At 34.1% G+C, this 60948-nt stretch overlaps 1 protein-coding gene and 1 long non-coding RNA gene across 4 annotated transcripts; one reads left to right on the forward strand and one right to left on the reverse strand.

Annotated features, from left to right (window-relative positions):
- The first annotated feature begins 3358 nt into the window (after positions 1 to 3358).
- Positions 3359 to 50912, forward strand: LOC149782552 (uncharacterized). Of its 3 annotated transcripts, none has more exons than XM_089933991.1 (26): positions 3360 to 3419; positions 7996 to 8092; positions 9839 to 9952; positions 11326 to 11367; positions 12413 to 12527; positions 12886 to 13024; positions 13619 to 13685; positions 16499 to 16604; positions 17458 to 17549; positions 24328 to 24463; positions 24637 to 24768; positions 26836 to 27141; positions 29154 to 29372; positions 30098 to 30253; positions 30966 to 31072; positions 32199 to 32320; positions 32966 to 33087; positions 33728 to 33860; positions 37105 to 37223; positions 38156 to 38287; positions 39363 to 39542; positions 39805 to 39945; positions 41842 to 41862; positions 44636 to 44815; positions 47160 to 47358; positions 49363 to 50912. In XM_089933991.1, the coding sequence occupies exons 2-26, from the start codon at positions 8006 to 8008 to the stop codon at positions 49685 to 49687; spliced, it is 3492 nt and encodes a 1163-aa protein (XP_089790117.1). In that variant the 5' UTR covers positions 3360 to 3419; positions 7996 to 8005; the 3' UTR covers positions 49688 to 50912. The 3 variants fall into 3 exon arrangements, with proteins under 3 accessions (XP_089790119.1, XP_089790117.1, XP_089790118.1); XM_089933992.1 differs by having other exon boundaries at positions 3372 to 3403; XM_089933993.1 differs by lacking the exon at positions 41842 to 41862 and having other exon boundaries at positions 3359 to 3419.
- On the reverse strand, positions 44726 to 54242 carry LOC149782553 (uncharacterized). Its single transcript, XR_016414383.1, has 3 exons — positions 52171 to 54242; positions 48091 to 48157; positions 44726 to 44850 (listed from the first exon to the last, which is right to left on the reverse strand). It is a non-coding gene; the product is annotated as an uncharacterized LOC149782553 (long non-coding RNA).
- Positions 54243 to 60948: the final 6706 nt, after the last annotated feature.

Consider the following 60948-nt stretch of genomic DNA (forward strand, 5'->3'; position numbering starts at 1 on the left):
GGAATTTGATACTTTCCCTCTTAACATACGTACACCTCAATTCTACATATTATCCAAAACTCATAAAAATCCTGACCATAATTTACCTTTACATTATCCAGAACGACGAATTATATCAGGTTATAATTCATATACTGAAAACCTATCCAAATTTATTGAAAGTGTTTTACAACCTTTAATGAAATACTTCCTTCATACATTAAAGATGCCACTGATTTCATTAAAAAGTTGAAGTCTATTCCACAGCTATCTGATAACTCAATCCTTGTATCATTAGATGTAACATCACTATATATCAACATTCTGCATGCAGATGCTATTGAAGCATGTAAATATTTTATTGATAACAATCTTAATAATAGCACACTATCTAGTGAAGATATATGTAAAATAATAAAACTTATCTTGGAAAACAATTATTTTCAATTCAATAATATGAATTACATACAAATAATGGGTACAGCAATGGGTAGTCCCATGGCTCCTTCATACGCTTCCCTTTTCATGGGTAAATTAGTAAAAGATTTTCTTCAAACGAAAAGTTTAATCCATCTGTTTGGTTCAGATTTTTAGATGACAGATTTATGATCTGGAACCATTCAAATGAAGAACTGAAAAAAATTATTGATCGCCTAAATCATTTTCATCCGACAATTAAATTTACTTATACTGCATCAAGTACGCTTGTTTCATTTTTAGATGTAAATGTAATAAAAAATATTGATAACACTATCTCTACAAATATTCATATCAAGGAAACTAATATCCACCAATATGTAGAATATTCTTCATGTCATCCCATGTCATGTAAAAACGGTATACCATATAGCCAGGCCAAAAGATACCGACGCATTATTTCAGATGATTGTCAATTACAAAATTCTTTGAATAAAATACGAACTTATTTCCAAAATAGAAATTATCCTACATACATAATTGATTCTGCACTGAACAAAGCCCGTAATCTTACTCAACATGAGGCTTTAAACACAGCAGAATGTAAAATAGAGAGAGATGTTATTCCTTTCACAATACAATATAATCCTTCATTACCTAATATAGGTCGTATAATTAATAAATATTATAGTCTCCTAAATTTATCCAATAAAACTAGCGTCAAATCACTTTTCAAAATTAAACCAATTCTCGCTTATAGAAGACCCAAGAATTTACAAGATTTTTTAATCAGAACTGAACAGACAGAAAATAAAAAAAATACACTTTTCGTCATCTAAATGTAACAGACACCGGTGCTCTCAATGTGCAAACATAAGAGAAAGTACTTCTTTCAGTAGTGCTAATACAAAAGAGGTATTTTCTCTACGCGATAACACTAACTGCATATCAATTGATGTGATTTATTTAATAACCTGTAAAAAATGTAGCATGCAATATGTTGGACAAACACTACAACAAGTTTCTAAGAGAATGAATAATCATCGCTTTCATATAAAAAATTATAGAGATCCTCAGTTTTCCTCTAATGTTTCAACACACTTTAACACCAATAATCACTCTCTACTTGATTTTTCTTTCATGCCAATAAATATTGTGCATGGTGACATGAATAGACTCATAAAAGAAACTTATTGGATTCATAAGTTAGATGCTCTGTATCCTAATGTACTTAATGCTAATGCACTATATAAAATTGTATAATTTAAATTGATATATTGTATATCCTTTATAACAATATAATTATATGTATGACTGTTTGTCTCTAGTTTATTTTATTATTTTACTAATTCAAGTTTCATTAGAGACTCGTGTATCTTTTAGATCCTGTCATATATAATTGTTATGATGATGCATATCATTTATGACGTTACGTAATGACGTAATTGTTGTTTTAAAATAAAACACGTCATCCGTTACTTTCAAAACATTTCATGCCTGAAGAAGCATACATTAAATGCGAAACTAGCTGCACAGAATTTTCGGAGTTTGTGTTGTTTTTTATCACAATTATATATATATATATATATATATATATATATATATATATATATATATATAAAGAGAGAGAGAGAGAGAGAGAGAGAGAGAGAGAGAGAGAGAGAGAGAGAGTAGATAGATAGAGAGCCGTTATATACATTTTGTGAAATAATTGTATTTATTTTGATTTGGTTTGACATTCTGAATCATAAATACCTTTTTATTCGGTATATTTTTCAGGAAAAAACTCAGACCTATATTTTTAAGATATTTTGCCATCTCGTGACTAAGGCGTGATCGGTTTAGTGTAAACGTTAGGTTGTTAAATTTAAATATCAATAACGTGTAGTTTCGGGTCATTCATGTCGCAGACTTTCATTGCAAAGAGTAACTTGTCACTTCTACAAACAGGCAAATAGTAAGGAATAAAGAGAAGAAAATCCTGGCTAACATACTAAAAGAACCAGAATGACTTCGAAAAATACAGAACTATACACTATATATATATATATATATATATATATATATATATATATATATATATATATATATATATATATATATATATATATATATAAACGAACTGTAATGCTTCATTGCTTTGGATTGATTATATATAAATTTCTTTTGACTGCGTATCCATGCATATATTGAATAAAATAAAACTTCTTTAATTATGTTGGTGTGATCGTTTATTAAAATGTTGATTTAATCATGTATCCAGTCAGTTAGCGTGGGATGCAAGTATACGCCCTTTTTTCTCTGTTTGGTATATGTGTCAATTATAACTATAATTTCACATATTTACATCGCAATCTGCGTCGAAATCCATTGTGTGTTGTTATGTGTGTGTGTGTGTGTGTGTGTGTGTGTGTGTGTGTGTGCCCTAGAGATCGCAAGTATACAAAAACTATGTTTTATTAGCAATAATTTCCTGTCTATATTATTCTTGTTTTCTCATCTTTCACCTCGTACACATGAACCAACACCCACAGTACAACAACTGATATTTTCATTTTTTTCCCCAAAAACTTTTCAATATCGTGCAACTCTAAAAACTTAACACTGAATGTCATCTGATCTATGCACCGCGTGTAATAACATATCTTGACAGTTGGGATAGGTTAGGAGAACAACTATCTTGACATACGTAATGGAGTGGCTTGGAATACAAGAAGGCGTGCCTATTTTATTGTACAAAGGACCGATGCACGTGGAGGTATTTCACATTACATTTACGGACATAGAAGACTTTATTTTCTGAAGTGTCAGAATTTTTCAATAATGATTTTCTTCTTAAATAATGATTTTCTTCAAGAAATCATTGGTGGGTGAGAGCTGAATAATTATATACTTTTTATTGTTTAATGATCACGTACAGACATATAAAAGGCGTACTAAAGTAGGTTGCCAACAATCATAGCTGATTCATCTTTAACGAAGAATAAGTCTCAAATGTTCGACTAAGGTAACATTACTCTAAGGTATATTAACTTTGTTTGATATCTATACTACTACTACCACTACCACCGCTACTACTACTACAATTTCTACTACTACTACTATTACTAAAACTGCTATAAATGATGATGATAATGAAGGCGACGATTGGAATAATAATAATAATAATAATAATAATAATTGCAACAAAAAAAAAAACATCAAAAAATATGGAAGCTATGTAAGACGAATTTCATGTAAAAATGAAAAAATGACGTTCAGGTAAATATTTGACGCGCACTGCTGACGTGCATGTTTAAACATGTATAATTCACATCAAGTAACTTTTATTTACCACCTATTGCAGAGGTTGGCAACCTATTTTACATAGCGTGTCACTTTTTCCGGATTATATACAAAATGAACGAGCGCGCGCCACCAGTAAGACAGTAACACTGTTAAAATCGAAATTTTGGGCTGCCCTTTGCGTGCCATACAAAATCTCTTGACGTGCAACCGTATGGTACGCGTGCAAACGTGTGGCACGCGTGCCGCAGGTTGCCAACTCCTGACCTATTGTACATACAGGTAGATGTTTAATAGTCATTCAGTTTCATGGCACTTTTCTAATACACACAATAATATTATTTCAAGTAAGCAAAACTTTATTTGCGCTTCTAACATATTTACAGAGATTTTGTTTGAAATGCAGAAAGCAGTAGGCGATATAAACCTCCATATTCGAAAGTATTTTTGAGTTAGATATAGGCATTATAAAGATATCAAACCTTGTGTCATAGTCAAACGTCAGATCGTTAGCCACACTTGCGTTCCTGAAGAAGAAAGAAAAATGTTCTTCAACAGCAAATAATAATTCTTTAAAATTCATTGTTGTGTGGCCTAAAGTGACATTGAACTGTGTTTCTCTTCTTCAATAATGTGTAATGAAGTGAAGTTATTGAAACAAAGTATGATTTTGTTATATTAAAGAACTTTATTATGGAAGCATTGCAACACGTATTGACAGATAAAGCATAAAAAGTGAAACGTAATCTTGCAGTGAAAAGGATATTGTAGCTGCGAGTAATTACTGAAGCATGAATTTGTTTAAAAAGATTAGAAAAATTTAACAAAGCAAATAGAATTAAACACATGTTTAAAAGATTTATTTTTGTTTTGCAAACATATTATAACTTTGAATCAAATAGTACCCCGTCGACTGGAAGTAGCGGATCCTTATTATTTGATATGTTCCCAATTATTTATTTTAAATATGCATTTCCAAATGTTATACAACCATATACCTTTGGTGAAGCGAATTGCAAGTTTTAGGAATCAGTAGATCTCATATTGATCAACGCCAAACATGGGTGATTTCATGGTTCAACAAACATGATATTCACCGCTTCAAAGTTCTTTACCTGTTTTATTAAAATCAATGTCTCAGTATTGTAAAGTGCCATTTCAACTGCGTAGTGCTTAACCGGTTAAAAATACAAACAATCAAAAAAAAAAGAAGAAAAAAGTTAGTTACAGCAGTAATTTAATCAATTAAAACAACAGAAGCAAAACTTTAAAATAAATGTCAATTAGTGATTGGTAAGGCTGACTGAGAGAATTCTTTTTTTTTATTAAATGGTTGATAAATTCATTGAAAGATTATTACGCATACTCCAATTATGCGCTATAAAATTTAAAACAACTACAAAGTTCAATTTGCTTAAATTTCGCATAAATTGTATGTTTAGTATTTTGAAGGCTGACGAAAACATTTGACCGGATAGCTCTATTAATATGTAGGTACGTCTTTATACCATCAAAAACTAACACTATATAACAATTTCTTTCTCTATCAGCTTACAAAAGCATGTCATATTTATATATAATATTTTTGTGGCTTAGCCCAGCTACATATTTCAACTTGATGATGTTTGCAATCTAGTTAATGATATTCTAAAATTCTTATAATAATAATAATAATAATAATAATAATAGTAAGATATTCTTTAAAAGCTTCTTCGGTGATCATCTAGAACCTTCATCTATCTCGAAGTTTTAAGATTGGAACTCCAATTTTTAACCAAAAAAAATGTATGCGTTGCTTTGATACCTGTATAAACATATCAACAGTATTTATCCCTTGTTGCCACCATACCTGTCCGAAATCATGTGTTTCTAAATCTTTAATTCCAACAACCCATAAAATGCTGTTTGGTTTCACTGTAAATTCTGCAAATACACAAATTCTGTCATACACAATTTTAAAGAGTCTTGATATTCTAAATTAAACTCGTCCCAGTTCAATATACTGTCATTCTGTGTTCGCTGTTTAACACCTGACTTACTTTTGAAAAAAAGCAAATGAACTTTTACATTAGCATTGCTTTGTATAAATTTACACGCATGTACCAGAGGCGGTACGAGGGAGAGATAGATTGGACAATTACTAGGCTAAGGGGGAGCAGTCGGGTTAGGGAGATTTAGAACTGACATGTTCTTTGTAGAAAATACAGGGGTGTTTTTACTCAACATTGCTCCTGGCACCGCGAATTCCCGCGCCGCATTGAATTTTACACCTTAGAATATAAATGGAGCAATAAGAATATCAACTAAATTGCATACGTATTTGGCAATATCATAAACATTATACAAATACCTTTGTTAAGATTTGTCTGCCTGCCGAAATTTTCTTCAGCTTCAGAAAATAATCCACTCGTCGTCAAAACATCCTAAATACAATGAAAAATTTCAATTTCAACTCCATCATTATTAAAATGTTTTCATTATTTCCGATTCTACTATCTTTCCGAAAAGTCCGTATTTTTAAATGTATTTGTTGTTAATATCTATTTAATTTAATATTTTTTCGGTGCATTTATCCTTTTGTAAACCCTTACCATATGTTGAAAACATTATACCATCTTCATTATCAAAATTTAGGAACATTTTTATAATACCAGTAAAAATATCATCAATATTAATTTTTTCTTCATCATTAATACACATTGGAAACGTAAACAGTCATAAACATTCCACTTGTCGCTCTTGGGGAGTGGGTGGGAGTAAGCTATAAATGAGATCAAGAATCGCAAAACTGTCCATTCAGCTATACAAGTAGAAGCCCTAGGCTCTGTTCTTAGAAAGCAAATGTATTTGCCATCGTAAAAACATATTTACATGTTCTAACATGAAGATGAACGTAGAGGAATTAGAGATAAAAGTGTGGGTGGGTTGTAGTTGATAGAGGAGGGACGGATGAGATAAAAAGTGTGGGTGGGTTGTAGTTGATAGAGGAGGGACGGTTGAGAGAAAAAGTAGTATAACACTTCTGTAATTTGGAAAATTGGAATTATTTTAAAACCCAGGCTTCTGTTAAGGAAATATTATGCTATTTAATGGTAATCAGGAAATATTAAATAAAAATAAGTGTTACTTGAACAATACTTACGAATTTAGAGGAGTAAAAGAGTTTAAATGATCTTAATTTGAATTTCCTAAACTTAGTTTAAACGAAGAACGTGCAATTAAAGAATCAGTTATACATGCATAATTACTGTATAGTAAAACAAACTAAAATAAATATAAACGCCAGGCTCAGATGTATTTACCGTAGTGGAATAGCAAGAACTTTGTTCCTCCTACGCGAAACTTAAATCTGGGGCACTCTTCCAATGCAAAAATTGTATGATTGGAAATGTGGGAACCCACTGGACACCTCACTTGCATGGGGTTGTGTGGGCGGTTGTTACCAGACTGGTAAGCTGATTTATTGTAGACACAAAATCCTTGACTGATAGGAGTTTATTTCTTCTTAGATACATACATTATTGTTTTGAGACGGATGAGAGGTCAACTCCTCAAAACGAAAGAATTATTTTATAACTTCTTTTTATAGACCAATTATTACTTTAATCATGGAGACTTTTATTTTGACTAAATACTACTAATAAACATTCCTCATGGGTTGAAAATTATTTTAAAAATAAACTATATGATTGCATCAAAATAAACTTGGATAAGTACACATTATTTTGAATGCATCTTCGGGAAGACGTTTTTTTATTCAAACACGTAAAATTATTGGTATTTTTTTATGAATTAAAGAAATTTATAGACGTTTGTAGAACAATTTGCGGAAGGATGTTTGATTTGACTGGTTTAAACGATACTACCAGAATTGTAATACTGCCGTTGATATTATAATATACTACCAGCATTCTAATAATGATGTAGGTATTAGAATATACTACCAGTAATGTAATACTGCCGTTGGTATTCGAATATACTACCAGTAATGTAATACAGCCGTTGGTATTCGAATATACTACCAGTAATGTAATACAGCCGTTGATATTCGAATATACTACCAGTAATGTAATACAGCCGTTGGTATTAGAATATACTGCCAGCATTTTAATACTAACGTTTTACCTTTCCATCTGTCATATATTGCTAGCATTCTTTTGTATTTCAGTAATTCCCTAGCTAAATATATCTCAATGAAATAAATGTTCGTTCTTCCTCAACTGACCCAATAAAAAACAATAATCATGCATGTAATCTAAATGAAATGTTATTTAAAGGAATGTTCGCATCTATATATTTATTTTCTTAACACAGGACAGTAAATATGATTCCTGCACAGAACTTGGTCTTCATTCTCCTTCTGTCAACGTTAATGCTTTCTTTGTACGAAGCAAACCCTCGGACGAGTCAGGTACGTGTTGTCATCCTGTACATAAACATATCTTTATCTTTATATTTATATTAATAATTATTTGTTATCATTAACTATTTTTTAGAGGAAAATAAACTTCTCTTATTAGTTAAATTGTTTTCTAAGATTCTCATTAACCAGTATTCCAAATAAATACGAATAAATAACATTATCATGCAGGTTAGAGAATTTTTAATTCGTACTATGCGGAGATTCCAACCCTGGTATGCAGGTAATAAGCACATGTCGCCTTGCCTGTACGCAACAAATTCTATATATATCCAGATTGACTATGTACATAGACGAAAATAAATTAGTAGGTCGGCATGCGAATGTGTCTATTACGCATCAATGACTATACCACTGGCTTTTTGCATGACTTTTGCGTAGTGAGAATGTAGAACGAATGGTTACTTGCCTGAAATGGAACGTAGTTTTGTATCTATGCCAAAATGCTTACCAATTTCGGAATTATAGCTATGATTACCTCTTAGTTTCTTATAAAGAGTCGAAGTTATTCGACTAGCATTGGAATGAAACGGGCATTATGTGATTGATGAAAATAGTGGCGACCATTTCAACAGAGCAAGTACTTCAAACAAGCACATGCGAATTGTTTTTCTGTTAAAATGATACTGAAGTCTGGAATTATGCATTTGTAAAAATTAATAGGATATACTAACATAAACAACGGTGAAAATGTTATCCAAAATCTGTGAAGGAAATTTAAATCATTTACATCATTGTCTTTTAAATCCTTTATGACATCATCAGAATTATGACAATTAATAAGACTGACCGAAATGATTCTCCCTAAATAGTTTTAAATATAGATGTTTGACGGAATATTCACTATCAGGTCAATACAATCTCTATTTTTATTGCTTTTAGTTTGTAAACAGTTTCACTTTAAGATGTAAGTCTGATATGAACTGAATGAATTTACATCTTCGTCATCTAAGAACTTTCGCTGTACATGATACCGCAGATAGCTATATATCTTAATTTTTGGGGGAAAAGTAAATAAATGTCATATTTTACCCATCTTGCACCAGCCAATGTGAAGCTTCAAACAGTCACTACAGTTGAAGGTTGGACTGGAGTGGGGAGTGTGAGTGGAGATGGAGGTTACAAACTAGCCATTATGGGAATGGTATCATGGTTCTGCGAAAGTCATCACTAACTAACCAATCTGTATCAGTGATTATACTAGTTACTAGCTTGCAATAATGACTTACGAGTTTAGGTCTTTAGCAGTCAAACCCCTCGTTAGTACCTAAGATATTGTCTGGACAATAAGTAAACTAAACCCGTCAATCGAGGCGTACCTGAAGCTCGAATTACAGTATCTTATAAGAAACGCGATAGCTTTCGCTTAGAAAACTGGTTCTTAACCCATTGGTCGCGAGCCAAAACTGAGTCGCCATGCTGATATGAGTCGGTCGATGAAATCAATTTTAATTATTTGAAATTTCCTACAAAGGGGTGTTTTAGCATTCGATGGATCGCGAGGCTAACACCATAGACTTAATGTATGGGTCACCGTCCAGAAACACTAAATTTTTTTGTTATACGGATTACAATATATTAAATTTAGGGCATGTGGTAAGGTTGGGTAGTTTGTTTCATGCAACATTAACCAACAGCATGTTCATGACAGACACAAAATTAAGTTATTTATGTGTAGAATCATAGAGCTGCAACGCAATTCATACATACTGATGAGACTGGTATATATTTTTTCAGTCTGAAGCAGAACCTATCCCGTTGGTTGACAACAACGCATCTCCAAATCCAGAGCTAGTGATGGAAAATGGAAGGCCTCGTTTTCAGTCACTTGAAACACTTAAGGAGATCATGGTATAAACAAGTTTGCTATCGTTGAAATTGTATAATGGTTTTCACGATTATTTTCTGCAAATATTTTTGTTATTTCTCGTTGTGGATACTTTCTAATATATGTTATAAAGTCACTCGCTATAATAATGACTGCCCATTTGTATATAATGTTCATTGAAATAACAAATGCAGTGACAAATCACCTTAGAAACCGGTATACCTTCCAATGGACAAGACAATATCATCACATACACTTTTATTGTACGGCTTCAGTTTCTAGAATAAGCCTGAACCAGTTCCTCAACTGTTGAAAGTTAATCATGTTTGTCGCGGTCAGGTTTCCTTTAAGGTGATGATATTTTCAGCTGAATTTTTAATTTTTTACGCATTAATACCTTGACAATTGCGTTTAAAGGATATTAGGCAGTCTCTATTCCGGTTTCCTCGAAAGACTTAAGCAAAGTGGCAGTTTTTGGCCTAATTTTGTTCCCTGTCAGTTTTAAAGAATACGATTTTTTTAATTAAAAAAACAGCACAAAATGCAAACAAATAAAACAAAAACAATATAAAATAAACAACGAAAACGCAACAACCAAAACTTGTCAATATATCGTAATGCGTAGTATATACACTGAAAAGAAACACCGTGATATATACAAAATATTCCTCAGATTTTAAATGCTGCTTTGATAAGGATACCACACTGTCCAAAGTCTATTCGCTTCAAGAAGTATCTGTACTCTGAAACCGCTCCGGTGGCCTAGTGGTTTGAGCGTCCGCCTCGGATGCGGGAGGTCGTGGGTTCGATCCTTGGCCGAGTCATACCAAAGACTTACAAAAATGGTCCTAACAGCTGCCTCGCTTGGCGCTCAGCATTACGATGTTAGTGTTAGGTCTGGTTGGCCTGGTGTCATGATAGTGTGACTGGGTGGAACGTTATGCTAATTAATGGATTTTCTGTTAAAGAAATTGAAAAACGGTTTTCAAATAGGAAAAGGATTGGGTATAATGACTAGGCTGGTCCTCCAAATTGGATGCGTTCAAAATCCTGTATAAGCAATTGGTTTGACACTTTCTACAGGCTATCCAAGTGTTTCTATCATCTTACTTTATAAAATGGAACCGGCTCATTGTGTATAAACCGGCTTCTTGTAGGACGTGTCACCGTGCTACTCACATAAAAATTAATCATGGCAAATACACCAATATCAAGCTTTCAAAATTTAGGGTCACAAGGGTCGCGACATTGTTGTTGTTTGCTTTCTTGAGGGGTGGGGCAGGTACTTTACTCCAAGTTTTAAAACCAAAATTAAGTCTTATCGTTCGTTATTCCTGTCGATTATTTAAGATATTGCACTGTGCAGATAACTTATTTGCAGTTTGTTTTATTTCAGAAAAAGATCAACCAGGACCAGGATGATGAAGGACTTTTAAAGGTAACCTGAACGAGTGTAACATCTGTCATACAATAACGTTTTGTTAATGGGAAAAGTGTAGGTCCCCTTTAAAATGTTTCAATATGCGAGCATGCAGAACATCGAGAATCTAGAGAACAATTTAGCTGTTCAACTGAAACTCATATCTGAAAACTCGATTTGCAGCATTTGATTAAAATGCTATTAGTAACAACTTAGATATCTGAAAAGAGAAGTCGTGTATTCAAATTCATGCGCGGTAAATATATATTATAGTATGTATTATGCTTTTTAAAACTAATTATTGTACACACTATTCCTGAAATTTGTCCGTAAGTCAATCAAACTAGCCGTACGTACTACACTTAGGATGTGTAATATATTTGCTCCTGTGGTGTACCATCTATGCAGCGTAAAGATCAGATCATTTCATATTTTTGACAAATTCCAGAATGAAAACTCATGGGAACATCATAGATGAAAAGATACGTTTTGCAAAAGGTTGATCATACCTGGAAATGGTTCAATCCAATACGAATCTCCCAACGTTTTTATTACCTTTGGGACGAAAAATATATTTTTCAACGGTTTGAATCATAATTTAAAACATTTATAAGTCACGTAACAATATTTATTTGCTATCCGTTTCATGAATACTTCATCTGTCAAACATATGTCATCTTGCATCTGTTAAAATCTGTCATATTGCATCTGTCAGACCGCAAATCTAATGAATACAAAATTTCTGTTTCTAAAATATTGTTTGACACGAAATCTACTCACGTATGGCGAAGTCACTTCCATTATTCTTCCAAAATATTTGCTAACCCATGGAGTTCTCAATATGACTACTTTCCCATAACGACTCTGTTCATCACATTTCAATGATGTATTTTGCTTGCGAAGACAGGGAGAGGATGGGTATTTGCCTAGAGAAAAAGTATCATCAACTCTCTCTCTCTCTCTCTCTCTCTCTCTCTCTGAAAAGCGAACTTTTCTCAGAAATGCAATTACATGGTAATTTAAAAGATTTCGATTTTTCTCAAATAGCGATTGATGTTTTCAGAATCATGGTTCAAGTGACAACTTAGGCCACGAACGCTACAAACGGACAGTACTCAACATCACTTCTCAACAATGGACGAAAGGAATAGTTCCGTACAAGTTTCATCCAGCTTTATGTAAGAAAAGAGAATTTTAAAAAAAATATTTTCTGGTGATTTGTATTTTGATTAATTCTTATGTTCCAAGACAATGCAGTTTCACATATTTACTAGATCCTTTTCGTAACAGGATATACAATTTCATCTCTAAATGATCAACCCCATATCGGTTCGTGGACTTAGAATCTGCCCGATGCATCATGGGATATCAATATCTGTTCATCACGTCTCACGCCCAACCCCACCCACCCCCGTCCGATATCTTATTTATCTGACATAAACTAAATAATAGATTTGTCGCAAACGTAAAATCTGAAATATTTGTGAACCAAATTGCATATTTAATGTCTTAAATAAGAATTTCTCTTTTTTTCAGCGACAAGTCTTCGCGATGCAGCAGTGTGGACAATGAAGCTATGGTCATATTGGACAAACTACAGATTTTATCCTTGGAATTCCACAATACATTCTAACTTCGGCCTTGGACATAATACTACATTATATTTTGTTTCTGGGTAGGTGACTAGGAAATAAGACTAGACATTTGTCATATCAATCTTTTAGTATTCATTTTCAAACCACGTATGTTTTTATTCACTGATAAAGACGCGTTTCCATCTAGAAATTGGAACGGAAAAATTTGAAAGCTTGTATGGCACATGAGTCTGCTTTATTACTATCTCTAGGTTATTATTGATTGATTTATTAATTAATTTATTTTCTTGAATAAATAATGTGTATGCATTATAACACAGAGAGATGTAAACTGTAATAAGGCTCAAATTAGACTGAGTTCTTATCATCATCATCATCATCATCATCATCATCATCAAAACCAAGAACTTATTCGTGACAAATATATATTCTGGTAGATGCCCTTGTTTCAAATTCAGGTAATATCAAACCACATAAATGTTATCTCGTCCCTTCATTTGAAAAATACCAATCAGTTTTATTTATTTATTTATTTATTTATTTATTTATTTATATATTTATTTATTTATTTATTGTTTTTGGTACATGCCTTTTTTTTTTAGTTTTCATATGGTCATATGTAACTTGACTGTATGCTGCAATAAATGATCTTATATGTTACATATCATATTCAGGACGGGATGTAGCTCTTACGTAGGAAGAGTAATATCCGGAGATCAAACAATCTACTGCTGCGGATTGGTAAATAATCTCTCTCTCTCTCTCTCTCTCTCTCTCTCTCTCTCTCTCTCTCTCTCACACACACACACACACACACACACGTATAAACACACGTCCTTATCGACATAAACACATATTCAGACAAGCTCTTTTTCTTTTTTCAGAACGATGTAATTGCATGCACTCTATCTTTCTGTCTTGATATGCGAAGGTAGGTGGCTTTTCAAAACCTGACAAGCTCCCTATCTTGTATGTGTATACTAATGAATGCTAAATTTGGAATTGTGTCATTTACAAAATGGTTATTCTGAAGTATTCTCTCTCTCTCTCTCAAAACTTAAAACAACCTGTCATGATTATATTGTACTCAAAGTTTTTGGATAAAATACGTATTGAGCAAGATGCTTGGTGCACGTTTCTCCACGTTGATCCTTTTTCCCCTAAATAAATAAAACAAACTACTATGAATATTAAAAGACTCCCAGGAAACAACGTGTTGGACTAGCTATACACCATACACAACATCATAGTTTCAGCACCACACATACCCACCCTCGTCTCCCCCAGCAGCTTATACAGATTTTAACAGCAAAAAGCACCAAGGATATAAAAGCGCACAAGACTTACCTATTTCATTCATGGAATTATACCTTTTAACAGGATTATTACCAATCGACCCTTAACATTGTGATCCTTTTCGCGTTTTAAACCTAACCGAAGTTTTCACTGTAAAGTATCACGGTACCAATTGTTTTTCAATAGACCTTAATGCTGATGTTTTATGATATATATTCTATCCTACTTTAGCGTGAATGCCACACACTTTTCTTGACAGCAGTGTTAGATTGTCAATTTAACGATAACAACAGGTACTCCTTTGCAGTTAAGAGAGATAACTCTGCTGGAACTAGAGAGGGTTAAGAGTTATCTAGCCACCACAGACACTTTCATTCATTTAAAAAAAAATCATAAAAAAATTTAAAAAAACATGATCTAGAAATTAATTAACATAATCTCATATGTTGCCAAAAGGCTCAACATTTTTAAACCTAGCAGAAAGTACAACTCATACATAATGCACCAATTACAGCTGCGGGCCCAGTAGCCGAGTGGTCTAAAGCGCTCTCCGTTAAGGATCACTGCCACCTCACCTCTGTCTGCGTAGGTTCGAGTCTCCGATTCGGCCAATGTGGGTATGTGAGAAAGCTTGCCAGTAGCTTCTCCAGGGTCAGTGGTTCTTTCTGGGGATTTCCCGGGTTCTTCCTCCACCATTAATACTGGCCGCCATGTATAGCCTATCGTGTGCTGAAAAATGGCGTTAAACACTACAATAACAACAACCAATTACAGCTAGCTTTGTTTTTTATTTCTCAATACAATGTTCCAACACCGTAAGCTCCACCCACTTGGACTGTAAACGAGGAGCCTGCTCACTGTCACTTTCAAGTTGCTAGAATAGTCCGTTTTCAATGAAGGGGTATATGCAAGGTAATATAGAAGGTAACACTTTGTCACTTGCAATCAATTTATGCACAGTTAAATTCTGAGCATTAAAAAAAAACTGAAAAAGGGGATGCTGGGGTGTAGAGCATGCCCTTAAATTCCAACGTTACGGAAATTTACGGAATTATCCGGAGCTTACGGAACACTATGAACTACATTATTTATGTTTGCGAACAACTCATACTCGCCCACGCAAATATGAACACTGTATTAGTATTCAAGATACGGTAGGTCTGAAATGCAAAGAAGGTAACAATGTTAGCGACCCTTGGTGGCAGTCAAATTAGAAATTATAAATCAATGAGTGAAATGAGTAAGTAAGTGCAAATTTTGTTATCGTCGATGCTTTACGTTTTTAAATCTTTAAGCTGGTACAAGCTTCGGGGAAGGGGGTGGCAGGCTGAAACTATCGTGTTCACTCAGCCGTTAAAGCACCCTCAGCCGTTACTCTAACAGCGAAGATTGAAAAATTGTTACAGTTGCAGCCATTCGTGTGAGCAAACAAAACACACACCAACTCGGGCTATTCTAGCGTCCATTGTAACATTTATTGTGTGGAGCGGAACATGAAGTTATTTATGAGTTATATGTACCAATTTCCTATTATTTGTCTTTTAAAGCAATATTTATCAGACCTTAAGAAACTGGTTGTATGTAGTCTTCTGCCCTTAAGCTTTCTGCATAGGTGTGTTATCTGCCCTTAAGAAACTGAATACGTGTAGTTCTTTATCCTTAAGCAATTGAATATGCGTAGTCTTCCGCCCTTAAGCAACCGAATAGGGGTAGTCTTCTGTTCTTAAGAAACTGACTATGTGTAATCTTCGGCCCTCAGTCAACTGAATACGTGTAGTCTTCTGTCCTTAAGCTTTTTGCATATGTGTGGTTGTCTGCCCTTAAGAAATTGAATACGTGCAGTCCTTTGCCCTTAATCAATTGATTATGCGTAGTCTTCTGTCCTTAATCAATAGAATAGGTGTAGTCTTCTGTTTTTAAGAAACTGAATATGTGTAGTCTTATAATAATCCTATTAAGGATTGCGCGAATGAATGAGTAGCCAGATTGTTCAGTATCGGGGTTTAAACACGAAACTGCGACCAAGACTCAAACTCATGTTGAAAACTATATTCAGTAAGTTTGTTCCGAGAATAGAATAACAAAATGAAAGGGTGGGGGAACACATTTCTCTCTTATTTTATCTCTTTTGCATTTCTTCATACATGCAGAACTACAATGCGAATGTACCTTATATTCATGAATAGCATTCGCTCCGTCTATCTTCTTATCTATATGTTTGTCTGTATGCCTTTTCCAAATTTCTAATAACTTTTCAGGTTGCTTGTACCCACGAACTCGGCCATGTTTTGGGGCTACAGCATGAACAGAATCACTTTGAAAGGGACCGCGTGCTGCAAGTTAATTACAACGAAATACAACCTGGTATATATATATATATATATATATATATATATGGGGGTGTGGTTAGGGTGGGTGAGAAATTCAGTTCATTCGGCAGTCCATTAAATTTGTTTGCTCTTTATTAAAACTGTAATTGCATACATAAAGATCTACACATGTCTGTAGATATGTTTATGTATGTATGTATGTATGTATGTATGTATGTATGTATGTATGAATGTATGTATCGATTTCATGCAGATATATCTCGATGAAAGGTCGTTCAAGTTTGCTAGGCCGGCTAGAAAGCGGTTACTCTATACCGACACCATACGATGTCGGCGAATTCCAAATTTTCGATAGGGAATGGACTCTAACCCTACACTCCAAACATAAATGTCCAAATATCAAAAATAGGATGAAAATGGTCAGATGAAACTCGGACTATCGATCGTGGTGGAGAGAGAGAGAGAGAGAGAGAGAGAGAGAGAGAGAGAGAGAGAGAAATAGGCCTAAATAAATATATATGGGTCTCAGTAACAAATAGAGGTAAGTAAATATACTTCCTAAATGGAAAGAAAGTAGTTTCAAAAGTGATGTCACCCCCGTGGCGAACAAATTGGTATCGCCACTGTGGTGATGTAGTTTTTCTCCTACTGATATATTTTAATATCTTTTAACGAAATATAATATAATAAAAACTCCATGGTTACCGCGTACGACGCACACAACTGCGAACAACGTAGAACCATGTTTGCTTGACGCATCAGCAAATCTCTGTCTACGTTGTAATCGTTGGTTGCGCGATAAACCAGAAAATGTATTAAATGTCATAGCTTCGTCTATATCGGGATGGAAAACTAAAATTAAAATTATGTTACTTTTTGCATTTCAGCATATACAAATAATTTCGGCACTGTATCACCATCAAAGTACGCCAATTTTTGGTTCTATGATTTCACCTCCACGATGCATTATGGACTAACGGTAAGCTTGTTTGCAATTTATTTAAATGTACTTAATTCTACTGTACTGTACTTACATCTACTGTGCTGTAGTCTAATTCTTCTGACGCATAGTAGTGATGGCAAACCAGGATGACGGCTGGGCCATGTGAATTTGCATAGGTTAATGTACGCTATTTGTAATCTATACCTCAATTCAATATTTAATATAATTTATCCCTTAATATGCACGAATAATAGAACAAAACGACTTCTTTAAGCATGAACAGACTTAAAACGTGTCTTTCTATGATTTTTAAACGTTCTTGTCCGTTACTGACGGTGTTGCAAATAGTTGGAGTGATCAAGGGGCAATCTGTTATATTCTTTACGCCGTGGACACGGCCAAAACTGGGTTCCTGAATATTAAATGCTGGTTTGTTTTGGTTTAAGACCATTTTCAGCACATGATTGGCTATGCATAGCGTGTAATATTTTTTGTGGAGGAAGAATCCGGGAAGACTGGAAAGACCGACCGACTAAAGGGAAGTAACTGGCAAGCTATCTTGCACACCTATGTTTGCCGAGCTTAGGCTCAAACCCATGCTTATGGTGGTGAAATATAGTGATCTGTAAGGTCAAGAGCTTATGACCGATCGGCCACCAGGACCCCCAAATCGCGAAGTAAATTTCAGAAGATATAATGAAATGAATATAGACTATACATTCCTGAAATATTTTGCACGTTTACCTCATTTATGTCACAGAATGAATGACACGCATTAAGTATATAGGTGAATCAATACCAAGCAGACTATATGAGCAATCTCTATTTTCTGACATTTTTTCTCAGAGAAAACTGCAATACATAGCGGCGATGGCATCCTCCATAGACGGCTACAGCGTCAACTCAGTATTAAATTGTTTGTGAAAGCCAGTTTGTGCAAACATAAAACTCCGAAAATGGTGATATACCTCGTCCATTAAACCCATTAGACATTCTTCTGATTTTTGGATGGCATCAAACAAATTATACACAACACCATTTTACGGAAATATCCTATTGTACATTTTCAATGCAGTTGGGATGTGTTTTGAATTGCACTGATGCTTTAGAATTTGTATTCCATCGACTATGCGTTTTCGTGAAATACATTGCCCGCATTGTGAAAAAAGAAAGTAGTATAATACTGACAATACGATAGAATATGTATGTGTATCTTATTTATAAAATACCGCTCCGGTAGCCTAGTGGTTAGAGCGTCTGCCTCGGATGCAGGAGGTCGCGGGTTCCAACTCCGGTCAAGCTATATCAAAGACTTATAAAAATGGTACTAACAGCTGTCTCGTTAGATGCTCAACATTAAGAGTTAAAATCCAAATCACACACACACACACACACACACACACACACACACACACACACACTTCTTTCTTGTCTGAGTTGTAAAGATAAAATAATTTGCAGCTTTGTTATTTTTATTATTTTTTTTAGAACAAGCTCTAACATCTGATTTTAAGTACTCAAGATAACTAAGATGTTGTTTTGGCTTTTGGTAGTCTTTGATGTGGTAGAAATTTAAAATCGAACTCTTTACAACAGAAGTGCATAGCAAATTACATTATCACTATGAGATCCTGATCCCTGCTGTTGTTGTTGTTGTTGTTATTATTATTATTATTATTATTATTATTATTATTATTATTATTATTAATGTGAGATCAATTAATATTCATTGTATCCTGTCAAAATATTTCCATGCGACATGTGCCCAAACCCTCTCCTTTCAGTCGGCGTTGTTTCATCTTCATGGCCAAAAATATCAGCATCCCTCTCGACCTTATCAATGCGAGTAGTTACTTTCATTTCATCTGAATGAAAATCAAATCACAAACTTATTCCACTAAATCGGGTTTCAAATCTTTATCTTTTATTTAAAGCTAGCAAACATGTAACAGGAACATATTTTTTTTGGCCATCGATTCAATAAAATTGCCAGTCAATGTTTCATCATTTGCTCTCTTATATCTCTTACTGGAACATCGGATGAAAGAATCCGAAGCTGCTTTCCCACCTTATCATCTTCTTTTCTTTGGTTTGTACAAACTGGATTTGTTTAACGAACCGTTGAAGATCCGAATCTCTAAAAAGAGATATGCAAGAAAATATTATCCTGGGAAAACATGGCCCCACCCACCCTATCCATTTCAATCTGATAATATGATAGCAGTTATTTTCTCTGTGGTACCTCTAAGACTTCAAAAAGGTCGTTCTCTATCGAGATGAACTTCCACACCGTCTCGTCCTGTAATACTTTTACTGATTTTATATAATTGGCTAAAACAATTATTGTACCTAATGTTTTCGATAACACATAACAATTCTTACTGTTTTGCACTTCTTTATTTGAAAAATTATTTATTTATTATTTTAAAATATTTTGTGTCTGTATGATGTATTCTTGGCCAGAATTAGCTATAGTTTCACCCTCCGTTCTATAGAGTTCTTTACTTTTTAATTATTTTTTTTGTTGCCTTTCAGCCCTTTGTTGTTGTTGTTGTTGTTGTTGTAGGGTTTAACGCCATTTTTCAGCACACAATAGGCTATACATGGCGGCCAGTATTATTGGTGGAGGAAGAACCCGGGAAAACCGCGGAAAGAACCACCGACCCACGAGAAGCTACTGGCAAGCTTTCTCACATACCCACATTGGCCGAATCGGAGACTCGAACCCACGCAGACATAGGTGAGATGGCAGTGATCCGTAACGGAGAGCGCTTTAGACCACTCGGTCACTCGGGGCCCCTCCAGCCCTTTTCCATGTTATCAAAAACTTGTGATTAAAGGGAGTCATATCTCATTTTGATCGATTAAAGGACTGTCAGACTGTAGCTCCAGCTCAACGATTGGAATTTAACACCCAATGAAAATTGTCACATTTTACAATATAGTTCGTAAATGGAAATATTTCTATGACACTATGAAAATAATGATCGCAAGTCCTCGAATTTCCTTTAAATAGTTGTAACAGGTCAGTTTTGTTATACGCGAAGAAAGAAAAGTATTAAAGAACATGGTGAAATTCTTGCATACCCCAGAAACATCGTGTAGAAGTAATTATTAATCCATACTTATCACAATTAACTGACTTTTCGGAAACTATAATGAGGTGTAAATTTTAAGAAAAAACAGGCAGAACTTAATTTGACGGATATTGAACCGTGTGTTTCCGTGCGGAATTCAAGCATGGAGATCGCAATATTTACGTTGTCCACAGGTGGATATAAAACAAATCGCTTCTGGTTAAGAATTTCTCTATTCTCTGTGTTATTTATTTTGGTAATATTGCTTATATATTGTGAGGAATCATTCCGTATGTTCTTCTGTGTGTCTGCAGTCAGTGTATCTGGGCTTTGATTCTCCCAGTAGAACTCCATTTGCAGCCAGGCTCTGGCATTTGTTATGATGGTTTCCGAGGCTATGTAGATAACAACTAAACTTTCAGATTTTTTAATGCAGTCCCAGAAACGAGGTTTAGAAGATCCAAAGCCAAATGTTATGCGTCAAAGAGTGCAGATGTTTGCGATGATGCTTATTATTAGTTAATATTTACCAACAGATTTATTTAAAAGAGAAAGAAACAAAGATATGGGCCATTTCTACAGCTGCAATTCAGTAAAAACAAATTTTGTGTAAGATTATCATTGGTTAACTTCATTAACCGACTTGCTTTTTTAATGTCAAATTAATTATATTCTGCTGTAATATTACTTTAGTCAAGATGGTGGTTTTGCAATTCGAATCGAATTTTCATCTCCGTCAGAGATTTTGATGACCGAAAAAGTTAATACGCTAAGATGCGGCAACGCCAAAATGTTTCGATAGAGATTGCTCCATTGTTCGATAACTACCTAGCTTAACGATTTAATATGCAACACATTTGCAGGGCAAAATTTAGTATTTCACTGAAATGATAATAAGAGCCGAAGGTTCAAAATATGAAATACCTCAACTTTTCAGATCCCATGTACGAAGTTAAGGTGAGTTTTTGTGTTAGCACTGCGTCCTGGTCGGTGTTGCCCTTAGCTTGTACACAGATAAGAATATATATGTATGTACAGCATCCCTGTATCTGAATAATACTTTCTTCCTGTGCCCTATGTAACAGTTTCGAGAGGGTTTCATCCCACATGCATCCTGGGGGTGTGGAATAAGGGGAATAACTGTGTGTAATCGTGTATATTATGTGAACATATTTGTTTAATTTGTTAGCTCATTGTTTTTGCACACTATAAACGTTCTTATATCTGGAATTATTAATTGGTTGAGCAGGTACCACTTGACGAATACATCACATATAGGTCACTGTTACCTTTCACTGACTTCGGTTAATTGTTTTTTATATATACTGTTTTATAAGCTATGTTCATGCTAGGATGATCAAAATAGGCAATTGTATGCACGTCTATTAGTACGACACCATTATAATAAAAGAGGGTCATTATGATTTATATTTTACTGACTTTGGATAGGTTTTGTGTTTACTACATGACCGAAGGGATCACGTGTGTTAGGGGCTGATTAAGATAAATGCAATAAACTGACAACGACTAGTGCAAAACTATTCTAGGCGTTTTCGACTCTAAATGAGTCTTTTCAAAGACAAGTACAAAACAAAGACAGGACAAGTAAAAACACGAAAAGCTCTGAGGTTACAAAATGTTCCATACCTTTTTCTGCAGGAATACAATCTTGAAATTTGTTATGTTCCAACTAGTTGGCTTTCACTTGATACTGATGTTGAATACTAGTTTATATTGGCCTAGAAAAAAATTGATGAGCCATCTGCTTTTTAACGTAAATTTGCGTAACCATAAATTATGTTCCAGATATTTCATTGTTTCAGTAGTAATTATAGGTTAATGGGCGAATAATACGCAAACTGAAAGAATTGTTTAAAAGAAGATGTGCAAGCTGCAAAAAGATGACGATTTTATTTGTGCTTGCTTGCCTCTTCTATAGTCTTCCTTGTTTAAACCGCTTGGTTTCAATGTTCTATTGCTGCGTTTCCAGTAAGATTCCTATTTTTTCTTAGTTTAGGAACTCCAGTTGGGGCTGTGAGCTATTGCAATTAGTGTTACATCACTACAGGTGTAACCACGGAAAGAGAAGTGTTCTGCGACTGTACGTTTGTGCAGCTCCTTTATCAGCCAGTCAGATATGTGAAGATCGATTCTTTTGTGTAACTTTTCAGTTCTCACATACTGAAGTGTACAGATCTTACATATGACGAGATACATTACATTCTGTTTTGCACGTTCTATATTGGACTATGCAGCTCAAACTTACGCTCGTTCGAGTGCTATAGAATGTAATTGGTATCTATCATATGTTGACAGGTTTTGCACCTTTTATAGCCAAAGGGAAATGATTTGCTAGAGTTTTCTTGGTCTGTGATTGACGTTAGCTTCGCTTTGACTCAGATGGTTTTGAGATTTTTTGGTCTCCGGTAGGCTACTACTATTTTCTTCGGAAGGATTACTCTTTAGTGTGTCACACGATGCCAGTGTTTCCGGATGATTTTACCTAATTTGGGATTGTCAATAAGGTAGGTCAGGATAAATAAACCTTTTCCTTCTCTCTTTAGGTTAGTAGGTCATTGCGGTTTGTTTGTGTTCGATGATATATAAATGAAGTGGCAACATGGAAGAGAAAATCTTGATTTCATCTCAAAAGCAAACAACTTCCATCCTTCAATAAAAATCACGGCAGAATTTTCCATCTCAAACCACGTTTTCCAGGATACAATAACCAGACTAGTAGAAAATAAATAAAAGTGACCAACATTTCTTTCTCAATGTCAGTTTGTTCTGATTTTTCCCACCTGACTGTTAATGTGCATAACATTTGGCTTCTGTAGAATACTAACAGCTTTGTCAAAGTAAGGAAGGGAATGGCCAGTCACACCATGACTCCTGTTATAATGCTTTGAAAATGTTCTACTCATTTTGTTTACATTGTACCTGCAAAAAGTATAGGACACCTGGTAAATAAAGCTCAGATTAAAATAGCATGGTAAAAACTATAACAGCTAAATCCCGTAGTATTGGATCATCATCTGTTATAGTTTCAGTAACGTGTGAGAGACACTGCTCGGAAAAATATGAAGGAAATGCAAGTCTATATGGTAGGTAGTGAGTATTTTAGACTCATTTTCCTTTTAAAAAAGTCGGCAAATAATGGATCCTTACATATTTGGAATAGTTCTGATACCATGGATAAAGCACACTGCAAACACTTATAACGAAAATTGTTAAAGACAAGGGGCATCAAGATCAGGAAAGACGAAACAATCATCTTTTAGAGTTTGATTGGCTTTTCTATCAACGAATTTAAAGTAAATGGAAAGATATATAAATTAAGTATGCGATTAAATTCATATAGAACTCATTAAATTTGCCGATGACACTGGTACGTCACAAGTAATCCACATTTTTACCTCGGGTGTAAAATTTCTATTTCCGGTGCCTGAAATTTTAAGTTTACTCTGGATTTATCAACAGACGTTCTAAAATTATAAATCCAAAACTTGATCATTTATTGCATGTATGTTTCTGTAAATTATAGGAAATAAATGCTTTATACTTACTATGACACGACGCTGTTTCAAGATTATATTAGCTATTGACGAGCCATAAAGATTATACGTACTAAAAATCAATTCTGCAAACAGGATAATGCCTTTAAAGTGATTGATCCCATGAATGACGTACATAATCTGACTGGATTTATCTATAACCCTATTTTGGATTCTTTGCAGATATTTACCTTGACGGGACAGCACGTGATGTCGTTTCTTGATCCCGATTTGGAGTATCTCCTTAGCATAAGAACGGATGACGATACAGGGCTTTTCTATCCGGCGTTTGAAGTACAACGTGCGCTTAATTTGGAAGGTAATACCTTAAATACAAAATTAAAATAACATTTGCTTTAATGAAATAATATTCTATATACAGTGTATTCAATAATTAGCTATTGGAAGAGTGCATATTCCATTCCCATTCTATCAACTTAAACTCCTGTATGTAATCAACATAATCATTCAATCTATTTCCGTTACTTACAGGAACGATTTGTACAGGGTTCACCACAGTCTGCCGTAACGAAGGGTACTTAAGTGTAGTTGACGGCATGTGTACGTGCCGCTGTCCGTACGGACTGAACCCAACCGACGGATGTCAGAGCATCGCACGTACAGGTCTGTAGAAATATCTTGTTTAATGTAGCCATCCAAGCTAATCAGATGCATACATGTATATCTGATTATATGCCACGAAAAGTAGAGAATCTTACAATATTTGTTATAATAGGCGTTTAATTATAGTGTCTGCTAAAAGCCGCTTGTAGTGATTGGCATATCTGACTATAACTCGTGTTTGTAAGATGTTTGGGAGATGCTAGTCAGACATCCATATTATCATTTAACTCTAAAATCTTTGAATTTTTAAAAGAAATTTCAGATGAACTAACTATGTGTTAAGCCACGGTGTTGCATACTTTGCTTATTACATGACTTTCCATGTATGTAATAAATATGAGAATAATGTGTAGCATATAAGTAAGAGCTGAGTATTGTCATTGGGAGAAATGCAATATTGAAACATTGTTGGTAGAAAGTAGTAGTGGTTCTCATTCTCTCCCTCTCTCGTTTTGGTCATATTCAAAATTTACGGGATACTCTATCATCATAACAGGGTTTTAAAACAACAAGTTTCATGATTTCACATATTCATATATTAAACGCAAACAATTTGAGCATAATGTCACATTTGTTATATTAGCTTGCATTACATTCATAACTTCCACATAAGACATGCAGACAGACTTTTTTTTACGACAGTTTATGTTCAGTTCATTTTGGAGTGATTATAAAGCTTTTTCTTTTCTTTTTTTTTTTTTTTTTTTTTTTTGGGTTTTGAAAGCTCTGCCCTCTTTCATACGTTGTTTTGCTATACTTACCTTTTTCCTGGCCGCACTAGAAACTAACGATTCTGCGTCGTGTTTACTGGTTGAAAATATGCGATCCATTTTGTTTCCCCCAATCTTACAGAAGAAATAAGAGACGCTCTTTCCTATAATATATTATATTTATTCAGAGGGACAGAACTAACGATGCACGCAAATGGGATTTTTCAACTCGTCTGCCCCACAGTAACCGTTGTATTTTCTCATTGGCATAGAAATCGAAATATGGTGCAGAATCTGTGAAACATTTCGTACTTACCTGCAAAACATCTAGTAGTTGCTTTTCTCCCTCAGAAATGACAGTACACCAAGCAATTTGCCAAAGTGGTTATGTCTCAGTATGTATGAGTTGACTCTCTTGCACGACGCTCATCTGTTTTACACTTTTGCATACTACTCCTTAGCGCGTGCCGCCAATGACAGGGATTAAAAATGCCAACATACCGGTCTGGCACTTTCATTAGAGAACTCTTTAGACTGCGTCTGAATATGCTGAAGATTTTGATTGTTTGGTTGTTTGTTTCTTGTATGTAAGAATAAGGTTCGTAAATGTTTTTCTGGTATCAACGTTCGCCAACGTTCGGACTCTGGCTGGCTTCAACGACCCCTCTTGGGATTCTGCAAACGTTGATAACAGGAAAAAGAAATATCATATATGTTCTCTATATTGCGGTCAAAGGCAGTACAGCTGAGCGATGAAATAACAGTCTAATTGGACGTTGAGTAACATTCCGATATCCACTGATATTTTTAATACATTTTGCGGTGAATTTTTCTGACAAAACTGAAATTGATCTTCAGTATTAAACATGTAAATTATTTTTAAAAGCGTATTTAAAATGACAGCTGGATTGAATCCTTTCGCTATGTCTTTTACTGGGTTAGCTCCACTTCCTACAGCCTTTGCAATGATTATGAAAATTGTTAATGTTCCTAACTGTTTACCCCTTATAATATGTAGTAAGATGACAGTGAAAAATAATCCTACAGAAAGAAAGGAACAACAAACAGAACGCAGCATGACTATAATGCATTACGACAATGTGTATGTTACCCTTAGTAATAATATTTAAATAATATGCATCATGGAATATTAAAAAATATGTTGGGCCTTGAAAAAACTTGTATAATGTCATACAATCTACCGGTCCACGCTATGTCATTCGAGATCAATTGTACTTGCAACATTAAAATTAAAACATTAGTGACTCAAAATACATGTTTAGTGATTTCCTTTGTATTATTACTACTGGCGAAGGATAAATCGCGAATGTTATAAATTACTGTTTTCCGCTTTAAGACGCAGCTTTACAGAACATGAGCTGGCCAAATGGACCTTTCGCTCTCCTGAAGCCGTTAAGTGGATGTCCGTTGGGCTTCTATTCAGATGGTTCAGTAATAAGATACAAGGACTATGCCGGCTATGCGTTTCTTAATATCACCACCTCGCCTTTCCACGTGGCTGGAGAGTTCGTTACGGGGTATGTTCGAGAGGAATTCTGTGTTCGAGATACCTCTGTACCCGGAAATCCTACTAATCAGGCAGACTGGAACCAGGACTCGGTTTCATTTTGCATCCACAAAGCTGGAGGAGCATGTCCAACAGGTAAGTCTTTGTCAAATATGGACATAAATGGTCAAATCAGAGCAAAGAGGTGGACTATGGTTGCACTCTTCTAATTATATAACACAGAAATATTTGGATCACAATATTTGTTTTATGTTCATAGGATAAAAAAAACCCCATCAATTTTGTTCATTAATTCCTAATATCAAACGTTTTTATTACGGTTTTGTGAATTTATTGAGATTTTAAAAGTTAAAGTAGTTGAAAGTACTGTACAAGTGTATAATTCATATACGTGTGTTTTTATTGTTAAAATAAATTAGCATTGATACACGTATATCTTATTTAATTGACAATTCAGCGTAACAATCCTTGTCTCTGGAATTAATGTTGAAAGATGGTACGAATAAAATTAGATATAAATGGTGTGAAGACCTCAGAAACACGAAGAGAAAAAGAAAAAGAGCATACCGTGTACTGCTGTATGTACTGGCTTATAAGCTAGGTCTAGCTGCAAAACATAAACCCTGATATGCCATTGCATAATGCGCCAATATATCAAGGTTTGCGTTGTTTTTTCTGCTGATTACTCCTCGCAAACTGCATAGTCCATATCTGCTGGCCAATTATGCAATGACAGATCTGGGTCTGTGCAGTTTGTATCTGGACTCGAATTTTAAGTGGGTATTTATTACAGTAATATTTTGCGTATTAGGAAACTTACATCTTCTATTTTTGTGAAATACAACCATTATGTCAGTATCTTGAATACATCACTGGTAGTAAAAATACAAGAAATCCTTGCGAATTCTGTATTAATTTGACATGACCTTTTTCCAACGTAAATGTTATATTTTCCTGATTTGGACTATTATAAATAACTTTCCAAGAAGCTTTCTTCTGTTTGAATACGTTGTTGCCTAAAAAAAAAACAAGAAAACCCAACAACAATAAAAAATAGAAGAAGAAAAAGCAGGCGGACCGAATTGTTATGTGACTTCACACTTTAAAATAAGTTGTGGTTTTTGTATTTTCACTCTTCAACATATTTTTTATAATACTACAAAGAGGATATTTTCTTTTCCTTCGTACATACTGGATATATTTCACTGAACAAAAGAACTTAATATTTTAAGCAGTGGATAAGCCTCGAGATAAAATATATCGTTTTGTACCACACGATGAAATATATACGGTTTTTACGGAGGAAACGTTAATTATCTTTTTATTATATACCACAATTGTTCCTGAAACGAAAATTAGAAGATTAAATTCACTCTTCAGTACACCAGCCCCTCTTCGTAACTTCATCTCACTTCGAACCAGTCATAGGTTAATCATGAAATATCAGTGATTTACGAGAGCGATAAGCTTTGGATGACCTTCTATGTTGCAATTATTATTTTGTCACTTTGTAAACTATTTTACCCTATATGCAAAGGCATCACACCAGGTTTTGAAAATTGTCGGCAAGGTAGTACAGTAGAAACACATTCGCAGATTAAGTGAACTGATTCGAGTTAAATTTCTTCACCAAAAAATAATTCCCATCTCTGAAACGTAATGCAGTTTCCATTTATTTGATCCTGCTTACTAAGTGCTTGTTTTTCTTGCTGAAAGTACACTTTCTATAAACACACACACGCACACACACACACACACACACACACAATCAAACGTCGCATGGCATGATGGGAAATCTTATATTTTCACATGTTCAAATGTAAGAAAGAAAAAGAAGAAAAATATTTTGCTAATCGTTTCCAATATTTCACACACACACACACACACACACACACACACACACACACACACACATATATATTTACCCATACTAAACATATTTAATATCGTTTCATGCGTTACACAAACCATATGCTTAACATTCGGGGGAGTCCGATTATAATATTAAGCTGTCACGCCTTCCTCTCGGCCTAAATGTGCTATATATGTGCTTGTTTTGTTATACATGGTCATACAATTTTGCCAATATCGTGTGAAAGTTATGGAACTCTGTCAATAATTGTAATCCTCCACGCCCATATTTCAAGGTTTCGACGAAGGCTATATCCAATACGATGATTATGAACTCGCTGGCGCCACGAATAGTTCTGGACATCTTCCCGACGGTGTATTCTTCGGGTCCACTGCCACAAAGATGGAGTTCTGCTGCAAAAGCGGAAATTCTTCCTATAGAAGTCTCCGTCTTCCAACAGCCCAGCCGTTCATTCTTTACCCGAAAGACAGCAAAAACTGTCCCAATGTAGAAGGTATTTGACAACAGGGACATATTTAATTATGATACATTGCTGCTAGCGGTTTCTTAGAATCGCCATATTAAAGACAAAATGAGTTGATTATAAGCATAAGAAACCCAACACGTATTGAACATAAAATAAAATAATTGAGATATAATCCACGGCATCATGCTTCGGCAATCATGTAACATTCATCTTCATGGAATGCGATACTATGCGTTTATGAGTGCATTCTAATTGATTTGAATCACTCAAAGTGAAATAATTGAGATATAATCCACGGCATCATGCTTCGGCAATCATGTAACATTCATCTTCATGGAATGCGATGCTATGCGTTTATGAGTGCATTCTAATTGATTTGAATCACTCAAAGTGAAATAATTGAGATATAATCCACGGCATCATGCTTCGGCAATCATTTAACATTCATCTTCATGGAATGCGATACTATGCGTTTATGAGTGCATTCTAATTGATTTGAATCACTCAAAGTGAAATAATTGAGATATAATCCACGGCATCATGCTTCGGCAATCATTTAACATTCATCTTCATGGAATGCGATACTATGCGTTTATGAGTGCATTTTAATTGATTTGAATCACTCAAAGTGAAATAATTGCTTGTTCTTATATATTCTAAGGAAATTTGTTTTACGAAATACTTTGAATGATGAGCATAAACATAGATGTTCATATTATTAAAAATCGTACACCAAATAAGTGTTCTTGTAGGAATGCTACGTTCGTCAGAGAGTTATTATTTCTTCAACACCAAGACTTCAAACCTTGATACCACGTCAGGAGCTACGCCATACATTCGCCAAATCTACAGCAATGTAGAGAGCTACAAGGAGATAAATATCTGCTACTATTACCCCTACACGCAGGGTTTGTATATTGTATGTTAGAAGGATTTTCATACTGTTGACAAATCAGATGATAAATAGCCATGTTATGGCCACAAAACCGTTATAATATACAAAATAGAAGTGATGATTGTGTATATATAGTTCTCAAACAATGATGCCACTTTAAATCCGTAAATAAAACGTGTATAATATTTTATGTTTAAATTGTTTATTCACTTCCGGGACGTTCATATATTTTATTCTATGATCAACATCTTTTTATTAAAAAACGTTGTATGCTTTGTTCTAATGCTGACAAAAGGAGTTCGCTTAGAGAACGTGCAAAAATAAACTCTACCAGATGTTTAGATGTGAAAAAACTACCACAAGTTTAAATGTATATAATTATATACACTCACAAAAATATATAACAATTATAACTAGTGAAACTGTACCAATAAAACACAAGGACTGGTTCTCAGGTTTAAAATCGTAGTATTATCTGGTAAACATTACTAGTCTATATTGCCATTAACTAGTTTCGCTAACTATGTTTGGTTTTTTTTAGGAAACTCAAACGTATAGAGAGTTGAATAAATGATAGAAAATATACTTCAGTATTAAAATTTTATTAATTACTTTATTTCTATTTCTTGATGTTAATTGTAACATCTTTGGAATTCTGTTTTTATTGAATCCATATTCAAGTTTGCTACAAGCTCAGAACTCTACAATAATACATTTTCTCCTAGACTGTGGAGGAATGTTTGAGGTGATAGAAGGAACGCCTCTGACGATATATACGCCAAACTATCCAAATAATTATAGCAATGCAATCCAATGCATCTGGTTCATTAAGGTAGGCAATCTACTCTCTCTCTCTCTCTCTCTCTCTCTCTCTCTCTCTCTCTCTCTCTCTCTCTCTCTCTCTCTCTCTCTCTCAACATTGAAAATTAGAGGTTTATAGAGTAAGTATTTCGTTTTTGTGTCCAGGTTTCCTTTGATTTCTTCCACTCCATGTTAAATATTTGGTCAGATATGGGAGATGTACGTCTTAGCCTACCCCCTACTTAAAGGTTGGAATTTGTCAGAACAGCGGAGTTGCGGTAGAGGATAGCCTTTTACTACCCGTAGCAATGACATTAGATCTTACAGCGAGCCCCGCCTGCACGAAATCGACAAGAAATTTATTTATTTCTTACCTCTACTTAACAATTAAACATATTTTGTCTCTTTAATAAACCATCATTTAAGCAAAACAAGTTGTTCGCACGCTGAACCTGGTGCTTGACCATTTATCAGATTGAATGTTCATATGGTCCAGTTTCGCTGACATCGGATACTAGATGATCACGTCGAACAAACAATCCTTGATGGGTAAAGGACGAATTATCGATTACAAGTGACGAAGTATGCGGCGATATTTGGCGATCTTGTTAACTAAGAAATGCTGATTCGTAGCATAAAATCTTTTCAGTACTGCAAGATCGGTCCATATAGCGGTTGATTAAAGTTACAACGTTTGTTCAAAATGTTACTTTTGCAAATACAAACATCTTTTAATCGAATTAAAACAGACTGGGTTCGATAGAAGATTTCCTAATCAGGACACATCACGCGCAAAGCGAGCGACTGTCAAATGTCGCTCCCGGTCAGTTAGGCAAATTCCAACTTTTCAGTAAGAAGCTCTGACCACCCATCCTAAAATAAACGATCCAAATTTCTAACACAGGATGGAAGAAATCAGAAGAAACTCTGACCAGTTCATTTATTTCCTTAGTTGTTATTTCTTCATCTCCATTAAAAGCTCATAATATGTACAACCTAAAATTGCAAGTAATGGATAAGCAGTAGATACAAACTGACCACAAGATCTGAAATAAAATCAGAACAAATTAAAAATAAATGCACCTGACATTTCACTTGTAAAAGTGATATTACTTTATATTACATAATTTATATAGATTTTCGTGTATTTATGAAAGGGACCTGAAAACGGTAAATTACGGCTAAAGTTTGAGACCTTTAACTTTACAAAGAAAGCGGATGGAACGTGTGAGGACATTGTTGAAATACGCCATACGTTTCCAGGACATCGAGGAATGAGGTATGTAAGGTTTTATAAAATGAATGATTTATTTCAGCTCGTGACTGTTTATGCAAAGAATTTACCGATGAATAACAGTTATATTTGTTGCTGATTTCGTTGCACAGGAGACCAAAACAATGAGAGCCGTTTTAAATTTATTTCATTTTGTGCGATTTATAGTGTAAAGTCACAGCGAATACACATGTGATATAAACCCTAAAGACCTAAGGTTCATGGCATTATTCCGTGATTCTTCATTCCATACTTTTCCAGAAAAGAGTATAGTTACATATTCATATTAAGGAAATTTCATTACGTCATGTTATATGATCAAACAATGTAACAAGTTAGTTATGATACCAGATACAGATTTAAAACATAAAAGTCCTCATCATATATATATATATATATATATATATATATATATATATATATATATATATATTCCATTCACGTGCCGTATGTGTTTGGAAATCTTTTGGTTTGCACGGTGTCTGCGAGAGATTAAAATATTCCATCATTTTAAAACGTTACCCATTTACATATAAAAGATCGCCATAGAATAACTATGATAATAAACCTATTACTGGACATTTAAATCTGCAAAGATGTCTCACACTTCGTAATTGGTTTTTCAACCTTCATTAACTTTCTTTCTTAAAGGGTATGTGGAAATGGTTTTCTCAAGACAATTATTACGGAATCCAATTATTTGATCCTAATGCTGACGACATCAGCTGAAAATGGAAACACGGGTTTCCATGCAAGCGTTGTAGCTATAACAGGCATGTATCGATCATTTATCTGCTTCTTTTTAATATTTGCTTAAAGAATTCGGAAAATATTCACCTATATAACGAAAGAAATTTCCAGGATTATAAAGAAATGAATCTAGATGTAGCACACAATGCCTCTTCCAATGCTAATATAAAAGTGATTATCAGTTTTCTATATCCATCTGGTCAATTTTTGTTTTTCTGCAAAACGATAAGTCTCTAAAATAAGTATAATGTTATACCGGCCCTTAAGGCACTTTTAAGTTGACATGTTTAGTTTTGTCGGTTTAAGTAGAGTAGTTGTATATTTAATTGTGTACGTGCGTTTTCCAATATAAATTCAGCATCAGATGGTTTTAATTTCTAGTAAATCGAATCTCAGTACAGTTAAACATGTTCCTCATTTGCATGGTTTGACATTTGATATCCAATTTTACTTAATTTTCTTCGCCTATTTTCCAATCTTAAAATTACAACTTAGATAGCTGTGTGATATAGTCAACTGTGCATGCTGCCATATTTGCTTAGTGGGTTTTATGACATTAGAAAAACAATATCTACAAAGAAACAAAATCGACCAAAACATAAATTAACAAATGAATACTTTTATTTTACAACCTAAAATGTGAAAAAATTCGCATATTTTCAGAAGCGCAGCTCGCATATGTTAATGAAGGCATTAACGGCATTTACAGTGGTACTGTCAACATAACTAAAAATTTCGATGTCTGCATTCCATGGGAAGACGTCGCTAATTGCAGCCATCATCCATTCCAAGCTGAGTAAGACTTCCATGCTTTTAAAAGTCACATGATTTCATTTTCTCAAGACTATTTACAAATTTTGTCTTTAAATATAGATTTTGCATCTCTGATGATGAAATTTACAACACGAATAAAGAAGCTACTACAGTATATATATATATATATATATATATATATATATATATATATATATATATATATATTCTTAAGCCAATACTTTTTATTCTTTACGTTTTCTGAACTTCGTCACATCTGAGGAATAGTCTTTTAAATGAAGTGCAATCGATTCTAAGAACTAAATATGAAAGTTTAGCTAATATTCACATTCGTTTTGTTACCTATATCCACATTATTTTGTTATGTGGAACCATGATATCAATTTCAATATCATCAAGAGTAGACAAAAATAACAGTAACAGATTCAGAGGGAAAAAAAAACGAAAAGTGGAATGGATTTTGATTAACTTAGCCAGTTTCCTTATTCCAAAAGTTAATTTTTCACAACATTTGTGTTTTGTTCAACAGTGCTAGATCAACGAACTTGGATTGTTTTAGAACATAACTTACAGAATGCAAATTATATCCATACAGTAGCCTTTAAGATGATATATGCGCCTTTCTAGACTGAGTTTAGCTTGATTGTAGTAAAATGTTCTTACGGACACATTGTAAGAATAGACGACTATCTATGATCCGGAATTGTTAGATAGTGTTCTTCATGGCTACAAGAAATATGAATATGCTTAACACGGTTGATGGGTGTGGTATATCCAAATATCACGTATAGTTCGTAATAAGTGCAAATTTATAAATTTTTAAAGGAAAAACAACCTGCAATTTGAATGTTCACGGGCAATTTGTTTTGTGGAAATTGTATTTATAAGAACTATAATATGTTATTTGATAGTGCATTTTACTGATATTGTATTTTGCGCGTAATAGATCACAACATCGAGGTAGTATTGAGCCGTCTCATTGTAATTATCTTGTTTCCTGAAGACAAGGCTAGAAGCATTACGTTTTTCATGTATATTAGGCATTGCATACAATGCACGTGGCAACACACTATTTCATGTAAGGTGTGTGTGTGTGTGTGCCATATTGGTCTTCTTCCAGTCAAACCGATCCCTTGACATATTGAAAGTGAATTTGTGGCCGGTACTAGAAAGAACAAAGAGAATTCAGAAACATTCCTGAAATGGATTCTATAAATCACTTATTTGATCGTTTACATTTTACCTCTTTACATCTGTTCCTTCATTGCGTGTAGTTCTCAAAATATTATTCCACCATAGTTTATATCTTTGGGTATCATCAGTCCTTCGTTCTTAATACCTGCCTAAACATAATTAAAAGTACCTGCCATTAATTTTCTTATTCTAAACAAAACCTTATATGTATTCATACAAAGGATATGTATTACGTTTGTTTGCGTACATTTGTGATTTGATGTACATGTGATATCCGTTTCCGCAATTGTGTGAGAAGGCACCTCCCGCGAAGTAAGAGTGCGATTCAAATTTAGAGAAAGACAAATTTTAAGAAAATTACAAATTGATCAGGTAAGATTTATGAGCTGTAGCTTACTTTTGAAAACGGTACATCGTTCAGTTTTGTTGGATTTTACGATTGTCACCAATCGCGTGAATGTTAAATGAAGTACAGCGCAACATGGTTAATTCTGCTGAATATCACACACACACACAGAGATATATATATATATATATATATATATATATATATATATATATATATATATATATATATATATATATATATATCCATGTGGTTTCTACAGTGAATTTTACGATGTGTTAAATGGGCTGAGTACAGAGAAAGAGTTGTCACTTATTGCACATTTGGTTACATACATATTAGTGGTGATTTAATGACAGTTTTCTGTACTTGTGGTAAATATTTATTGCTGTTGTTTGTATATGAGAATTCAACACTTGGTAGATTAGTTTTTATCGTTCAACAGTGTAGTTATTTGCAAAGACATTGGATGCTTAAGACAACTGGATACAATGAGACAGCTTAATGCGACTGGTGGTCTACATAAGGGGTGGGGATATTAGAACAAAAATCTTACATTCTCTACATTTTGCCTGATACCCAGTACTATGATACCAAGAATGTGGTTAGGAATATAAATTCATGATTCATTAATTAATAAAGTATAGAAAACTGAATTACTTATTGTGGTAGAAAGGATAGACAGATAGATTACAACATGTACAGAAAGACTTGTGCAGAGAAAATGAAAATATTCCAGACTATTCATCTTCAGGACCATCATAATGTTTAGGACTACAAATTGTGTTATTAGTATTGTTACTAAAATACACGTATAATGGTGTTATTGTCTTCATAATACAATACTGCTTATGGATAATGCACGCCTTCCCATATTTTTTAGGAACTTCTGTCAGTGTTGTTTTGGATACACTAGAATCTATTTTATTTGCAAACAGCATGTGCAGAAACACGCCTCCCATTCAATGTATCCAAGTTTTAAAGAAAATCCGCTTCTTCTGCTACTAAAGACATTATTCCTAAGTGTAAGTGATATTTCATTTTCGCTACACGCAGACTCCATTTTGCTGCACACCGCATTAAAGTATATGGACGAAAAGGTATGAAATCTTTAATTATAAACTATTGTTTCGCACACCCACCGCTAAATGTTGCAGGGTACTTTTGTGGCCATTTCTTAACAATCAGACCGCTCCGGTGGCCTAGTGGTTAGAGCATCCGCCTCGGATGTGGGAGGTCGTGGGTTCGATCCCCGGTCGAGTCATACCAAAGACTTACAAAAAAATAGTAATAACAGCCGTCTCGCTTGGCGCTCAGCATTAAGAGGTTAGTGTTAGGACTGGTCAGCCTGGTGTCAGGATAATGTGACTGGGTAGGACATCATGCTACATATCTGCGGCATTATGCCCCAGTGCTAGACATCTTTATGAACTGCCACACTGCAGACATCATAGCGATATCACTGAAAAAAGTGTTAAAGCTACGTTAAAAATCCAAATCACACATACAAATCCAAATCACACACAGACACGCTTAACAATCAGAGGGACATCCTGTACCCATCTGTGCTGGATTGTGCATTACCAATAGCCAATAACCCTTATAGGTCTTATCGGTATTCTACGCTGGTGACGATGATAAATAAAAGGTATGTTTATTATGCAAGTCGATAAAAGTAGATAATTAGTCTTCAAGCCAAACACTAATGTATTTCTAAATTTAACAGAGACTATGACGATGATCTGAAGAGTAACTACTGTAGAAATCCTGGTACAGGAAACAGACCCTGGTGCTACACTAACGTGGACGGATGCATTAGAGATTATTGTGATGTTACCTACAATGGTGAGAATTGTCATTTTAAATAATAAAAAGTTTTTGATAAATTTCTGTAATGCATTGGACATATTTTTCTTATCAGAACAATTTGTTTTTCTAAATGCCATAAAAAGTCAAAATCTGGTTGGTTTCAAGAGGTTATTTCTAAAGTAACTCAAGCTTCAATAACCTGCCATAAAATAACGTGTCATACGAAGTACTCGAATTTTAAACACACACACGCGTGTGCGAGCGGTTGAGCGCGCGGTTGAGTTTCGAAAAACACAACTTAAGTAATCTTTGAATAAAAATGAAAATGAATGAGAGTGACTTTGAGTGACTATTTTATTTGTATTGGTACACGCTGCGAACACCACCCGTCATTTTGGAGTGTTATGTAGCTGTGATATCCTAACCTCAACAAATTGACGAAGGTGGTACTAATATTTATACTAAATTGTACGACAATTATTTTTTATGCTTAATCGACATTGTGTTTCAATTTAATTCACACTTTCCCTGAAGATACATCTGTACTTGGAGTTCATCCTCATCACAATCCAAGTGAGTACTAATGTACATACCTACTGACTCTAAACTTCTTAATACGGAACGTTGTTACATGTATTACGTCGTTTTCTTTCGGAGTCCTGCCGTCTCTCATTATGACAGTGTTCATGCCTGAATCGTTATTGAAGAGCAGAACGTTAGCTTTGAAAAAACGTGGGGGGGGGGGTATTTGCCAGGACTAAGAGTTGGATAAGAAATGAAATATTTTTTCCTTTTTATCTTGAAACTACACACTCCTTTAAAACTGAATGTTTATGTTATGTATGTGTGTGTGTGTGAATAAGTGTCTGCTTGTCTATATGTTGATTCACATTTTCTCTTGCTTTTCCTACCTTTAAAATGTCCAATAGAATTATTAAATCATCATTTTTATGCCCTTTTCTTTACAGAGTTGTGCTTCGACTATTACGGCGATTGTCAAGAGGTTATTGCCCAGGATTCCACCTTTTGTACCAGTAAATTCGCATCCAAATGTGCAGCATCCTGCGGAATATGCTCCAGACGAATTCAGCCAAGTCTATGTAATAGCCGAAAATGCGTTCAAGCATAGCTCATTACAACAAGCAACATATTTCAAGCATTTAAAAAACACACAAAATACAAGTCAATGTCATAAGATCTACAATGACACCTCATGAATGATTGTATCTTCGTTAAACATAACAAGTTTCAAGAGTTCTTAACACCTCTGTAACTTTATTTACTCTTTCCTTTATCCCGTGAAATTTTGCCCCCCGTATAAGTGGTTACTTTTGTTCTATAAACATCGTTCCTTGCTTCCCATGAACAATAACGTTCCTGAATGTTTCCTTACTTCACAAAAAATAAATAGCATCGTATGTATATTTGCAAAGTACAAAAGCTATGCAAAGGAAGCGTATGAAGTTTACTAACTAAATAAGATTATTTTCTTGACGTATAAATCACCGTCCAGTCATGATGATATAAATATGTTCAAGCTATATGCGTGTACTAGTGTGCTCACGAAAGATGTGAATATTAGTGAATATACATAGCAGTATTCAGAGGCGTAGCTGGGGGGAGGGCAGGGGGGGTACATATGTCCCCGGGCGCCAAGGTACAGGGGCGCCAAAATGAGGCTTACAACGTTACATTATAATAAGTAAACAAGGGTAATATTCAAAAATGTGATTAAACGGGGAGGGGGCTGGGGCGCCAATTTTATAGTTCGTCCCCGGGCGCAAAATATCATAGCTACGCCTCTGGCAGTATTCTAAGACAGTTAACAGATAATATTTTAAAACAAAAGGAGATATTATAGAGAAATTATAAACGTACATATTCTTTTCTAAAATAATCCGATTTATTGTCTTTCTCTGCTAGCTAAAATAAACGTCCAGTTTAGTTCTTTGTTTATTAAAGACACCGATAAAGCATGCAACATTTTCTTCGCGGTACAGAAAGAGGCAAAAGGTTCCATTTTTCCTAAACAACAATAATAAATACATAAATGTCTTGCCGTTATTTTTGGAATCTACTTCATGGATAACAAATGTTATTGATCCATTTTCCATTAATATTAGAATATTTTGTTACACTCCTTATTACTGTTATTATTATTATTATTATTTAAAGCACCGACTATCACCTGTAGTCCTCCTGAGGTACTGCTTGATGGGAGTTACCAGCCAGTTAAATCTTTGTATTCAATCGGAGAATCGGTTGTGTACACTTGCCAGGATGGTCTGAACACCAAAGAGAGGTACTGTTCATCGGAAAGAACATGGGTGCCTAATCTAAACTTTGTATGCGAAGGTTAGTAATACTGTAACATGAACTTTTACATGAATATCACCAAAACTTAAAATTATTAGTAATAGATCGTTACATGTTAAATACTATACAATGTCTGTATCAATCAACCAGACAAAATATTCTCCCCCACCCCTCAAAACTACCCATAGACAAAACAGAAAATAAAACAACCAATCAATAATACATCCACCAATATGTATGCTTGTACCAAACATCAGATTTTTTGTCTTTTTATTCTGACGATTCTTTCTTTTGACTACAGAACGGGTAGTGTGTAAAGATCAGGAGGAAAACTGCACTGCAATCATCGAGAGAAATCCAAATGTTTGTATCAGCTATCCAGACTATGCGTGGAAGAAATGTCCCAGATCGTGTGGGAGATGTACTGATACTGATCCAACAGGTAGGCACCTTAGTTTAAGTCAGCAGAGACAGTCCTTGGCGTTATATATTCAAGGTGTCTATGAAAATAGTATACTTGTAAATAAACAGAATATCAAGGAGTAAACTAAAACAAGGTTGTAACTCGATTCAGGATATTAAGTAAATTATTAGAATATTAGGTCTTTATAATGAATTAAAGAAATATTCAACTGATGTGTTTTATCCTCTTAATTTAGCTCAACATTGACAATTTAAGTTCTTAGAGAAAAGATCATTAGAGGTTACTGGTGTGCATATTTTCAGACTCGAAAAGAACACCTGGTTTGATTGGACAAAGGTTACTTTAATTATGAGTTCGGGGTTAGTTTTCAGAATCCAGAAAACATGTATACGAGTCCACCTTACTGAGGGGGGTCCAGATATCAGGAATTTTCATTTCCTTAAGGATCATGTTGCAAAATAGTAATACTTGCGGACGCATGATACTGACCAAGTATAATTTATTCGACTTTGGAATATATTTATCACCCACAGTAGGTTTTAACCTAGGCACATGCGTTCTATAATCAATTAAAATTTTTACGGATGCAAGACATAACCTTAACGGAAGCTTTGATTACAATCTTCTGAAGGATGACTTTTATTCCATCTATGTCTACAAAATAATACTTCAGACCATATGGCAATCACCAGTTGCAAGCAAATATTTGAATATCATTCCGATGATGGCCTATACAATAAATAGTTGCTTATTAAATGAGAATTAGCTATGGAAATTATATTTTTATATGACTGAAGGAAGGAGCTGGTTGATGGAGTCGTAGTAAAAGGTAATTATTTTTCTATTAGATGTAAATAAGAACAATTACTTTAGTTATTGGAGAATCACCTTTATTAGTCCTCACAGTAGTTCGAAACTAACTAAAGATTTTGTCCTGAAGCTTTCTTCATCTCTGTCAGAATCAACTGTATGTAAATTACACTCATACCAAATTGGGCGAGATTGATAAACAAGCTTCACCACCACATGAACTGTAAATGGCAGCCATGGAAAGAGATGATAAGTTTATATTAGTTTTTATTTGAGAATTCCAATGGAACTGCATTGATTTTGGTATTGGAGTTGTTCCTCCACTCGTCGACCAGTTCTGGACCATATGCTCCACTTTGTGGATTCTTCCAACTACAAGAATCATTTTCACGATGATAATCAACTCAGAATTCTGGCATGTGATGTCAAAGCGAGTCCAACTGAGACGGAATAATTCTGAATTGAAACTGAGTGTGAGAATCTTTTGCAATCTCTGAGCCTGGATGCTTAAAGTTTCACAGAATTTCGGCTTGCTACCGTCCTCGCTGCCTTTTGACGTTACCGTATGTCTGTGCACTTTGTCATATTTCTTGCGTGATAACTATCATTGTATTTTTATTCTGTTTCTTTTGATGGGTTTTGTTCTATGAAATAACTATCTGCACTCACCAATCAGGTAATCAAACTCGCCTTTGCTCTTGCACAATCCGCAATTGAATCACAATTTATTTTGTACTCGTGCCTTCCTACTATGAATGATCCGGTATTTGATCATTCTTTTGCTTTATTCAATTATCCAAAATGAAAGCCCTACCCATGTGCCTTCATCGGCCTGTCATTCCCAATCCTCTAATAAATTGCATTTCATACGATTGCATGGATTTATCTATTTACGTCTGTCTATCTGTATGTATGTATGTATGTATGTATATGTATGTATGTATGTATGTATGTATGTATGTATGTATGTATGTCTAGCTATCTTATATATGTAGTTATCTGTGTATGATATTCCTCTTTCAAAGGTACTTGCGCTTTTCAAGTCTTTTCTTTCAGAAATAGGATTGCTACCTATAACTTAAGAAATATTCATGATTGTTTTAGGTCTGGTATTTCCTGCAGCAGGTATGCTTTTTGTTTTATTCTAAGATATTCCGTAAATTAATCTTGATGCTTTCACCAAAACTGATACAAAGCTATCTGAGGATTTTTTTTTTTTTGGTAACCTTCCTACTTCGTGTGGCCAAGTCACTGCATGTTACTACTTTCTCTTATTCTTTGTGTGCGATGCGATTTTCCTCTAATACTAGTATGTAAAAATAGCATGCTTTGTTCTTTTCCTGGTTAACCAACACCACATCTAGCCTTCAGTGCACTATATTTTGCTTGGTCTGAAAGCTTAATAATAATAATAATAATAATAGTATACGAACTCTAAAATAGCTGTTTAAAAAATGAAAACTATCTAAGTTCAACTTATTTTCCGACCTAAACCAAGTGTGCCTGTTTAAATGGAATGTGATAAAAGAACGAAAGAAAGAAAATTATTTCCCTGACTAGTTCATTATAACAGAAGTGAAAATCATCTACGTTTTACGTATTCGTGGGTTTACATTATTTTCATAAATATAGTTAAAGATTTCTCACATAAACTGGGTGATACATGAATTATTAAAAGAACTATACAAAAGAAGATTAACGCGTTGCTGATAAGCATAGTTAAGAAAAAGCGTCAATATGAGAATAAGTCAGGCAGATCTGAAACAAATGCAATTATAAAACTTAAACATGATCTCGGAAAAGAATAATAACAATATCTGCAACAAATGAAGCACACTGTATATACATTATTCAAGTAAATTAAAAGCATTACTTAATTATTAGTAATCAGTCCAGTGATTCGATGGCTACATCTTGATTGAATAATGGGTATCAAAGATAATATAAAGTGAATCGTTTATATTAGATTGTAAATAACGGCATCCTGCTCTCCACATTTAGGCGCCTTTTCTTCACAGCATACAACAGTAATGAGATTGGGCCTGACTCTGGAAGACAGTCTGTCTACCAGCCGCCAATGGCGATCGATTACCATTTTTCGCTGAGGGGTTTGTCTAGAAGACCGGTGACATACCAAGTTTCTCATTTCAGTTTAAAGTCATCACTGTCTCCCTATATCGAACTTTCGGGAAATATCCCATTCGCAGACTTTTGTAATAAAATGTTTTATGTGTGTCTCTCACAAAATCCATAATGTAGAGAAGGGGGATAACTGGGAATATTATTTCTACATCTGAAAACTAGTATCGTTGAAACAACAGAAACAGTACTTGATGTATAAAATAGTAAAATCAGTCTGAAAGCGTCTATGTTTACTTACATTGTTGCCTCGCCTAGCTATTTATGACTTTCTCATATCATCCATTATCCGGTCATAAATGGCGCCACTGTATCTCACAAAAAGGTCAGTGACATTCTAGTTTTCGTGCTTCTTTTTGGCCGAGCTGCTCGCATGCAACTCACATAAAAGTTTCATGAAAATCGCATTTGTAGATCTGTACTCAAACTAAATTCCCGATCTTGACTTTTCCAAAAGATATTTTAACGTGGGTATTGATATTCAATATGTTCATAACTAATTTCATTCTCAATTTAGGGGAATTCCAATGATATACTTGACTCTCGTATATGATACGGAATTATTACAGTACAAAAATAAAATTGTATCACATATTTACGATCACAGAGGAAGGAATGTTTGAAATTTAACACCATAAATTAATGTTAAGTAAAAAAAATGTAGTTTTGATGTAAATAATGCTCTGATTTTACCCAAATTTTGTCTATTTTTCCCAATATCCATTTTTTCGTGAAGAGCTTTGCACTATTTTAGAGAGAGCAAACCCATTTCAGATTTTACAAGACAAACTAAAACCAGGGTCCCTTCTGCCAGTGCTTAGTTACGAAAGCCCAGATCTCTGCCTCAAGGCGACATAATATGAACCTAATATAAAGAAATGCTGATTTTAAGTAAACAACAAACACAGTAACAAAATAATGATTTTATTGCTCACAAATGCAACTCCTAATGCCCACTCCAGACTAACTCCGTTTCCCGATTAATATATTTATATTATTTTATAGCAAACCCAGTCACCGTCTTTTCTACAATCCACATTGTACCATCTACTTCACACACTGTCCAAACTTTGTTCCAGTAATAACAAAAAATCTAAAATGCTTCTTGTAATTCTTCTATTTCAAACTTGAGAACGTTTAGGTGGCTTGGTGTCCGATTTAATGCAATAAACTACGTTATCAACGTACTACAGGCTCAGTTTATCCTTAGAAAAAAAAAAGAAATACACATTTGTTTAGCCAATGCTTTTCTTCAGATTGGGATCTGCCTTTAATTACAAAACTATTATAATTATTATTATTATTTTTATTAAAAATATTTGTTATGTCTTGTTCTTGTTGGTATTACAATTATTATTATTATTATTATTATTATTATTATTATTATTATTAAAAATATTTGTTATGTCATGTTCTTGTTTGGATTACTATTATTATTACTATTATTATTATTATTATTATAAAGCCTTGTCGCTAAGGCTGAACACGTTTATCTACGGTATCTTTCTTTTGTGTGTTAAATATAAGGTAAATAGCTAAACAGAAACTGCCATATCTTCAATTACATATGTAAACACGCGAATTCATTACATCGTCATATTGTGTCGTGTTTGTAGTGTAACACTTTAATCCATTAGAAGGCGTTTGACTCCGATGTACCTCACGTACCCGATATGCCCTTTTTGTATTTTTAAAAAATATTTTTATATTTAAATAATTTATATCCTTTTATATATTTATATATATGGACTCACCACAGGTTCCTGTTCGAGCCCAGGTACACCCCAATATGCAGCGATGATCAGAGGCAATGCCACAATAAAGGTCGGGGACTATTTTGAATATGCCTGCAATGCCGGCTTTGTCCTTAATAATGGGAATTTGAAACGAGCATGCTTGCCGACAGGAGAACTCACTGGAAGTGTGCCAGTCTGCGTTGGTAGGTTTGAAACCATCGCATATCTCCATGCCTTTCTTCAAGCGAAAACAAGAGAGCAGTTTCGAATGTATTGCGAAGTGCGAAATATTGAAACAATCTGGCAGGGGTATTCTGCGCTAAGCTTCCCCCTCCGTCCGCAATATCTCCCAAAACTTTTGCATGTACAACTGCTTCATCTTTCCATGAACTGTGCTGAATCAAAATGTGGATTTCGTTCTGTGATCACGCGTTTATTATTATTATTATCATTATTATATATATATATATATATATATATATATATATATATATATATATATATATATATATATATATATATGTTTGAGGAATTACGCTGAAAACACACAACAGATGCGAGTTCAACAGGTGCATACCATTCTGTTGTCATGCTGTTGTACGTTTCTCTGTCTTATGACCCTTTTTTGTGTCAGTTGCTATGCTCTTATGTGGCGTTTGTCAATAGTTACGGCCCTCTGGTGTCAGATGCGATGCGTTTATGCGTTGTTTTTTTAAAACATAATAATAGCCCTATGGTGTCATATGTGTGTAACATATAAGATGATTTTTGGGGGGGGGAACTAGGAATACAGTTTTTAATGAAAATTTCCTTGAAACTTGGCAAACTACTTCAACATGCTTGTTCCTTTAAGTCGTCATTATTAAATGTACGTTTCTGGAGTAATGATGCCCTTTTTTATGTTGAATCAATATACTGTCTTACATGTGATCGTTGCTGTGGATACAACTAATCTCACAGTTTTAATGAATTTACACTAAAGCATGACAGATACTATGCTAAAGTTCAGGCGCGTAATATCATTCTGTCGTCACGCTTTGATGTGTTTTCCAGACTTATCTTATGATCCTTTCTGGTATAGCCATTGTAGGTAAGATTTGCCAGAGTTAGGTTCCTTTCTGGTATAGCCATTGTGGGTAAGATTTGCCAGAGTGATGTTCCTTTCTGGTATAACCATTGTAGGTAAGATTTGCCAGAGTTATGTTCCTTTTTGGTATAACCATTGGGGGTAAATTTGCTAGAGTTATGTTCCTTTCTGGTATAGCATTGTGGACAAGACAATTCCTGCATGCGCAGCTAATCCCACAGATTTTGACAAAAGGCCCCGACACTTGAAAGACTTTACTGACATAATGTCAGGATGCACGTATCGTTCCATCATTATGCTTCAATTCATCTTTAAAGTTGTGCCTCTTTCGTGTGTGTGTGTGTGTGATTTGGAATTTTAACGTAGCTTTAAAAACAATTAAGTCATATCGCTACGATGTCTGCAGTGTAGCATTTTAAAGTGCTGTCTTGCACTGGGGCATCGTGCCGTATATATGTAGCATGATGTCCCACCCAGTCACATTATCCTGACACAAGGACGACCAGTCGTAGCACTAACCTCTTAATGCTGAGCACCTAGCGCGGCAGCTGTTATTACCATTTTTATAAGTCTTTGGCATGACTCGGCTAGAGTTTGAACTTGCCACCTCCAGCATAGGAAGCGGACGCTCTAATCCACTGGGCCACCGGAACGGTGTTACGTTTGTACTATATATGATGAATCATGTGTGTGTGTGTGTGTGTGTGTGTGTGTAATTTGTTTGCGGCGTTTTAAATAATTTTCTGAGTCTTTGCAGACTTGAATGACGTGATATCAACATATGCACATCAATCAACCGTCATGCGCTAACGGTTTCATTCAGTTATGGTTCACACACACACACGCACGCACACGCACACACACACATTCCGGATGCTGGAGGTCGCGTGAGAAAATTAGTTATGGTCTTGGATTTTAACCTGATTTTCAAATCGTGAGAAACTGACAAAATAGCGGATTAAATTCTTTGGTCATATAAAATGGTATTGTTGTGTATCGAACGCAATGAAAGAATGAATTATGAAATTTATTTATTCTGGTGAGATCCCCTTGTTTACTTACTAGCATAATAGTAAATATAAATATCATATGGATGGCCATGTAGTCGGAAAGTTTTTCATGAATTGCCTTTATGGATGTCGACTGCGTATGTTGTATCACCACATCGAAGACTTTTCTTTGAATTTGTATCCTTTTCCTAAATGTTCTTTAGTTTATTTTAATGCCATTGTAATTGTACCATATGTCAATATTGGACAACTCGTTTTTAAATACCAATAAAAGCTAAAGTTTATTTTCTTAAATATTAATATTTTATCTCCCATTTGCGACTCGCAAAATTCTTAAGATTGTCCTCATGAAGTACATAAATAATGAATAATTATGGATTAGCATTTCATGACGTAGTGTTTCGTATAAAGTTGGCAGAATCTATTTTTATTTATTTACTTTTTTTCTAGACGAAACTCAAGTCACCACGCCGATCAACAGTGTGAGTATTAGAAACAGGGACAACATCGATCCGAGGAGATATGCAATGTTTGGAAATAATCAGTACTTCCGGATAAAGAAGGTTGGAGAAATCCGAGCATGGCAATTTTACAGTTACGTTTCTGGAGAGTTAGGCCTTCAAGTATGGAAGCCTAATAATGGTGGAAGGTAATCTGCACTTTAAAATCAATATTTGACTTCAAATAGTATGCAGTGAATTAAATTATTGTCGGATTATGCGCATATTTATGAACTGTTTCATTATATTAGTTGACAAGCTTGCAGGGTATAAGTTATATATATATATATATATATATATATATATATATATATATATATATATATATATATATATATATATATATATATATATATATATACTGGTGAAATTCTAGAAAGTTGGTGTGGTCTCCAAACTTTTGCGACTTACAAGTTCATTAACTGATAAAGGAAGCATGAATTCAAGTTAGAAAACCAACATGGTATGCTCATGTATCTCATAGAAATCATTCTTTGTAAATTTTGATACATAACGGGTTTTAAATTCACATTCAGGTAGTATTAACACAAAAGTATCTACAAGGCTAGCAATGTTATAAGAAATATGCCAAATATTTTGAGCAGCTTTTTTCTATAACAAAATATCGATGCAATTGTTAGCCTGTTTTATTTACTAGATCACGAGTATCAACTGATTCGCTACTGATAAATCTGACCAATGAAACATCAGAACTGTGTTGAGTCGAGTATGTAAATAATTTTTTTTACGATCTATGTCCTTATGATGGACTAATTCACACTATGTGGTCGGATAGTACATTCTGTAATATTAGGAAAGTATGCGTATAGCGTCTTTGAAATGACTTTCTTTTAAGATGCAAACTTAAAGTTGATAGGTACCTTTATATATTTATTGCCACATTTTCTGGCTAGACTGCATTGACATCGCTCCGTCATTATTTTGCATCTTGTAAATAGAAAAGAAATGTAAAATTCAAGCTGAAATTTGTACAAGTACAGATGAATGAAAATAGTGATTTCAGTTACAAATTTTCGACAATTTCATGAAATTTCACCTGGAAGCATATCTTTATTTTCACTGGATATTTTTTCTTCGTTTTTTAAATAATTGCCCTCAAGTAAGCTAGGTTAAATTATTTAGATCAAAATATATTTTTATTTACGAGAAACAAAGCAAATACGAAAAGTGTTGTTAGCATGTTGAAACTTTCACACGTTTGTTATGTAATATCACCGTAAGTGATGGTTAGAAACATTCCAGAGAAAGAAATCTTCGTTCTAAGACTTCGATCATCTTATATTAATTGATGCCGAGAACGTATGCAGTAATAGGAAATCGCTCAAAGAGGGATTACTTTGTTCCACATTTCTTACGACAACTGAGAGTCACGTTCGTTGGAAGCTCGTTACATGCATGAAATACGTGCAGATCTTCTCTGCAAAATGTACTTTTAGAAAAACTATTTCAATAGGTTAAAAGGGTAGGATTTTTAAATACGGAGGATTTATAATGTTTAAAGGAAAGCAGAAGATTTTTGAGCATCAGAATGAATAGACAAAGCTTACACCAAATTTGTATACCATGCCGCATTTTGATGCGAGCAAATAACAATTACAAAACAAAGAATTCTCCGAGTTTTCTTGCAAATCTTCAAACGTGTTAAAGTCTGTTTTAGAAAACCCTGCATTACCTGCATACAAACTTGCATCATTCTAACTTTATTTACAACTCTATCACGACATGGCATTGCAGTATGATATACCATTTGTTTTGTGTCATACTGACAAACTCTGCAGCAAAAAAATATGGTTAGAAAAAATTGTAAAAGTATTGTTCCATATTTTGAAAAACGCCTGAACAAGGTTTTTACCATGAAATAAGAGTAAAAGAAACAAAATTTTAATATTGTTTCAAAATTTAGCATTTTCGTTTTTCATGATTGTTGTTTAACGATGTTAAAGCTTTTCCCTATCTAAATTGTTATGTCATAATATATTTAGGTAGTATTTTGTTTCAAATAAGTAATACCATTACATAAATGTAAGCTTGCATTGTTGGCAAACCTAACACCATAACAGCCAAACATACGACCAATTATGTGAAACGTTGATGATTATGGTTTTATTATTTTTATCATTATTCTTTTGCAGTTATACTTATGTGGGACAGAACTTTGTGTCTAATGCAAGAGACAATCGGGAGCGCTATATAGAAATTGCAGCAGGAAGTCGAATTCAGGTCCAAGTCAATGACCTCATCGGCTTCACATATTATGGGGCATCCACTAATGGTGGAATACCATACGACTGGTGCAGTTCGAGTCTTATCCCTGATGCAGTGAATATCTTGAAGTCGGTCACAATGTTTTCGCTGACGTCACAACCTCTTAATGGTACATCATACAGCTTCAGTACCCTTACTGTCAATCCGTGCAGATTGTACTCTTTGAACGCGATTGTGGGACCAAGAACATAAAATCTTTTTGGGAACATTTTCCCTGATCAAACAAACTGAAATACAAGTAATCTGAATTTTAAGTTTAAATTGAAATATTTTTGAACCTAAGTTGCATACGTAAATGGCATGTGCTTTTTGTAATATCACATTTATTTTTTACAGTGAAAATGAAGGCATATGGCATGGAAACAAATATTTGGTGCAGATTATCCTGTAACAAAATTTAATTATTGATATGTGAACACCAACAGTTCATCATATCCAAAAAAAAAAAACATCATAGCCTTGACTGACGGTTTAATCGAAACAAAGATGGAACTGGTAAACCTGTTTACCGGTTTACTCACAGCAATCTGATGGAATTCTGAATACTGATTAACGTTATACCCGAACGAATCTAGGATGGAATTCGGAACCCGCATTTACGGTCTTCTCGAACAAACCACAATAAAATTCGGAAAACTTTGTAAATTTTTTTTCTCTATTTATCAATCGAAATCCAGTCCACGATATCAAAACCCAGACAAACTTTTATTGAATTCAATATTCGATCTCATGGTCTCGATACAATGGTTTGCTCAAACCCATGCCTCGACAGCCTATTTCTCACAGATTAACTCATTTGTATTGGTTCACAATTATTAGATGATTAATTCTTTGATGACCTGTGATAATTTTTATTTTAATTTACTCTTATTTTGTATTTAGCTTGTCCTTCAACTCGTGTAGTCAATAATTCTGATCTATTCTTGAATAGTTTGCTACAGCAACAAAAGCTTTCTATCTTTCTCAGTTTAAGCGTGAAATATTAAATTAAGTCTTAGTCGGATTCAAAACTATAAACAAAATTTTTTAATTTCTAAACAAAATCCTTCGTTTTTGCATTTTTTTTTTTGGGGGGGGGGCTTTCAAACATAAGCAAAACTGCTTTATTGTTCTGGTAATTTCGCATAACCTTAATGAAAAGGAAAGGGAAAAGAAAGAAATAAAGTGGTTTAAAGATTTAATTAAAATGGGAAAGATGGTAGATTTCAGATAAATAAAATAAAACTTTTTCACATTTAACAAATCTCTGAAATATAGAACAAGTTGTATATCTCGTTCTATTTCGCACTTTTATTTCGGATTTTGCACATCTTTGTCTTCCCCTCTGCTTGTCTTGATTGATTGTACACATTTTATGCTTTTTTAGTGCAGCTTGTTTTTATTATATCGGATAATAAACAGTTTTAAGCAACGAAAAGCATTGCCTTCTTTCCTATTGATTCCCTTTTAAACAACAACAACAAAGAAATAAAAACATAATTCCCACAACTCCTATTATGACCAATAACTTCACTTTACAGCATCTTTCGTTTACGATAATGCCACACCATAACGGTACAAGAGCCCGAACAGGCTAACAGAAATTCAGTTACTGGCATAAAGCCATGTCATGTACATTTGACCTTTTTATAGTCCCTTCAGGAGAACGGTTACTAGTGGTGTAATCTTTACATGTTTTAGTAAACACCAGCCGGGTTGATTACCCAAACGACCTATCCTGATTACGTCCAATGCTGACTTTGTAAATAAAAGCTTATACGACCTACTCTATCGAAAGTAAACAGCGTCAGCAGTAGCACACAATCCTGAAATATGGAGAACAATATCTCAAAAAACTGGAAACAAAATGTGATTAGGCCTACTTAAATTGTGCCTGGACACCGACAAATATTTTACTTAGCTTGTTATTCCCGAATGACGAATTGTTTATAAACATAGATCTTTCAACATCAAAGTCCAGAAACGGGGTTGGTTTCTTGTTTGTTGTCGAGAAAAATGCGTGTTGTTAGTGGTAATTTTAACATACGGCTTAAAATAATAAAGATAATTTTAACTCGGGATTATATATTATATAAGGTTTGGGTAACCTAGGTTTTAAGCCATATATATATATATATATATATATATATATATATATATATATATATATATATGTGTGTGTGTGTGTGTGTGTGTGTGTGTGTGTGTGTGTGTGTGTGTGATAGACACAAGAACCCGCTCATATATTATTCCCGCATAAGTTTGTATTGCTATATCTCTTGTTGCAAATTGCCCCTAGTGATTCTAACATGTACGTGTCCAGAATTCTTCGTTGATTGTTTTTTGGTCTTCCCCGTCGAAGAGCTTGCTTAGCCCGAAACATTGGGAAATCGTTTTGAATTAGCGCCGTTAAAATAGATCATATATTATCACTAATAACAATGGTTGTAGACAATTGAACCGAATGATGTCTTCAAAATTTCATGAATTATTTTTTTTAGAAATAATATGTAAAATTAAATGTGCATGCATCATCAATTGTTGGAAAGTCGTCGAATGTTATTTTCAATTCTTTTACGGAAAAGGATTTAAGACTGTTCTTACATCCAGTCGGATACATTTATGAATTTTTCTTGAACCTATAAAACACTGTTTCATTCTGGCTGCACACATCGGTGTACATTTTATATACTTACCGGTATTTCACGTGGCTGTTGAGAACGTCGCATGAAGGGTTCTTTCGGTGACATGTATATTATATTTCTGGATCAAATTCTACGTTTGATGACTTGTAAATCTACATGGAATGACACAACCATCTGTCCTGTGGCCACTTGAATTTCGCGCTAGATATGGCCGTTACCAATTACTGGTATGTGTGAAAGTGTACGCTGGATTGTTCCAAAAAAATCTGCATTCAGCAAAATTGCACATTTTAATGACCAGGTGCCATCAGACCCACATGTTGTTCATCAGTATCAATATAGATGGGGGGGGGGGGGGTATCGGACTATGTCGTTATGAACACAGGAACTGCTGCTTGTCAGTGTTCATTTGAGATTCATCTACATCAGCTTGGTTGAATCTTGTATCCTGTATAGTTCAAACAAAGTCTTCTTCCCTCGGATGGGTTTTAGTATTGATTTATTTTCCTTCACTTTTTTTGTCGCATTGACTCCCTGATCTTGTTACCTGTTCCATATGCCTGCTAATCGGTTGGTGAAACTGTTTTTTCGTTTCTGTCCACGAATAGTATATTACTGTTTAATTTTAATAGCTCGACTGATGTTTCCTGAGCATAAATTCCAGTCAAGATCTTTAGAGTCTCTATCATATCTCCATGCAACCTGCATGTAATTTCAGAATCCATAGTCGCTCTTCTTGAGTTTTATTCTTCAAATGTGATACCATTTTGGTAGCTCTTCTCTGCACATTTTCTGCTAATGCAAGGTCTTTCTTTTCATATGGGCTCCTCACATTGGTGTCACCAAGTCCGTTATGACTTGAATCTGCTGAAAGTTTGATCTGTTTTGTATGGTCAATAAACTGCAATACTAGTTCACGTGATACTTAAGATCTTTAGGTTTATATATGACCTGGATCAATTATATTGAATTTAATTCGCTAAAACACGCCCCAGTGTGCCATAAACTCGAAGGTCAGACAAAAATCTTTCCGGGTAGTTGATCATCCCGAGAGATATTCGCACGTCTCTTTTGCATGATGGTCTTTCCATACCTTGCATGCCAGCTGCTTTTCACTGATCTGGCTTCAAATCATCTTTCTTTATAATACCACGTAGTAAATGTCCATTCTCTGGCACTCACTATGCACTTTATTGCTATTGCTTCAGTTTAATCTTAGTTCCTAGTTTTGACCCACACCCATCTCAAGCACAAATCACGTTCCATTTGGTCGTTTCCACGTAAAATAATATCATACAACAATTAATTCCCTATTTCAGACAGTATATGAATTGTCATGTGAGCAGTTTCGGGGCAGTCGTAAATAGCAATAACTGCCAAAGGTGTTAACATACAGAACTTTCCTCATCAAACTTAATCTGCCAAAACCCATTTTAAGCATCACATTTCATCAGCACTTTTGCCACTGCAAAGTGCAACATAATTTCTACATGTGATGGTAGTTTAAAGTGCTCTATTCTGACTGCTTTATTTAGATTCCATTGATCTAAATCCTTCAATTTCCGTCTGGCTTGTGTTCAATACATTATGTGGGCTCTTCTACTTTGAAGTTTCTTGACAACAATTGCAGATTCCATTTTCAAGTTCTGATTTCAAGGCATCATGAAGTGCAAAATGGGACTTTTCTGCATACTTGAACAACTGGTTCTGCATCCTCTCCTAGACTGTTGTTAATCATGTTTAATAAACCTCCAGGTCTTTCAAATAGTCCTTCATATTGCTCAAGAATATCAATCTCAGGTTTATTTTCTCCCGTTTTCTCCATAAGTAACATTCTGAAATTTCTGTACATCCCATGTATCATGTCCAAAAATCCAAGAACAAGTCCGACATTACTGAATTGGGTCGTATGCAAGTAGTGTGTTTAGTTTGATAAATCAGCAGCCATACTGGACTATTTTGGTTCTCATCTCTGTTTTTCATTAAATCGTTTAATTGGTGCAAACAAATATGCCTGCAACATGATGGTGTACATTTTAGACACCAGTATTTAATATGGCTCTTGAGTTATGGTCACTTTAAGGTCCGTTTCAGCAATATACACATAACATGTCTGCATCAAAAATATAACAATAATCATGTTACAAATTTTAATTTAATTGTTTATGAAATCAGTTGTTTAGATCAATCATATTCAAATGAACAATTTTAGGTTCTAGGTTTGGAGAACAAATTGTTAATTCAGCAGGCTATCAGTAATATATTGATATCATATTCCTTCAAGCACTATGCATCATCATCATGGATATTCTTCAGGTGTATTATACTTTAAAAATGTAATTAATATCCCTGATGAGTATCAATGATGATGCATCATCATCATGGATATTCTTCAGGTGTATTATACTTTAAAAATGTAATTAATATCCCTGATGAGTATCAATGATGATGCATCATCATCATGGATATTCTTCAGGTGTATTATACTTTAAAAATGTAATTAATATCCCTGATGAGTATCAATGATGATGCATCATCATCATGGATATTCTTCAGGTGTATTATACTTTAAAAATGTAATTAATATCCCAGATGAGTATCAATGATGATGCATCATCATCATGGATATTCTTCAGGTGTATTATACTTTAAAAATGTAATTAATATCCCTGATGAGTATCAATGATGATGCATCATCATCATGGATATTCTTCAGGTGTATTATACTTTAAAAATGTAATTAATATCCCTGATGAGTATCAATGATGATGCCTAAGTGCCTGAAGGAATGCAGTATGACTATATATGTAACATCTTGCTGCATGAACAAAAAAAAAATGGTTTAACAGCAGCAAGTATTAAACCAAAAGTATAAAAAAATTGTTAGTATACACATACAACATTGCATATTTGGGAACAATTAACTCTGCAGAACTGTTAAAAAAGAAAACTTCAAATTTTCTTTCACATGTAGCTTTGAACAGAAAGGCAGTGGTGTGATTGTACAACAGGGATTTTAGACTGGTTCTATTTCAAACGGCTCTGTTCATGGCCAATCTATAAGAAATGGAGAGCCACAGTCAGCAGTACACATACATCATCAGGATAGAAAACATTGATTTGTTTCATTTTTCTATCATTTCCTGTGCTATGGTGCTGTGATTGTGTTCACGATTGTTCCAGTACAACTGCCATCATATCTGAACCTACCCCCATAAAAGCATACATCTTAAACTACCAGGTTCATTGCATAATAATTTTCATGTACCTATCATAGTATTTTTTTGTTTGTTTATGACTTCTAGATCTATTCTTCGATCCCAAACTGCCACATTTTTCTTTTCGGGACTCTAAGAATTACAGTTTCAAGTTCATTAAAGAGTGAAATTTTGTCATTGTTTCTCACATTAATTGACAACTGAAATTGACTGAAATGTTTAGTGGCACAAATTATATGCATCTGATAGACTCTATCTTATTACTGTGTAATTTAATATGCAAGGAACTTATTTTACCACTGAATAGTTTACAACTACAAACAGTCACCATGATATGATGTCAATACAATGGTTGTATATCTCAGAAGGTATTAAAAGTTTTAACCAAATAATCTGGTCTAAAATAGAAAGAAAATAAAAAGGATGAAAAGAGACTCCACCTTAAAATTGAAAAAGCACAACATAACTCACTTTCTAGTATATGAAACAGCCATAAAACTTGTGCTATACACAAACTTCTCTGATAGAATGGAAATTCTGCTGAGAAATGTCATGAAGATATTTACAATGAAAAAGGATACAAGCACAAAGTGGTTCAAATATTCACTGACATTAAAATATCTGATGCATTATAATTTACAGAATGATTCATTGATCCAATAGTTATAATGACACAAGCTTTTAGTCCATGTAACCTTAACAGAAATATAATATTTATAATTTCTGTCTTTTGCTTCATAATTGTGGATAAAATTATAAAATGTAGCCATTGTTTCACTGTTTTTTGGAAGCCATTTTCTGTAATGAATTACATGATTATTGTAACCCCTGTCATCAGAAACTATACTCTGCATTATTATTTAACAAAACAATAAAAAGCTAAACTCTGGAATAAATTATTAATATTATTTCACAACAACAGTTACCTATCATGGACATATTCCTGTAATGAAATTTCAGGATGAATAAAATTGCTTGGACAGACTAACAAAATGTAATTCAAGGCAAATATCTGATTATACCTCAATCTTAACTGCCACCCCCAAAATTTATAGAAGACGTCACAGCAGCTATGCCTCAAAATTCTTGTTCAAGGTAAATAAGACTGAAGTCAAACAAGCTGTATATACTGTACATGAGAAACATAGTATGATCTCACTGTGTAATGAAATCACATTTCTTTGCATTAAATCTTTATCTAAGATCCTGAAATTGTGATAAGTGATATCTGCTTTAATATTTATAGTTTATCAAATGATTTAATTATTTTATTAGCAGTACACAGCAATGGATACAATGAGTATGTCAGATTAACTCAACTTCCATCATACACAATGTCCACAATGCCCGATCTGTAAGTGCGGTCCACTCTCTTTTTTAATTGGTCATTATTATGTTTTTTATGTAAGTCATGTGACATGAAAGTTTCAGCCTGCATACTTTTGAGTGTAGTCAAAATAATATTGCACATGAAGTTTTCACTTTCATTTTACTGATTATTAATGTGTTGATTGTATTCTGTAAGATAAAAATATCTGTGTCATCTTTTACAAATATGACACGTTTCTAATGTTATGGAAGAGTTAATTTTTGACAGTACAGAGTCAGTAGCTACATGCATTGACTAATGCTATTATAAAAGGAGCTGAATGCTATAAGTTCTTGGCAAAGGTAAAGGTGAGAAATGACTGCCTGAGGACATCAAACATTACAGGTAGTTGAAGGACAAATTATTCTAATGAGATGGAAACTATTTTGTGTGTGATGTGATTTTGATTTATAACGTAGCTTTAACAATTTTTCTGTCATATTGCTATGATGTCTGCAGTGTGACAGTTTATAGTGATGTCTAGCACTGGGGCATCATGCTGTAGACATGAAGCATGATGTCCCACCCAGTCACATTATTCTGACACCAGGCCAACCAGTCCTAACACTAACCTCTTAATGCTGAACGCACAGTGAGGCAACTTTTAGTACCATTTTTGTAAGTCTTTGGTATGACTCGGCCAAGGATCGAACCCATGACCTCCCACATCCAAGGTGGATGCTCTAACCACTAGACCACCGGATTGGTAAACTATTTGTAAAATAATGCAGAAAAAAATTATGTGAATATTCTGGGTGTAAAAATGGCTAGTTTTAGACAAAATGGTAACTTTCAGAATAATTTTGACCCAATTTATTAAAAAATCTGATATTCAAGCCACTCATTTCTCACTTTACATTTATTCTATTGATTATTGATTATTGTTTTTATTTTCATGCTCGAGTTTAATAATTAGCAATTTATCAATTCATAGTGAAATAATTGATTTCAAATAGTGTCTCCCCCCTTGTTGGAAGAAACTGTTCAGATTTATAAATAGTTCACTAAACTAACCCTTAAACATTTCCACTGCTGAATATAAATCCTACCATCTGCTCTTCTGAAGAGAATTTTTAAATTTCATTGTACTCTGGCAATCATATAAAATTAAAGTAAACTTTAAATTTGTATTTGGACAATTTTGATAACTGTGAATGAAAAATACTCTTGAGCTTTTAAGAGTTCTATGTTGACTTTCATAAGTGTTTTTTTGGGGGGTGTCGTACATATTTTTCAATACTCTCACTTAATAGTTTGAGACCAATTCAGATTCTCCAGGCTGCATTGTAAATATTTCATTATTATATTTCTGAGATTTTTTACGCACATACTGATTACACAATTATACCATAATGGTAGTCCAGACATAGCATACTGATGGAGTGTATGAATGGTACAACATTTCATAGCATTTATCCCTTCTTATATATATATATATATATATATATATATATATATATATATATATATATATATATTAATTTAATCACGTAACCTGGTAGATAATAATTTTTAAATTTACGTGTCCTGTTGTACAAGATTTAAATTAAGAGTTACTTTATATACTTGCATTAAACATCCTTTTCTTTTACTGAATATAACAGGTTTTCTGCAGGTGGTTTGTATGATCTTCTAATGAGCGATAACTGTTTAAAAACTGATGCTAATTCACTGCTTGAAAAACAGCATGAAGTATTGTATTTGTCAATGCAATTTTTAACATTAAAATTATGCTATGCGACCCTGCGTGAAGGTCCAGTCCATAATCCGAAGTGTCTGAGTAAAAAAAAAACACCTCATACATTATTAGTTATACAACGGAATAGGTCCATGCAAAGCGCTGGAGTCCAGATGTCAATAGCAAAAGGTGCAAGCTTAGATTAGCCAGCGGTTATTAACATAATGCAATTATGATCTTTATTACTATTAAAACATAGTGGACTAAATTTTGAAGTACTCATAACATAGTAACTATACCACAGACTATTAAATGCATAGATTTGCTCATCATATGAGACACATGAAGACCTCTCCTCCACCCCTCAATAAATAAAGCACTGGACTAGACAGATAAAAGTATAGTAAAAATACAAGATTTAACAGTAATTTTCAACAAACAATATGTAACACACTCTTATACAATATATAACATGACATTTATAATAAAAGGCTTCAACTGCAACAGTGAAAAATAAATATCAAAAAGCAAATGATACTGATGGCTTGCACAGAATCTTACGAATGAAAGGAAATGAATATGGTATTACATGAATTATATATAAAAGACTTTCCCATCTTAAACATGTGATGAAATTAACCACAATTACATGGTAAAGTTTAACACAATGAACATATGTATATTCCTTTTTCAACAAGAGGGGATGCAGGGTGTAGCCACCATCAAATACGAGTCCTATGGATCTCAGACAAGCTCACATACCAAAAGGTTAGACGATTTACATCATGTACGTTGGTTTCATGTGGCCTCATGTATGGGCAGCCGTCGCCGCCAAAATTACATTAATCAAATGATCTAGTATGAAATCAAATGATTTAACCTAGCAAATGAAATGATCAATCCAGATTCCAAATGATGTAGTGTCACATGAAATGATTTAACGAACGAAACCGAATGATGCTTTTAGATTTCAAATGACGTGGTATTAAATGAAATGATGTAGAGTGAAATGAAATGATTTAACCCATCAAACGGAATGATGAATTCAGATTCCAAATGATGTTGTGTGATATGAAATGATGTAGCATGAAATGAAATGATTGAACCCCAAAAATGAAATAATGAATTCAGATTTCAAATGATGTGGCGTTAAATGAAATGATCTGGCATTAAATAAAATGATTTAAAGAACAAAATGGAATGATGATATATGCTTCCAAATGACGTGCTATTAAATAAAATGATGTAGTCTAAAATGAAATGATTTAACTCAACAAATGAAATCATGAATTTAAATTCCAAATGATCTGGTATTAAATAAAATGATTTAAAGAACAAAACGGATTGATGAAATCTGCTTCCAAATGATATATTATTAAATGAAATTACGTAGTATGAAATGAAATGATTTAACTCAACAAATGAAATGATGAATTCAGATTCCAAATGATGTGGTGTTAAATTAAATGATTTAAAGAACAAAATGGATTGATGAAATCTGCTTCCAAATGACGTAGTATTAAATGAAATTATGTAGTCTAGAATTAAATGATTTAACCCAAAGAAAGAAATGATGTATTCAGATTCCAAATGATCTGGCATTAGTTGAAATGGTCTGAAGAACAGAATGGAATGATCAGCTCATATTCCAAATGATGTGGTATTAAATGAAATGTATAGAATGTAAACGGTCTGATCAAAGTGTAAATCAGCTAGCGTAAATCCAAACAAACACAGGGGGGCGCTGTTAGGCAGACTTACAATCGACAGGCGTATTTGCAGAATTCGGTTGAGATTTTTGCAGACGACATTTAACAGCTAAGGTTAGTGTTTCTTCTCATTTGATATAAACAAAAACTGTGTTTTCCAATCAGGATAAAGTGACTATCCACATTAATGAATGTCTGTGTGTATTTTATTTTAAAATCTTCCTTGTACTGCACGAGTTTTCAATGCTTCATCTCAGCTAGAACTATCAGCTTAGGAGATTAAATCTTCATCGTATTTGATCAGTAGTAATTACCATGTTTAATGACCTAACGTAGCATACGCACTAAACCAACAATTTGTTGTCCGCAACTTTTTGTATGTCTCATGTTACCGGCCATACGTACATAGGCATTATTCGTCCAAGTTCTGTATGTAAGAGATCTTCTTTTTCCTCCATTTAATCTAGTTTGCATTAACATATTACTGTTGAGTGTTTTTTTTCCTTTTAGTTTTCTTCTGGGAGATCGAATATAATTTTATTAGAAATCATGATTCGCGACTCTTAGTGCATTTGAAACACCACACTCCTTTCCAAATGTATTGAAAATGGGGGGTGGGGTGGGGTGGGGGTGGGCTTAGTCATACATTTTGAAAGACTAATACGTGAACAATAAACAGTTGCCTCCTTGGAGTGTTTATGGCGAAGAAGAAGCACAGATCATGCTTGAATAAACCCAAAATTTAGCTAATGATGTATGAAAATAACAACGAAAGGCGATGGATTCTATCAAATTTTTAAAAATAAAACAGCATCACCGATTTGTAAGTGATACCCTTAGGGTAATACATCAATG

This window comes from Sinohyriopsis cumingii, chromosome 15 (assembly GCF_028554795.1).
Source record: "Sinohyriopsis cumingii isolate HCF-2022 chromosome 15, ASM2855479v2, whole genome shotgun sequence".
Lineage (NCBI taxonomy): Eukaryota > Metazoa > Mollusca > Bivalvia > Unionida > Unionidae > Sinohyriopsis > Sinohyriopsis cumingii.

What these genes read in the sequence shown, in the direction of transcription:
- LOC149782552 (XM_089933991.1), top strand. Translation starts at nt 8,006, where the DNA reads ATGATTCCTGCACAGAACTTGGTCTTCATTCTCCTTCTGTCAACGTTA. An exon ending in ATGATGAAGGACTTTTAAAG is followed by an intron (nt 11,368 to 12,412) that starts GTAACCTGAACG and finishes TGATGTTTTCAG; the next exon opens with AATCATGGTTCAAGTGACAA. An exon ending in TCTGGTATTTCCTGCAGCAG is followed by an intron (nt 41,863 to 44,635) that starts GTATGCTTTTTG and finishes GACTCACCACAG; the next exon opens with GTTCCTGTTCGAGCCCAGGT.